We start from the raw sequence: 72,089 nt of genomic DNA, 5'->3' as shown, positions 1-72,089 counted from the left end.
AAGCTACTTGCTGCCAAGCCTGAAGACCCGAGGCTGATCCCTATGGTGCATGTGGTGGAAAGAGAGAGCCAAGACTTGCAAATTATCTTCTGACCATCACATGTATACTGTGACATATGTGTACGTGAAGGCACACATAAACACATATAGTATTTTTTAATTTTTAGGTATATTGATCATCATATTGATAATCATGGGAAAATTTTTCTTTGCATAACAGATTTTTTTCCTTGTGAGTTGGAAAAGAGCTGATTTATTTCCAAAAGTTGCAGGTGTGTTTTAGCCTCTACCTTACACTGAAGGATGGAATATATGGCCTAATGGGAAAGTTAGGAACAAAGGATCCAGGCTCGGCTTTACCATAAGCCTTACAAGCTCCTGAACATTTGGTTGAAGGTGCTTCTCTAGTCACTGACTTTCCTCTTCCCTAAAGAGAGGTAATGAGGCTTGAACCTCTCTCCAGCCTCTCAGAGGTGTTCCAGTGATGAATGGAAATGGCATTTGCAAACTGCTGTGAGTCCTCTGCTACAGAGGTATTTAAGTCACAGAGCATCCTCATCAGCCTACAGTCAGCAACTGCTACAAGACCAGAGCCATGAGACTGAGGCTCTTCATATTAGCACAGTCTAGACTATGCAGTGGATAGCTGTGTAGGGGAATGGAATAGATTACTTCCTTTTCCTACACCAGCCAGTCTTATCTCAGTTCTATTTTTTTTCACAGCAATTTTTATAGACTGTAAATGAACTAATTACTCGCCTATAGTCCAATTATCCTTTTATTATGCAAATACAAACTGGGCAGGGACCATGTCAGTGTCATACTCCTGGTATCCCATGGCAAACAGTAGGCACTCAATAAGGACTAAACTAGACACAATTTATTCTGAAAAAACTTAAAGCACATTTCTGTTTTCATTAGCGTATATTGCCAAACACAGTACTGTGTAATCTAAGGATATTTTCATGTAAGTGCATAATGTATTTTGTTCATACTCTCCCATCATCCCTGTTTCTTCCCCTTCCTCTCCCTCCCCCCTCCATTAGTCCCATTTGTTCCCTTGCCAGGACAGTGTCTACATTTGTGTCTCATGTATATATATATATATATATATATATATATATATATATATATATATATGACTCATATATATATATATGAGACTATTATATATATATGATTTTATCTATCTATATAAAATTTAGGCACCACAGATGAAAGAATACTGATGGTATTTATCTTTCTGAGACTCGTTTATTTCATTCAACATTATCATATCTGGTTGAATCCATTTTTGTGTAACTGACATAACTCCATTTGTCTTTATGGCTGAAAAAATTCATTGTTCCTGTGTAACCCATTTTCTTTACCTATCCTCCTACTAGTGAATATTCACGTTGGTTCCATGATTTAGATGCCATGAATAGTGAGACAATAAATGTGGGTGTGCAAGTATCTCTGTGATAATTGATGTAGAGACTATTGGGTAAATGTCAGGAATGGCATAGCTGGGTCATATAGTACATCTACTCACAGCTTTTTTTTTTTTTTTTTTTTTTGGTTTTTCGAGACAGGGTTTCTCTGTGTAGCTTTGCGCCTTTCCTGGAACTCACTTGGTAGTCCAGGCTGGCCTCGAACTCACAGAGATCCGCCTGACTCTGCCTCCCGAGTGCTGGGATTAAAGGCGTGCGCCACCACCGCCTGGCTTTTTTACATTTTTTTTTTTTTTTTTTTTTTTTACTCACAGCTTTTTGAGGAACCTCCAGCCTGATTTCCACAGTGACTGGAGCAGTTTACATGCCCACCAGCAGTGCACATCCATACCAGCTTTGCAATTTGTTTTCTAAATGACTGCCAATCTGATAGCCATGAGATGGACTCTCAAAGTAGTTTCAGTTTGCATTTTGTCGATGGTTGGTAAAGCTCAACATTTTCTCATATACTCATCAGCCATTTGTAGCTCATTATTTAAAAATTATTCATTCTACTAGCCCATTTATGCACAGATTTGATTTCTCATTAATTAGAGCTTTTAATTATTTGTATATTCTATCTATTATCCCTCTGTCAGATGTATGGCTATTAGAGATCTATCTTGCATTCTTTGGTCTGTTTCTTCACTAATTGTTTCCTTTTTTGCACAGAAGCTCCTTGATTTTATGAAGTTCCATTTGTCACTTGGTATTATTTTCCAAGCCCCTGGAATTCCATTTAGGAAGACTTGCCTATATCTATAACCTGAAGTGTTTTCCCTATTTTTTCCTCTAACAGTTTCCAAGTGTCAGCTTATGTACATGCAGAAGAATGGAACTAGACCCCTGTAAAACCTCTCACCCTGTGCAAAAATCACCCCCCAATGGGTCAAAGACCATAACAGAAAACATGATACAACTTTGATATCTATGGCAAATCTGACCTCATTTGCAAGTTACTCATGATTACCCACAAGCATTTGTGTTTTCATAGACAAATAGGTGATTTCCCTTGAATGTGGCTTTTTAAATCCCAGTCATGGACAGCAAATAAATAGTTTGCAAGTGTTATTTCATAAAAGAGTAGCTCATATGTGAATGTGAACTTCTTCAAGAAACACACAGTGTGGTCTGGTAGAAAAGAAGCAGATAAAGTTAATTCTCATATTCAGAATGAAATCTGTGTGTCTATTTTTCTTGTCAACAACTCACATTTAGTTAGGTTTCATTACTGTGTGAAATGCATCAGTTTTATTTTTAAAAGATACTGGTTCCTGACTTTCTGAAGAATGACATTGTTCAAAACCCCTTCGAAGCTCCTGTATGCATAAAGAATGGATTCTGGTCATTGGTTTTCATCACTGAGTTCTTTAACACTATAGTGGTTATCAGCATGGGTTGCAGGGTTAAACAATCCTGCATTTTGTGTAACCTTGAAAAAAATGGCTTAACTTGCTAAGCCTCCCATTTTCTCCCTATAAAATGGGTGGTGGTGGTGAAAGCTGTCTCATGGGATTACTTTAAAGATAGAATGAAATTCTGCATACAAAGCACCCACCATTGTGCATTGTCAAGGCTCTAAATATTTGTTTTTCCACCTGTCTCCTGATTCAGGAACTTATTTCCTGGTGGAAGTCCTGTGGAGCACCTGATACTTTTCATTTTCCTTCAAAATTCTGTCGCCTTATGCTGTCTGCCACTCCTTCTCCACTTTCCCAAGGTCAAAATCTTCTTAATTTTTGTGTCTCTACTATAGTCTTGCCTCCTCTATGGTTCATTCCACAAAACTTAAAATAAACAACCCTCACTGTGCTTTCTGCTCTTCATAGTTCTACATGATATTTTCTCTATATTCCCTTAAAGCCTTTTCTGCGGTTAGTGTGACAGCCACTTGAACTAAGAATGCTTTCCTGGACTCCCAAGTCCGTGGCTGAGATCTTCGGTATGTTTCTTCTTTTGCTAAGAACCTCTGTGATGGAGCCATGTCAACCACCTTTCCCCCCCTGCTACTCATACTGACCACTACAGATCTACCCTGTGATCATGTGCTACACACACAGTAGATGCTCAAGGAGTGAAGGGCTGCCACATGCAGCAATGCAACCCAAGAATCTGGCTTCATCCTGAAGTGAACTCGCCAGAACTGTAGAAGCGAGACTCCAAAAGCCTGTGAGCTTTGGGGTTTTGGAAAGATTAGTTAGATGTCAGATATATTTTATGATTCAAAAATTTAAGCAAGTTTGGGGAATTCTATGTGTAGGATATCGATCTAGTCATTTCCTTCAGGTCATTATCATGCTTACTTGTCACAGAGGTTAAAAATGACTGCATGGTAATGTGTATGCTAATCATCTTGATTTAATCATTCTTCAATGTAAACATATTTTATAATAATTGCCTGTGGTTATTTCTCGATTTTTTAAAAAAAAAGAAGATTGCATGGGAAGCAGAGATTTGGTTTGAAAAGCTAGTGAGGAATTACTTCTATCTTGCCATCACCTTCCCTCAGAAGATGACAGGAAAAAGATTAGGTCTGCCACGTTTTGAGGGAAAAAAATGTCCTTTATCAAGATATATAGAAGTGTATCAAGATGTATCACTGGGAAGGTCATACAGCTTGGGGTTATCCAACACAACTGATCTAGGCAGAGTGATGTGGTGAAAATGGAAAGAAACTTCTCACACATGGTATAAGAGCTCAGAGCAAGACTTTCAGAGTCAAAACTGTATCTCAGCATAGTTTATACACATCCCCAGGACTAACCACAACAAGGCTTAGGAAACTTTCTTGATGCGTGGCAGGGGATTTTTGGTAGGGGAGCTGTCATGTTCCTATTTCTGGGATTTAGAACTCAGCTGTAGTTTTAATTCTTCTGCTCAGTGGTCAGGTGGGACTTGATCAAATTTTTCTCTTCTTTTAAGCCTCAGTTTATCTACTGTGAAAGAAAGATGTAAAACTGAATGGTTTGTAAAGAATTTTTTTTCACTTATTAACAAGCCTTGATGAGATCACTCCCCACAGTGAAGAAGTAGAATTCACCCTACCCAGAGTGCATAGTAAGCTTTCAAAAATAGGGTAGCTATGGGCTTAATTGTGCCCTCCTCCAACTCATGACCCACAATACCTAAAAATGTGCTTCTGTTTGTAGTCATGATCAAGTTTAAATGATGTCACTACTTTGGGCCTCATCCAGAATACTAATGGCCTTCTAAGAAGACAAAGGACACAGGGGAAGACAGCGGAACTGCAGGAGTTCCTCCTGGCCCAATTTATCCACTGCTGTCACTGTCTCATATTCTGGAAATGTTAGGGAGCCAGATGCCTGCTCCTCAGCCCCTATTTCTGTTTGTGTTTTGCTTGTGTTTGCCATGCCACAGTTTGGAAGTTCCACACTGGTTGACTTTCTTTATTTTTCTTCCCTGATGTCATTATTCTTCCCCAAACTCTCCACTTCCATTTGTGATCTGTCCACCCATAGCTGCAGAATACAAAGTGCTGTGGGATGTTCTGTATGTCCTGTGTGAGCCCGTTCTTGGGTTCCTCGTGGCTTTACCCAGCAGGTCTGCATAGAGGATGATTAGGACCACAAGCCTGAGTGCAGGTGTCTGAGATGGTCTGCACTTGGCTGTGCTGGGGGATGGACTGTATGTCAAGTTGCTCTGATTGGTCAATAAATATACCTGATTGGCCCATGGCTAGGCAGGAAGTATAGACGGGACTAACAGAGAGGAGAAATAAAAGAACAGGAAGGCAGATGGAATCATTGCCAGCTGCCACCCTGACAAGCAGCATGAAAAGATACCGGTAAGCCACAAGCCACGTGGCAAGGTATAGATTTGTGGAAATGGATTAATTTAAGCTATAAGAACAGTTAGTAAGAAGCCTGCCACGGCCATACAGTTTGTAAACAATATAAGTCTCTGTGTTTACTTGGTTGGGTCTGAGTGGCTGTGGGACTGGTGGGTGACAAAGATTTGTCCTGACTATGGGCAAGGCAGGAAAACTTTAGCTACAACGAAGGAGATTGCATATTAATTTGTGCTTTAAAGTCCAAGAACTGTTGGGGTCACAAAGATGGCTGACTGCTTTCAATATGGCTTTAAGAGTTTGGGGTATTGTGAGCATAGCCCGCAGGGCCATAAGGAACACAGACATCTACTTGGGGAGTCTTCATGTCTACAGAATTTATTGAGACCTCCAGGATGCTCAGAAAGAGTATGTTGTTTAGACGTGCATTTGGATAGCATCTTGTGATACTGAACACAAATCTACATATTTCCTGATCTCCACAAGTAGTGCAGCCTCTGCAGACCATGAAGGTACTTTGGATGAGTTATTATCACAATATGGGAATAGCTAAGGCAAAATTTCCAAGTCCTCCACATGGAAGGGCTAATAGCTCTCTCTATAGCATGTTTCCCAATCAACCAAATGCCAGCATGTTCTCTGCAATTGTTCTATTACCAGATACAAAATTAAAATAGAAAGATATGTCTGCTTCCAGCAAAGTTTTGTTATTCACTGCAAAGCCAAAATTCTCAATGGCTTCACCCATCTAACAAATGCTTTGACTTTCAGATTCTCTAATGTATGTGTGTGTGTGTGTGTGTGTGTGTGTGTGTGTATACACAAATGGTTTGTTTCAACTAATGTAATTAAATAGGAAGCTAATTATAACTTATCTTTCCAACAAGAGAAATGGATAGGAATTAAGATATTTATTTAAATCTTTCTCCAGAGAGAAACTAGTAATTCAGAGAATGAATTGACAGAATCTGCAATAAGGTTTGGACTCCTCTCCCTGTGATATAAACATCATCTAGTATTATGGCTGACAAAACACTAGTTAAGAGTTGCACTGGGAGATGAAACGTTTCTGTCAATCTCTGCTGTTATAATTTTGTAATCCAACTAATAACAGCGAGGAAAGGGCTGGGGCAATAGCTCAGTTGGTACAGTATTTGCTGTGTAGGAAGGAAGATGAAAGAGGTCATATCCCAGCCATATAAAATGGGCAGGTGTGCCTATAATCCTAAAACTGAGGAGGCAGACACAGGAGCATTCCTGTGAATTGGCAAGCTCCAGATTCCAAGACCCTACCTGAAAATAAGGACTATGTGATTAAGAAAAACACTAGATGCCAATCTTTTAAGTCCATGGGCATGTGGATACAAGTACACACACACACACACACACACACACAGAAAGAGAGAGAGAAAATCAGAGAGACAGAGTGATAGTGAAACATACACACACACACAGAGACAGACAGAAAGACAGAGAAACATGCTCATGTATACATGTACACACACACACACACACACAAACACACACACACACACACCACTGAAAAATTTCATAGTATTAGAGTTTGGTTTTAGGAATCTTTTGTAGTAGGCCATGCTACAATGTTACTCATTTTTTGAAATAAAAGGAAAGCAATGTGGGCTTGAGGGTGCAGGTATCCAAGTGTGGCTTGTTCTTGTTCCACTTATTTAAGTGTGTTTGTGTGTGTGTGTGTGTGTGTGTGTGTGTGTGTGTGTGTGTGTGTGTGTGTGTATGCACGCACTCAGGCATAGGAGCACTTTTGATAATGCACATGTGTGGATGACAAAGGACAATTTGTAAGAGTTGTTGTCTCCTTCCAGTGTGCAGGGTCCAGGGATAGAAGTCAGGTTGTCAGGCTGGCAGCTAGTGCCCTGACCTGCTGTGCCCTCTCACTGGCCCTCTTCTTTATTAGTATTCCTAGCCCGGACCTTATTTGTTACTATACCACCCACAAATCCGAATTTTGTTCCAGCAAGTGGACTAGAACTATTCTGAATGGACAAGAGACAAGTCAAGGATACAGTTGATTCCTGCTTTAACAACCTTACCCCACATTATTTGTTTCAATTTACCAAACAAGCACTATTCTTTTTTTTTTTTTTTTTTTTTTCAGAGCAGACACTAAAGGAAACCTGTACTAACTGCAGGCCACAGGATGGGACAGACATAGGCCATTAGAGAAGCTCACATCTGCTTAATTGTATCTTACATATTACTGCAGTGGAGATTACATACCAATGCTCCAGGGCTTAGAAAGGTCAGTCAAGCTGCTTTTACAAGCATCTCTCATCTCACTAGGAAGGCATGTCACCGGTGATTATGATGGATGGGAAGAAAGAAAGGAAGCAGAGGTTCACCTGGGACCACAGAGTCTTTATGACCCAGCTTCTCTTCATCTCGGTACAAAAGCTTGTTATAATTTCTTCTTTATCTCCCATGCTAGTCTTGAGCTCTCTCTTTTTCCTCTGAGAATGCTAATAGAATCTCCAAGTCCTCCTTATGTTCTTGATCAGAGTTAGGGTTTAAACTTTAAATGTCCTCAAGCAAAAGGCTTAGTCCCTAGTTTGTGTCACTATTGGGAGATGGTGGGACATTTGGGAGGCAGGGCTTAGTTAAACTAGTAAGTTATATTCATGCCACTCCCTCTAAAGAGGTAATGGGGCCATGATCTCTCTTCTTCGGTCTCCAGCTGCTGCTAGGTGGTGGGCAGTTTCCTTCATAACACATCACTCTCCTGCCAGGTTCTTCTTCAAGCTCAGGAAAGCTGTAGCCATGGGAAGAGACTGAAATATCATTAATTGTGAGTGTAAGTCAGTATTCTTTTGAGGCTGATAATCTCAGCTGTTTGTTGCAAAGGCAAAAGCTCATGGCCTTGTGCTCCCAATCTTACCCCTGAACATTTCTTATGGGAATTTTTACCACAAGTTTCAGTTCTGAGTTTCTGTAGTTTAACTCTGAAGTTTTATCAGGGCATTTCTTGTTTTGTAGTGTTTCATCTTCCTTTAGGCAGACATCTATCTTTCTCTATGACTGCCATTAAAAGGTATGGGAAGCATAGATCTATATTCATCAACCTAGTACTTGATGTAGGAAATAGCTCTAGAATATGTCCCAGGGAAGAAATTGTTCAGTTATATAATATATATGAGTTATAATGTATATATGAGCTGGCTATGGTCAGTAATACTCTATGCTTTGCAAGAGAACTTAGCAATATGGAAAGATGACTGCTTTTTGCATAATAGAACAAAATGTACAACATCATGCCATCATTTAAATTTCATATTAGCATGAATGCACATTTCACAACTGTATGTGTATATGTACATGCATGTATATTTTATGTATATATACACACATATATATGTATATACACATGTACAGAAAAAAATGAGAATTACACCAAATGCTCATTTTTTGAGTCATGGAATCACATGTTGTTATTATTAATATGTTCTCGAAAGTGATCATGCTATTGTTATAATGAGGAAATAGGGGCCAGCTAAATGGTTCAGTAGGTAAAGGTGCTTGTATCCAAGCCTGATGACTTGACTTTGATTCCCAGGACCAACATCCTGGAAGGAGAAAACCAACTCCTTCAAGCTGTCTTCTGACTTCCACCTGTGTGCCATGCATAGTCATGCTTAAATACATGAAAGACAATACCACATTTAAATATGGCAGAGACTTATCTTGCAGTGGGGACCAATCCCCTAAGACAGTTATACTAAAATTGGTGAAATCAAGTATTATTGATGAGTATGTGGGATTCCTCACAAGAGTTCCTAGTAGGGTACTGCTCTTTGTTTCATCAATAATGTGGAAGATAGCACAACCAATTTGCCTCTAAAAGGCAGTAAGGGTGATAAGAGTTTGAAAATCCAATGCACTAAGATCACAAAACTGTGTTCTTTCAGGATCTCACTGTGTTCCAGGAGTACAGGCACAAGTCACTTGGTTGATATAAAATTCTTCCTACAGTTCCCAAGGGAGTTTATCCTTTCAACCTGGTGCTGTCCAGAAAAAGATAAGACTACGTCGGGCAGAAGAACAGTTCTTTGCCTGGATGATATTATAAAACTTAATGTTTTACAATTACACGTGTGTGTGTGTGTGTGTGTGTGTATGAGAGAGAGAGCATGATATATGTGTGACGCCACAGGTACAGTACAGCAGTGTGTGCAGAGGACAGAGGACAACTTTGAGCAGTCAGTTTTCTCCTTTCTTTACACGGGCTGTGGGGACTGAACTCAGGGAGATGGGCTTGCATGGCAACATCTTTATCCAGGGAGTCATCTCACCTTTCCTTTTTTTCCCCTATGATGTGAAATACCACATTCAGGAAGCTTTTGTGGAAGATCCTTTTCAAGATCTTGAACTCACTTTCCACTTTACAAACTAAATCAGTTATGCAAATGAGATGCCTGCCCGCAGACTCTGGTGCCTTTTAGCTAGAAAGTAGGCAGCTGTGGACCCTTGATGCTCACAGCCAAGGTGGGAATTTTGGTTTTATCACTTATGAAGGTTGAGCTGAGTGGTTTCTCCATATGAAAAGTAGTTATGAGTATTTTTTTTTAATGACTATTGGAAGATTCTACAGACACCAAAGGTCAGGTGATCACTCTGGAATTTACTTTTCTTTCATTGACCACTCATTTTGCTCTTCTTTTTATTACTTCCTCCCAACCCTACAGGTTCACTTTCTCCCAGTTTTTATGGAGTTAGTGTCGCAAATCTTTGTGTGTCCCTTGATCTTTTCACATTGGCTTGCTTTGACTTACAGTCATCCCTGGTATCCTCAGGGAATTTTTTCTAGGACTCAGCAGATACCAAACTCTGTAGGTATTTGCCTGTCCTATAAAATGGCACCGTAGTTGCATAAACCAGTGTACATGCTCTCATGTACTTGAAAGATTCTTCAGGTGTTCAGTACATATGCAACGTTTAAAAATTCCACATTGATCCTACTCATCCAACATGCAGAACAAAACTGAGCATTTTCTGTCCAAGTTAGAAAGTGCTTTGAGTACTGAAAGAATTCTAAAACTCTTTTTTTTTTTTCTAAAACTCTTTTAACTGGTGCATTTTGGGCTATGGATGATCATCCAGAAGTCTATGCAAATCATCACTGTGAAAAATAAATAACTGAAACTCGAACAACTTCTAGCGATCTGGTGCTAATCATTTCAGATAAGGGACAATGAACCTGTAGTTCTGATCCCAGGTTTGCTGAAGATGTAGCATAAAAGGATTTGGAAGGTCAAGTCTCCATCTCAGGTTGGGTTCCTAAATTGGGCCCTAGACCTGCCTCCCTGGTGTCTTGCTGTCTTCAGGGCCACTGTTCCTGCTTCAAGTACCACAAATGCTTGAATTAACACATAGACCATTGTGTAGTTAAAACCTACACACTTTAGTCATGCAGTTTAAGTTTCCAGTTCTGTTCCTTACAAGCTCTTTAGTTTCAGGGTAGTTGTTCCAGTCTCTGAGGTGCATTCACAATGCTTATGTTAGGGCATGTGGAATTTAAGTAAATGATCTAGTGTTGTGCCTTGCAGATGGCCAAATAGAAAACAAATCATTCTGTTTTCTTTCCTAAGTTGTTGCTATAAATTATAAATCCTGTCCACCATGGCAGGGTCTTCAGTTTCCCTGAGCTCATTATGTCTTTTTGTCTATTAGTGAGATGTACTAATATGCACTCATGCATTCAAATGCCACCTTTTAAGATGTCAGCTTATAAGGAGTTTGATCATTCTGTCAGGGCCTAGGATGGAACTCTATCAGTGTAATCAGATCACTTCCTCTTGTGCACTCACTCTGTCTTTCCCCACATTTAATCTGCCAGTCAATAGATGCTCTTCTTCCCACCCTAGAAGGGTGCTGATCAGAGAGAGAAAACTGCAAATGAGCCCTGACATGGTCAGCTTCTGTCTATCTGATGCCTACCTAGAGAAGTCTTGCCACGGACTGTAAATTGGAAAGAATAATGTGCAATTTACCTGGTTGTTTTCAGGAGGCTGTTCTCAGAATCCATGGTTCAGTAAGGTCCCTGAGATACACTGACACTTGCGGTATACTTTATATGAATAATGCCAAGTCTGAGAAGTTCTATGAGACCAGAGACTCACTTAGATCGGCGAAGCTGTGCTGAAACCACAAGGATAAAAATCATCATTAGTTCCCCTTCCATCTCCTTATTTCTTAACACCTTGACTTCCAGTACAAAGAGGAGCTGGTGTGTGTGTGTGTGTGTGTGTGTGTGTGTGTGTGTGTGTGTGTGTGTGTGTGTTGGAGACACTTGTCAGGTGTAAGGAAATCACATGCACACATTAAAGTTTTCAAACTATCTACAGTTTCGAGGTTAAAGATCATTTGAGATCTCTGAATAGTGATACTAAAATTTGCATACAGAAGAAACTTCTGTGGAGGGGGGGATTGGAGAGACGGCTCAGCATTGACAAGTTACACTGATCTTGCAGACGACTTACAATTCCCATTATCACCATGGGGGTGGGGTAAATAACCACGTTTAATATCAGCTCTGAGGAATCACATGTCCCCTTCTGGCCATCACAGGCAGCAGTGCACATATGAGTGAGTGTACATGCACACATGTACATACATGCAAACACACACACACAGACAGAGAGAGACAGAGACAGAGAGACAGAGAGACTTTTCTCCCAGCTAATCCCTTTTGAATTTTGAAAAGGTCAATTTGCAAACAGGTTGAGATAGAAATGAGGCAAGAAAGCATTTTTCAGTTGTACCCTGACTGTATCAGAAGTTAAGTTAAGTTCCCTTCTCAGTGAACAAAAAGGCAGAAAGTGTGGTTCTCCCAGGAGTGTCAGAAACACAAAGGGCTTTATTCCCCAGTGGTGAGAACAGTAAGGAAGAAAGGAAAATGCTTGGGAAAATGATGCTAAGATAGAAAGCAAACACCAAAATGGTGATGTCTCACCAACTGTGAGAGAAATGGACTTGAGTCTTGTTTGCCAAGGATTGGTCAACGATTCCTTTGTGCTATGCAAAGACAAATTAGAAACAGTGATGTCAAACACAATGTCTCTTTCTATATTCACGGCTCCAGTTTGCTTTGTCATTAATTAAATGAGCAAATTAGAGAATGTTCATTTTAAGATACTGCTCCGAAAATAACCCCGTAGAATCAGGTCAGAGGACAACAGGAAGCAAAAGGGAAAACGTGAGACTAGAATAGGACCTACAGCAGCAGCCACTTCATGGGTAAAGACGGGAGGACCTCCCCTGTCCATGAGGATCTAGCTTAATGTCTAATTTCACTGGCTGCCTAACTTAACAAACGAGGTAGAGATGAGTATTTGACTAAGAAAAGAGAACTCTGCCATCTTGCTTTCTATCAAGAAAAATCCAACCCAGTAACATGGATGGGGTAAAATAAGTTTCAGTAAGTTTTTCAGTACAAGAAATGATGACCCTAAACTGATCTGGGAAATGATATTCTTCAAATGAACATTTGGGTTCCCTTGTGCCTGTTCTGTGTTCAGAATGAAGGACTGGCTGAGCCGTCTTTTCGAGCCCGTGTTCTGTGCCAGCTCAAAGCATGGCTTTATGGGTCAATGATGCCTTCTTGTAATAACAGGCAGCCCTAGGCCTTCTGCTTTGGTGCTGACCTGCCTTGTGGCTTCCAAATTTATAGGTAGGTGATCTGCTGCTTAGCAGATGTTTGAAGACAAGAATGCCCGTGGCTGCAGAGGGAGCACCTTTTATTCTGTCCCATGTATACTCGGCAGTAAAACAATGCAAGATACTTTGCTATTCCTCTGGCTTGCATTTCTTCTAAACCTTAATCCAGGTTGATGGGAATTTGAGGATACCCTGCATGTTTGAAGCAGGGGCACACAAGACAAGAGCCGTAAGACGACTGGGTCTAGAGAATTGATGGAGGGCAGAGGAGACTGCCTGAGGATCACACACCCTCGCCGTGCCCTGTGCTTTTCTCATCAGCAAATGAAGTCTCTGAGCGATGCTTCTCATTCTGGTACTGGCTACATTTCAGTTGCAGTTTGCTTGCAGAATCTGGAATTCTCTCTCCACTCCCCTTTGGACTGGAGATGGAAAGGCTGGTCTCCTGAAGACCCGGGTCGTTCACAAAGCAAAGCATTTGACAAAGAAAGTTCTCGCCCTACCTGCCTTATCTGGACTTTCTATCTGTTCCTTTATCCTGCTTTCTTCTCAGGTGGCACCTGTTTCCTCGTAGTCCCTTTCTACAATCCCATCATCCCACAGTGGCTGCTGCCATCTGGAATGGCTTCTCTCTCTCTCTCTCTCTCTCTCTCTCTCTCTCTCTCTCTCTCTCTCTCTCCCTCTCCCTCTCTCTCTTTCTCTCTCTTTCTCTCTCTCTCTCTTTCTTCTCTCCTCCCTCTCTCTCTTTCTTCTCTCCTCCCTCCCTCCCTCCCTCCCTCCCTCCCTCCCTCCCTCCCTCCCTCCCTCCCTCCTTTCTTTCTTTCTTTCTTTCTTTCTTTCTTTCTTTCTTTCTTTCTTTCTTTCTTTCTTTCTTTCCCTTTTCAATGAGGATTTTCAGATGGGCCTTTTGCTGTCTACCTGTACTTCTCAGTCTGCTCCCTCTAATGTTTACAGAACTCTGTCAAACTAACTCCTCTCGTCCTGAACTTCAAAGACATAGTTCCTGTGTAATCTTGAAATAGTTAATTGAGATACACTGTGTGTAATTATTTGGATGACAAATGCCAGCCTTGAGAAATCACTCTGCCTTCTGTCAGTTGTCTATTTCAGCAGACATCTCCATGGCAGTATACACCCTATAAGCACATAGATAGCTGTTAAAAGGGATACTATAGTAAGTTTTGAAACATTCTTTAGCTCTTTTTTTTGAACTTTGATGAGGAATGTGCATACTGTAAAATAAATGAAAGAAAGAGAATGATGCATCCAATGTGTAGTAACTATGCCAGAGTTATAGTAGAGTATGCATTTTTTTCTTTATATGAACACCTCTTCCATCAGGTTTTATTCAGTGGTATTGAAAATATGTAAATCCTTCTCATTAAAATGTATCCATTAATTTGTTCCTTCCAATGCATTTGTTTATTTTACATACATATGAATGTGGGTACACGTGTGTGTGTGTGTGTGTGTGTGTGTGTGTGTGTGTGTGTGTGCATGCCATGTCGCATGTATTGAGGTGAAAGGACAGCTTCGAGTCAGTTCTTCCCTTCCACTATGTGAGACCTGGGGATGGAATTCAGATCAGGCTTGGTAGCAGGCACCTATTTACCAAGCCATCTCAATGGTCCAGGTGTCTTAGTTAAAATGGATACTTCTTTCTTTACAAAAAGAACTCAAAAGATTTTAGGGCCTGACTATAAAAGACAGCATGCACATACATACTTTGGTTGTCCACTGCATTGGTGTGAAAGATAGTGCCTCTGCAACTAGCAAGAACTATAAATGATACATTATTGCAAGTGTTCTAAAAAATCAGAACAAACTAATTTATTGTACTTCTGTCTTCATTATACACCAAGTTGGTGAGTTAAACACAACAAAATTATCTTTTCTTTTTTTAAAAGTGTCTACTAAAGATAAAAAGAATATAGTAACAATTAACATGTAGTTCATTACATTAGAAAATCTGATATACATATTTCTATTGCCTGTTAGCTTGTTCTAAGCCTCTTCAACTATTACAAAAGAAAGAGGAAGGAAAGAAAAAGAGGTTGCTGAAAGGCAAACATTCAGTTCAGTTGATACAACATTACAGTACAGCCAACTAACATCATTCAACAAAGTAGCAAGTTTCGTCTTAGCTTGAGTTCAAAGTCTGTAGACCAGATTGCTACGAAGGATTTAATGCTGCTTCCAAACCATATGTTAGCTTTTGAGAGGACACGGTTCTTTGTAGTGATGGCTTCAGAAGAAGGGGTCAAGCACAGAGGAACCCCCACCTGTCAGTAATCATTTTATTGAGCATTGTAGTTAAGACAGCATTATTGAGTTTAGCACATCAACTAAAATAAAATAATAATAATATAATAATATAATAATCATAATAATGATAAGGATAAAAACCAAACACAAACTGGCAGCTGAGAGCCACTACCAGCCGTGTGAAACCCTTGCGATACGCTATACTAAAAAACTTTGAAATATCCACCCATCCTCTCCACTCTGCCACAAACTAGCAAAGTCAAAAGTACAAAAGTCTTCTTCACCTTGTTATTTTTGCAGAATAAAGCAAAAATGTCTTTGTGCTCCTTACTACCAGAAGCAAAATACCCACTGAGTTACCACATGTAATAGCTTCTGGATGTGTCGACCTGGGTTGGCTTGGTGTCTGCTGAGCCATCCTTATCCTTCTCGCTGTCTCCTTCCCAGAGGTTAATGAGTGGGGGGTACAGCTCGTTCAGTGGGATGGAAGAGGTTTTTTGCATATACTTTTTTAGCGAATGGTGGTAATTTTTCCTCTTAAACCTTTTGGCAATGTACACAGCAATGGATGCAAGGCTGATGACAGCAAACATCGACCCCATCACCGCAGCAAGGGCTGTGCTGGTTTCGTGGTCGGAGATGTCCAGGGTGAAGGCAGCGTTTTTGGTTGTGACATTGACACACGACTTTTGAGTCTGCTGGTGGATGTTGGACACCGTGAGACACACTTCGTAATCTGTAGAAGGCTGAAGATGTGTTAGGTTATACTCATGGACATCCACTGGAACCCTGGCTGTGTATGTGATGTGGGGGTTGTCAATCTTCATAGTGGCAGATGACCACTTTAAGTTTGATGTCATGACGTTGGAGTTAACTTTCCAGGACACTAAAATCGAATGAGACTCTGTCTGTTTGACATATATTTTCAGCACCTGGGCACCATCTAGAAGGGTTCCATTAACCTTGATGGCTGCCACTCGAGTATCAGCCCCTTGGACATTCTGGGCAACACATGTGTACCTTCCCGAATCTTCAATCTGTATATTCACTATTTCCAAGGTGCCCTCATTACTCAGCTTGTATTTATCTGAAAGAGTTTCCACGGTTATCTTATTTCCAATGGGAGTGACCCAGTAAATTTCTGGCTCCGGCTCAGCCATGGCCCGACAGTCTAGGAAAACTGTGGTGCCGATGTCCATGTTTAAATGATTTGGGAATGTGTCGTGTGATATCATTGGGAGGCACTGTTCACTGGAGTCCTGGATTAACACCTCCTTCACCTGCTGCCCTCTGTATTCAGGCGGCATGGCACAGAACATGGAGAGGGGCTCCATGAAGCGGATGTTGGTTTTGTTGGAGTTAATCCAGTGGATGACACAGTCACACCGCAGGGGATTGCTGTGGATGCTGATCTCACGTAGATTGGGAAGAGACTCTACGGTCTTTTGGTAAACGGCATTCAGGGCATTGTTGTTCAACATCAGGCTTTCTAGAGCCGGGACGCTTCGGAAAGCCAAACGGTGGATGTATGACAGTTTGGGGTTGTTGGTGGCTTCAAGCTTTGTCAGTTCAGGCAAGTTATCCAGGGCGTAGCGGTCCACCGAAACCAGCTCTCCCATGTTGTTGATTCCCAGTTCTTTCAACCGAAGCATATTTTTAAAGTCCCCTTCTTGGATTTTGTGAATGGGATTTTTATTGAGGTCTAAGAATTTCAAATTTGGAACTTTCTGCAGAGCAAGTTGAGGGACTTTGATCAGTTTGTTGTCATAAAAAGACAGGCTCTCGAGGCTGTCTAAGCCTACCAAGGCATTTCCAGGAACATCAGTGAGGTACATTCCTGCCAAAACTAGGCTTCTCAAGTTGGAGAGAGGTCTGAAGTTCATGTCCAGGATTCCAATCACAGGGTTTTCCCCAATCATGAGAATTTCCAGGTTGGGTGTAGAATCAAACCAACGGCTGTCAATCACTTTCAATTTATTGGAATTCAGGTGCAGCCTTAAGAGATTTTTTAAGCCAGAAAAAGCATTAGCTGAGATGGTACTGATCTGGTTATGGTTGATGTAGAGTTCTTGAAGGTTGCTGAGGTCTTGCAGACAGTAATCTGTCATCTCCGAGATCTGATTTTCCTCTAGATGCAGGGTCGTGAGCTGGGTCAAGTTGGCCAGTCCTACCTCTTTGATGTTTGTAAAGTTGTTCTGGGAGAAATCAAGCTCAGTCAGGTTGAAGAGCTGCTGAAGCTCATCTACGGTCTTGGCGATGTTATTGCTCTGTAGGAGAAGCACTTGTGTGTCACTAGAAAGGTTGTCAGGGATCCTTGTTAGACGGAGGTCATTACAATCAACAGTGGTGGCTTCTCTGTATGTGGACTGTGGGGTAAACCAAGGGCGAATTTCACACACGCAAAGCTGGGGACACTCACTATTCAGTATGGAAGACTCAGTTAATGAAGTCATCAGCAAGCCCAGCACCATTCGGCAAGCTGCTATCCCAATGCTCAATCTGGCCATGGTGGCTTGTGGAACACACTCAGTTCCTGATCAGGATCTGAACACTGTTTAGTGGCTAGTAGAACAGCAAGCAGATAGTGTAAACATTCAAGCGAGTCTCAGTTGAGCAGAATTCCAGAGTTGGAAAGGATGGTTTTCGGAACTTCCCAAGAGGCACGAAGCAATCTGAAATCCTTTAACCATGTCACTCAATTCCAGGCATGTGCACAGGTCCGTGTTGGAGCTACTTCGGCCAAGTCTGGAGATGTGTCTGAAAATTAAATCAGGAAAGACATTATGCTTATTCTGTAGACTCTCTTTTGTTTACTACATGGGCATAGTCACTCACATAGCTGAAAAAAATGTGTTCAAAATGCATTAGGAGTATCTAAGTAGACTTAGGATACTCTGATTATCGCCCACTTACTACACTGATACTACTTAGAATTCCTTTAGTTTTATAATTAGAACTGCACATAGTCCAGCATAGTCATTAAACACACAGGCATACTTTAGAAAATCCTAAAGATGACATTCATTTAAAAACAAAATTTACTTTAGAAACTGCACATTTATGCTTCTAAAAAGTTGAATGGTCAGTCTTAGTAAAAGTCAAACATGGATAGTAGTTCATGAAAGACTCAGCACATCCTAAATTATCTATGGTATTTACATTAATACCACATTTGTTTTCAAGGATTCTTTCTTTTCCAAATGCTACATTCTGTAGATATTTTCAGCCAGAGTGTTTCAAGATCAATTGCTTTTATGTAAGAAGTCAATTTCATAAAAGTATGGGAGGAAAATGGCAACTCTTCCTATATTCTAATAGCCATATGATCACTGCTGAATAAAGTAATGACTACTCTGCCTCACTAAAAATCTTCATTAAAAACACAAATATATTCAATACCTACATGTGGAAATATGTCTCAGGCAAGAAACAGTGGTGTGTGGTAGAACACTGGCCTATATGAACAAGACTCTAACTCCAGTCCTAGCACCAAAAAAGAAAATGTGTCATAATTAACATCTATGTTTTCATTACATTCCTTTGAATATTACTGGCTACTTAACAGCCACAGACCATGGATCTGGTGTATCATCTCTCAACTTCTTCAAGTTAGAAAATAGGGTTGCTCATAAAGTATTATTGAAGAATTGACTCTACATTAAAAAACAAAACACAGGAATCTGTATAAAACTCTGTACAGTGTTTGGCACATATTAAATGCTCATAAAAGTTGTATTTGCCATCTATGTTTATGTTATTGTGTTTCTACATAATGTAGTCTTAGCTCAAATAGTAGTTCTCAGAAGACACATAGCTGATGCTATTGACTTAAGTATTGGTTTTAACAAGATACCAGATAGAAAAAAGGGTAACATGCATGTCTTGCCAACTTATATAATACCAGTAGTTACCGGTTCTAGTATTCTGAATTCCAACCAGGTATAAAAAGTCATTATACATCTAACTGGCATTAATCTTGCTTTCCTAAGAACAGACTGGCCACTTGATAATTACACTTAAGTATAATTATATATTTCCTTATATTTTTCTGTCATAATGCACTTTATCTTTGAATACTGAAGAACTTCAGTGACTGGTGTTTTCTAGAAACATTCATTAAGAACAGTGTACATAGCTCCAATGTTCAGAACACAGCAAGCTCCCACTTCAGGTCAGCACTTTGTGTTATCTTTTTACTTTGTAAATCATATGCTTGCCGCTGATCAAAAGCCATGATAATACAGCCAGTACAAACAGTTGAGTCATATTTTAGTAGAAACTTTTTAAAAGCCCTAAAACTTTTTTGTTGTTTTATTAAGTATGCAACTCTTGTTACTAGTCTCACAAAATAAAATCATACCATTCAGATTGTGACAAGTCTGAGGTGAAATGAATTTGTGCGGCTTTGATGCTAAAAGCTTGCTGGTCTGTGGGAAAAAACATTTGGTATTGTTTTTGCCCTCACCACCGAATCTGGTTACTTTGCCATTTATTATGTGTTTGAAAAATGTTCAATAGTATCAAACTACCTGATTTTGATGTTTATCAGTAAATTCTAAAACAGGCAAACATGCAGAATAATATTTTGCAAATATCGTTAACTTCACCAGTTTATCCTATGTTTGTTTCTGTTTAGATCAAGTTCAAAATAATTTCAAGGGAATTACAAACTTAAAAAAATTCTGCCAGAGTTTATTCCTAAATCTTAATTCATAATAGAAAGCCAAGGGTATAAACCTACCTTTCAGAACTCTGGGATGGTATTAGAGCAAATTTTATGTTTCAATTGAATTTAAAGAAACATATTAGGAAGCAAAGTATGCATTAAACATGCTTGAGAAACTCCACAAACAGTGTATTACTATTGAAAGGATAACTTTAGTTGGTCTATAGTCTCCCTGGTATTATGAGAAATATATCATTTATCTTAAACTACAGGATGAGATAATTATATCCAAGAGCTCAAATTTGTCTTTGCATATACATTGCCTCAACCAAATGACCAACCATGAACCTCAGAAAACAGAAGGTCAGATTTCATATCAAATATGTCTCCCAACCCTGAATGTGGCTCTTTTGGAAGCAGACAATGAAACTTCTAGAATACAAAGGATGAATGTAAGACATAGGTTCCAGTGGAACACTGAACTCAGAAATCATTTTTGACAAGGTCTACACAGCTGGAAAGGCACAGATAACACTGGCAGAATTGGACAGCCACATGGGAAGAATTAGCCCGTGACCTTAGCTGATATTGTCGACGAAAATTAACTCAAATTACAAGGAAGGCCTAAGTGTAGCACACAAAATAATAGAATTCCAAGAAAAAAGGAAAGAGGGTAAGTTTCAGTTTTGGGTTTGACAGTTATTCCTTGGACTTGACACCAAAAGGTCTGGTACAAAAGCAAAAATAGACAAGTAGGATGATTTCACACGTACAGCCTTCTGTGCATGAAAGAAATCAACAAAATACAAAGGCAGCCTAAAGAATGGGAGAACACATTCTGAAGTCATCTTTCAGGAAAAGGATTAAAAATCAGGACTAGTAAGTCCAACAACTGAACAACAGCAGTAAAAACAAAACAAAACAAAACAAAACAAAACAAAACAAAACAAAAACATAACCTAACTAAAGCAATGTTCTTCAAAGAAAATATCCAAAGGACCAACAAGCAATGGGGAAAACAAAACAAAACAAAACACCTTAACATCACTGATCATAAGATACATATGGATTATATTTGAGAGTATATGTTATACATTTTGATATGATATGAGATAACTCATTATCATCATTAGGATGATCTCTGTCACAAAGTAGAAAATAAGAAGCAGTGGTAAATGTAGAGAAATTGAAAGCCTTATGCATCGGTGAGGATGTATAATAGAATGGTCATTGTAGAAAACAATGTAGGAGGTTCTCAACAAAGTATAAACACAGTGTGAAATTCTCAAGAGTACAATTGGCTTTCAGTATCTATGGGTTCCACATCACTGACTCAACCAACCTTGGGTGGAAAGTATTCAGGGAAAAAAAATGTGTCTGTATTGAAGTATAGAAGCTTGATGTTATTACATAAAATTACATATTATTTACATAGAATTTAAACCAAACTGGGTATTATAAGTAATCTAGAGATGATTTAAAGTACTCCTCACAGGAAGGTATGTACAAAAATTACAGGCAAATATGCCATCCTTTTTATTAAACATTTTATGCATATATTTTGGTATGTGGGGCACTGGTATCCTCTGAATCATTCTCCTAAGGATGGTGGATGAATATACATGTAGTAGGTTACTGATCATCTTTTGCTTGTTGTTATTAACTTGACACTAAATTGAGTAATTTGGGAAGAAGAACCCATAACTGAGAAGACGCCTCCATCAGATTCGGCTGTGGGCAACTCTGTGGAGGTATTTTCTTCATTAATAGTTGATATGGAAGGGCCCACTGTGAGTGGTATCACCCTGGATTGGTGGTCCTGAGAACATAAGAAAGATTGCTGAACACGAGTCTGCAATGCTCGCCCAAGGTCTGTGCTTCAGTACCTGCCTCCAAGGTCCTGACCTGCCTGAGTTGCTGCCTTGGCTTCTCTCAAGAATGGAATGTGAGCAGCAGTCTTGTCATCCTTTGTTTTACATCTAGTATCCACCTATGAGTGAGTACATACCATGTTTGTCTTTCTGAGTCTGGGTTACCTCACTCAGGATGATTTTTTTCTAGATCCATCCATTTGCCTGCAGACCTCATGCTGTCATTGTTTTTCTCTGCTGAGTAGTACTCCATTGTGTATATGTACTACATTTTATTTATCCATTCTTCAGTTGAAGGGCATCTAGGTTGTTTCCTCCTAGTAAAGAGGACCCTAAGAAAGACACAGGGATTGCCCAATGACCGAGAAATGGATGAGATCTACATGAGCAAAATGGATGTAAGGGGTGGGGGGGGGTGCAGGGGGCGGTGGTAAAATGAAGGGCAAGGGTCGGGGGGAAAGAGAGCTTAGGGGAGCAGGAGATCCCAGCTGGATCAAGAAAAAAAGAATGGAATGTGATCAGGATATGTAAGCCAAATATGCCCTTTCCTTCCGAACTGCTTTTGGTCATGGTCTTTATCATAGAAACAGAAAGCCACCTAGAACACTCACCATAAAGGCAGCCATACGGTATAATACAGATAGATGGTGACTGGAGACATTATGAGGCAAACCAGTCACAAACAGCCACATATTGTATGATTCCATTCTTAAGAATTATCTAGTCTTGTTAAAATCATAGAACTAGAAAGTAGAAAGATAACTGCTGAGAACCAGGTAAAGGAATGAGTGTGTAAGTGGTACAGTTTCTGTTGTGAACGATGAACTGGCTTGAGTCTGAGTATACTTAGTACAACTGGACTTGGAAATGGGGGAAAGTAAACTTAATGCTATAAAAATGAAAGTATGTACATTATAATTTGGGCTAATTTATGGTGATATTTTATTTGTGCTGAAATGTGATTTTATTTATGTTAATAAATAAAGTTGCCTGGGGGTCAGAGCTAATAGCAAGCCATTTATCAGCAGTCTGGCAGTGGCAGCACATACCCTTAATCCGATCACATGGCAGGCAATGTCTCTGTGTGTTCAAGGACACAGCCAGCATGGAGACACACGCCTTTAATCCCAGTACCAACCAGAGAGACCTGGAGGTCTGTATAGACAGGCAGTGACAAGGAAGTCACGTGGTTGGGTTTAGAACCTAGAACCAATGAGAAGACAGAACAGAAAGGCAATAAAAAGACGGGTCACACAGGAGAAGATCTCTCTCAGGGGAAGGATGGCAGCGACTGGTAAGCTAAAGGGTATTCGCTAGTGCTCTGACCTCTTGGGCTTTTAATTCTTTACTTGGTTCTGTGTTTCTTATTTAATAATACTGTTTAGAATTACATCGATACTAACTTTTATCACACAGATAAATTAACTATCTTCAATTTTGTAAAAATAAAAATGGCTGGTATAGATTAGTTTAACAAAAAATAAAACGGCTTTATTCTGGGACTGGCTGGTTATATCTGTCAAATGTGAGAAGAAAATGTTCTGTTAATTATGAGAATAATGTTCCATAAACAAAATCTGGCAGTTTTAAGAAACAATCACTTAAAGAACAAACTGTAGGCTTAAAGGCTCAGAATTGGCAAGTGACACATTTCAAGAAAGGCCTTAAAACAATTAGACAATTACATTTGATGCTCTTTTCTCACAGTGAGATATGCTTGGGACACTCTGCTCTGAATAGAAAATTCCAAGGGAAATAGAATACATGGCTATCACCCTGATAGAAATGACCCCAACTCTCACCTTCCCCATTTATTTGTTTTAGTTTTGATGTTAAACAAAATGGTCATATTTGATGAGACTTAATCTGAGTGTATGCATTGAATTCATATGGAGTTGGGCGAAAAGAAATACATATTTGCCACAGTCATGATTACATATATCCCTGTTGCTGTAAGCAAAGACAAGATGCCAACAAAGGCTCTGGGACTGTAGAAAGAGGTCTCTGAGGAAGAGGGGTAAGTGATCTCTATCCAAACTCTGACTTTTCCATCTTGTAGATGCATTGCCTGATGCAAACTACTTGAAGTTTTTTTTTTTAAATCCCTGTTCATACTGAAAATTAAGGGCAGTTACATATTCTACTTACATGAAAATTATTTTAAGTAAATGAAGTAACCTATGTGAAAGTATTTAAGCTAAGGTCTAGGAAACAGTACCATCCATGGTGGGCTCTTAAAACTTGCTTGAATGTCTGGAATTGTGTTGAGTTATTTCATTCCATTCTCAGCCCAGGAGTGGAAGGTAAAGAATAAGCAAAGCTTGTAAGTCCCCAGGGCATGGAAAGCATCTAGGAGTACTCCTACAATTATTTACCATTTCTATTATATTTTTAACTACTGTTAACTGGAATTAATAGCTAGAAATCTGCAGACCAAATATTGCATCAGAACTAAATGAAAGCCTCATGTAGGCAAACAAAGAAAGTACAAATTGCAAGCTGAGAAGGTAAGTTAGTGGAAGAGTGATTGCCTTGTGTACATGGGACATACAAGCTTGATCCCAGCACTGAAAAAAACAACCATAAAAAAATCTTTTGAATCTCCAACTTGGAATTATTATCACCCCTGGGCAGTCTTGTTACAAAAATAGAGAACTAAATTTGATCCCTCCATGAACATAAAATGACTTAAGACATCTGCTTTTATATAAATACTTTCTTTGATGGACAGATGGTTACAATATAGAAAAGTTCTGGCAGGCTGGAGAGATGACTCATCAGTTAAGAGAACTTATTGCTCTTCCAGAAGATCCTGGTTTGGTTCCCAGCACCAACATGGCAGCTTAGAATGGCCTATAACTCTAGTTCCAGGGAATCCAATGCTCTCTTTTGGCCTCTGGTGCTGGTTTTATGTCAACTTGACACAGCCAAAGTCATCTGAAGAGGGACCTCAATTGAGAAAACACCTCCATATAATTGGGCTGTAGGCAGGCAAGCCTGTAGGACATTTCTCTCTCTCTCTCTCTCTCTCTCTCTCTCTCTCTCTCTCTCTCTCTCTCTCTCTCTCTCTCTCTCTCTCTCATGTATACAGTACTCTCTCTATATGGACAGAAGAGGATACTAGATCTCATTACAGATGTTTGTAAGCCACCATGTAGTTGCTGGGAATTGAACTCAGAACCTCTGGAAGAACAGCCAATGCTCTTAACCACTGAGCCATCTCTCCAGTCCCCGGGCATTTTCTTGGTGATTGGTGTAGGAGGGTCCAGCCCATTGTGGGTTGTGCCATCCCTGGGCTGGTGGTACTGGGTACTATAAGAAAGCAAATTCAGCAAGCCACGAGGAGTAAGGCAGTAAGCAGCATCCCTCCATGTCCTCTGCATCAGCTCCTATGTCCAGGTTCCTGCCCTGTTTGAGTTCCTGCCATGAATTCCCTCTGTGATAGAAATATAAGCAAAACAAATCCTTTCCTTCCCAACTTGCTTTTGGTCATGGTGTTTCATCAAAGCAATAGGAACCTGAAGATACCTCTACAGTCACTGAGCATGGATATAGTGAACATATATACATGCAGGCAAAATGCTCATACACATAAAAATTTAAAAATCTTAGAAAATGCTCTGAAAATATACTCATTTTGGCTCTCTCAAGTCTGCAAATCTGGGCTACTGCAATGTAAACTTCTGTATTTTCTTTTGGGAAACTTCAGTAATGGAGAAGTGGGATTTTGTTCAAATGTAGTGTTTCCTCTGGCCATATAGGGTTAAAAAAGGATTATTATGTATCAATACAAATTCTCCTACTAGCCATTCCCATGGTGGGAAGGGGGGAGGGTAGTAGGAACTTGATAACATGAAGTCAGCTTTGTGGACTGACCTTCCAGAAGGATGCCTCCTGGACCGGAAGTCCACACTGACTTCTGCACACCAGAGTGCTTATGTTAACACCAACATGGACTATAAGCTTTTCCAACCAAACAGGAACATCACTTTAGAATTAGTAGCACGGCTTTGAGAAACACTTGGTTTCTTCAAATTCAGCCCTTTGACCTTGAACAAATTACCGAAACATCCTAAGTCCCAGTTTCCTTTTTATTTTTTTTTTGAAAATGGAAATCATAAAACCTATTCTGCAAGATTGGTGAGAACAGAATTAGAAGATGTAAAGCTTTTTTGATGGTGTGCCTGGCACAGAGCACCAGTAGATATTAGCTATTATTATTTACAGGTTTGATGTCTCATATTGAATCTGAGTCTTTTTTTTTTTTTTTTTTTTTTTTTTGACAATGGTGATAAAAGGAAGCGGTGAGGAGGTGAAGTCAGCAGAGGGTGCCCACTGAAGTTCTGAATCTAATGTAGATAGATACTGAAGGTGGAGCCAAAGCCAGAGATGGCAGTGAATCCTTTATGGAAGATCCATTTTATTTCCCTTCAAAAGGAAAGAGGATCTGGCAAGAAGTGCATCTGAACTGCTAATGTGCACAGGCTAGAAATTAATTTCTCAGATTTTTTAAATTTGGTTTTTGACCCTTTCTGACTCTTAGATTTCTTTGTCTAGCCATTTCCCAAAGTAATATTCCTGGTTGACACATTATCCAAGGTAGTCCATCCTGTCCTGTGTGATAGTGATCACAGATGTACAGTCTGAACAGGAGAGAGTGATCTAATGGTCTCCATAATGTATTAGGAAACAATACAGCATATCCCATCTCAAGGAGCTTGCATGGGCTCTTTTCAATACAGAACTCGCTCCAGAGAGCCCACATTATTCATCAACAGCATGCCTAAGTGGTCCAAACAGCATAGTGAACACCTGCCAGAGAAAGGATTCATTTTGTCTTCACTTCAAACGTTCAAGGTGACCTTGAACAAGTCATGTAACTAAGTAGCTGGAGAACAGAAGTTCTCATAGCTTCCCAGGCCAGATGGATGCTCAGGATTCATTGGATTTACCCAATTCTCTGATGCTCTGGGAAACTACATTCCCAGCTGTTTTCAAGAGAAGCAATCGTTCCTTCCTCCCTCTGTCCTCCTTTCCCTTTTTGTTACTAAATTATGATGAAGAGATGAAATTTAATAGCCCAAGGTTCTCAAACTAGGAGTTTCTCGGCTTTCTGGGGCCAGGATTGTTAAAGTAGTTGGGTCTAACACAGTAGAAAGCAGTTGAAGAAAGTGTAATCCATCCAAACGCATTTTAGCTGCACAGCCTGAACAAAACCGATCTGATCTCTGAGGCCTTTTATAGCCTGTGGCTACATCGTAACATCTGAATTATTGACTAACATAATCACTGATATTGCTCAGTTATAGGGAAAAGTTGATTGCTCAACGGTTAGATAGAAATGCCTAGGCATTCATGGTAAACACTGCATGTGGTAAAACCTTCAATTATGAACATTAAGGTTTGAATCTTTGCTCTGGAGAAAACTTCATTAGAGGATTTTTAAAAAAGCATTTTGTAATATTTTTACCTTTTTTTGGGGGGGGGGTCAGTTCCTATTTAAAAAAAGCAAATAGTACTTTAGATATTCCCTTGGTGATCAAAATGACCCAGTTAATTGGTAGAGAGACAAAGTAAATCCCAAATGCTTCAATTCAGCATTTCCTAAGCTCATTTTAAATTTCTGTGGTAATTTTTCTGGTTCTCAAAGAAATATATGATTTTCCTTTCCTTCATTTTATTTTTTATGCTATAATTATTATTTAATAGACTCGGAAATTCTCTGGTGTGTTTGAGGGGTATAAATACACTCGTGTGCAAAGAGGATAGACACAAGTGATCTTTTGATTCTCCCCCATTCTCCTCCTTTCAGGCCAGGGCAAATTCATCACCCTGCAGGTGCAGCCTGGGCCAACGTCTCTGGGAAAAGCTCAAAGGCGCAGCTGGTCTCCACGCTAAGCATAAAAGCTGGGGGTCACAATTCATTCAGCTCCTAAGAGGAGCTGGGCATGGCCAGCACATTAGTTCTTTCAGGAGTGTTGGCCAGGCATGGTAAACAAGGCAGAGCTAGTCTGGGTGGACTAAAGAATTGCCAAAGAAAATTATAAGAAAGAAAAAAAAAACAAAAGAAAAATGAGAAGTCAAAAGTCCATTGCCAGCTGGCAAAAATCCAATCCAAGTGGGTGGCTTGGCATGGTTGAGAAGAGCTGTGGGGTTAGAGTGGTAGCCTCAGACTGTGACGGGCCTCCAACTGATCAAAAGCAAGCAGGCTGCTTCCCTGCAAATTCTGGGGAAGCCAAGTTGGAGGAAGGCTTCAGAGATGCTCAGGAACATCTTAACAGACCTTTCATTTTTCAGGTTATATATTTGGATAGGAACTCGGACTTCATTCCAAATCTCCAACCACACTGCCTTTTATAGAATTCCGCCCCCCTCTCTCTCTGTTTCTTTGAGAAATTAAATTACATTTATCGATCTGGGAGACATATGCCAAGCTGCATGCATAGTTCAAAAGACAATCTATAGATGTTGGTCTGTTCTCAGGGTCTGAACTCAGGTCACCTGCCTCTGGTCATCTTCCACCTCTGAGCAGATGTTGAGGCTGAGCTGAAAGCAGATGATGTAGAAGGATCCCTCTGCTCCAAGACTCCAGGTAAATAATGCTTCTTTCAGATTCTGACCTGTATGGGCAGCCCCTTATGACCTGAGGCATGGCTCTTGGTCCTGGCTTCTTAAGAAAAATTGAGTTTAGTTGTTTATTTTTATTTTCCAAGAAAATACAAAGAAGGTTCATATTCCAGCATTACCAATGGCATAAAAAATAAATGACTTTACTTTCCTGGTTCTTGGCTTCCTTCTCTGTTCGCAGGACACAGCTATAGCTCGTGTGTAGTTATACCTCGTATGCATTTTGTGAGATTTAAAAAGACATGAAAGAACTCGTCTTAAGCAGTGTCTGGAATAAAGCAGGCTCCCACAACATAATTTCCTTCGGATTTCCCATCACAGAAAATGAGTCAGGTGCCATAACCCCAAGTGTCTACTCTTTCTACAAGGATATTAATGTGTCTCCCAGAAATCATCTGGAACAGCTTCCCTCTTTTTCTACCTGGTAATTGTTTGGCACATTATTTTTCCCTTACAATATTCTAGGAAGGTAGGAACACTGCAAGAACTGACTGATTCATGGAGTTCCAAGCGATCTGTTCGGAAGATACAGTTAGAAAGTGATGGAGGACTGGGAGATGGTGGTGGCGCACACCTTTATCCCAGTACGCAGGAAGTAGAGGCTAGTGGATCTCTGTGAGTTCAAGGGCAGCTGGAACTCGAGTTAGTTCCAGGACAGCCAAGGTTACACAGAGAAACTCTGTCATGAAGAAACAAAACAAAAAATCTTAAATCACCTCCCATAGCCATTTGATCCTCCTAACGGACCCCCAATACCCAGGTGAATGGGTAAATCCTGAAGTATCCCAGCAACAGACTGGTTTCTTGTGTGTGTGTGTGTGGGGGGGGTCTCAAAGTTGTTGAAGACAATGCAGGTCCTTCCCAGATGACTTCATCTCAATAAGCCATAGGGAAGCCTGGGATACTCTCTATTCCTAGAGAGTTGTAGAATATTAAAATTAGAGTAAAGTTGTGGTGATATTGTGTTTCCCAAAATATTGTACACCCTAAAAAACTTATCTGGAGTCAGAGAACAGAACAGCCACTAGATATAGAGGCCAGAAAATGGTGGCACACACACCTTTAATCCTAGCATTCCTAGATCCTTCTGGATCTCTGCGAGTTCTAAGCCACACTGGAAACATCCAGGCATGGTAACAAGAGCCTTTAATTCCAGGAAGTGATGGCAGAAAGCAGAAAGGTGTAGAAGGCGTGAGGACCAGGAACTAAAAGCTGGTTAAGCTTTTAGCAGCAGTCAGCTGAGATTCATTTGGATGAGGACTCAGAAGCTTCCAATCTGAGGAAACAGGATCAGCTGAGGAACTGGCGAGGTGAGGAATCTGTGGCTTGTTCTGCTTCTCTGATCTTCCAGCATTCACCCCAATAACTGGATCCATGTTTTTTATTAATAAGGCCTTTTAAAATTTGTGCTACACAAAGTCAGTTTAGTTTCCATTGAACTTAAGCTGGGGATGTGGTAGCCCCCAGAATTTAAATCCACTTTACTATAAAATACAGTTATAAGCTACTGTCTTCTGGGGAGGTCAAAGGAAGCTTGGCATCTTCCCACAAATCAAGAGTGACTCTTGAAAGCCCAGTCCTCCCTTTACCAATCCACTTTCAGAATGCATTTGCAAAAGTGCCATTATTTTGAAGATAATAAACAAGTCATGAAATGTTAATTAAATCTTCACATTTTAGTTATTTAGGATTTCAACTTTGTACTTCAATGGGAAATATCTTTTTTTTTGCATGTACTATGTTAAAATGCATTATATGATTCTTAGTTGCAAGGTGAGACTGGATAACAGACAAAACACTTCACATTTCTGGTTGTCATGAAAAGTGATGTTCTCAGCAAGTTTCATTCTCTACCCATCTACCAAGCAAAAACAAAACAAAAAACCAACAACAGAAGCCAGAGATGGAAATCTGCCCTACCTCCTACACACTTCTTAGTTATTCTGGACAGAAGCTAAGTGAATTTGTGAAAAGATAGTATGGCTCTCTTTGAAGTAGTAAATCATATTTCCCCTTACAGACACTCTTAAAAGCCTTTTCTTTTTTTTTTTTTTTTGGTTTTTCGAGGCAGGGTTTCTCTGCGTAGCTTTGCGCCTTTCCTGGGACTCACTTGGTAGCCCAGGCTGGCCTCGAACTCACAGAGATCCTCCTGGCTCTGCCTCCCGAGTGCTGGGATTAAAGGCGTGCGCCACCACCGCCCAGCTTAAAAGCCTTTTCTTAAAAAAACAAATAAAAACAAACATCTTTCAATTTGGTATAGGTCTGCCTCTCCTCTCCATCCATACATACTTGTGATTGAGAGAAATGTACTCTCTGGCCCACCCTTTTTTTCCAGCCTCTGCTGAAAGCTGGTATCAGTTTCCATCCAGTAAGTTCAGAATGATGGTGCTGACTAAATCTGACTAACTTAATAAGTTAAAAAATGTTCATTGTTTATGATGTCACAGGGCCAGCTTGTGACTGCCCTGCTCCATCAATGCCACCCAAAACGACTCTCTGCCATGACAGAAACATTCTGTTTGTACATATCCCAGCATGGCAGCACTTGAGTGCCTATTACATACTGGAAATGTGTCCAGTGGGAACAAGAAATGGAATGTTGATGTTTTGTTTTATTTTTGTTTGATTTCAATTAGATTTTAATAACCAGATGTGACCAGCAGCTACCACTGAAGACAGCGTGGCTATCACTCTCCAAATCCAGCTGTTCATTAAATTCTTCACTGAATTCTTTTGCCTCATGAGGGTTTGATGAACTACATCCAGATGGGATCTGGAGATACATATGTATTTGCAAAAGTGCCACAGAGGGCTGGCATGTGGACCAGGTTTAGATACTTCAACCTTCTTCTGTCTTGGTTTGGCTCTTTTCAGACACCACTCATAGGCTCAGAGGGTCTCACAGGCTGTTGGCTGGATCCTGCTGTCTGCAAAGACATAGCTAGAACCATGTTCATACAGTGATTGAGAGGTCCAAGGTTATGTTTATTCATCACAGTACACACTGTCCTTACAGAGTGACCAGCCTACAAATGCTCAATATATATGAGCTCAAATAAACAAGGGGGTCACAAAATACATTTAGATAGTCTTCCATTGGTTAGACTTTCCTCTCTTACAGCACAAAGAAAAAAGGCTCAATGAGGTAGGTATATTGTCAATGGAAGCATAAAGAAGATAAACAGGAAAGCCAAGGCATTCCTAAGTGGAAATAGCATTACATTACCCTCAAGGCACTCATATTTACACTCAAAGAGTAGTAATTTGCCACCCCTCATCTGGGGAAAATCTGTGTTCAGGAAATGGTGACTAATACACAGACCACAACTGATCAGTGTACAGAGAGAGAGATACTGTGCAGTTATTAGCCCTAAATGGAACATCTGTATCATACACTCTTCTCCCAAGGCTTAGGGATGATTTGTGGGAAAGAGGGTGGGAAGACTGTAAGAGCCAGAGGTGGTGGATGATTTCAAGGAAAGAGTGTCCTCTGGCCATAACACTGCAACTCTACATAGGAACTCATGGTGGCTGTAACCACACATACAAGACCTGCACGAGATCAAGCCAGACAAAAACCCAGCTTGAGGTGGGAGAGGCTCCTTACGTCCCCCCTCTACTCTGAGGAGCTATTATATTGACAGTTGGTGGCTGCCAGGTGAGGGAGTCGGTTTTCTTCAGGAATGTGGGTCCTGAGAGCCTCTCCAGGCTCCAGTAGATGGCCTGTATCCATGTACACACTGGCAGGACCAAGTGGACTCAAGGGGCTTTAAAACAAAACACAAGAAACTGAGCAGGAGTAGTGGGGGACTGAAGGGAGGGGAAGTTAAGGGAGGGAACAGGGGCAGACTTGATCAAAATACATTATATAGATGCATGAAATTCTTTAAAAAAAATAAGTTCACAATTTGAATTAGAAGGAAATTGAAAATCCTAAGGAAAGAATTCCCTTGCCAGTCTCTTGGGATGAGGAAAGCATTAAGTCTTCACTATAACTCAGGTGTTCACAAGTCAAGAACTGGTGACCACCATTGTTCTTCCTACTGGTATATTTGAAAATAATATAAATATCCCTAAAAAAAAACCCTGTGGAGCCCCATACTGTATGTCATGAGTCAGCATATATCCTAAAGGGAAGGCTTCTTGAAACTATTCTGAATTTTTTTCTGATGGTGTCTCCAGCAGAAGGTCCAATAGAAAGAAGGCTGTGCATAGAATAGTCACTCAGAATGGTACTAAGTACACACACACACACACACACACACACACACACACACACACACACACACACAATTTCATATTATGATAAGGAAGATAGAAATTGTTTTGGGGAACTCTGGAAATTATCTCTTTATTTACCAATAGCAAAATAAAATAAAATAAATTCTGGAAAATATGATACCCAAGAGGGCAACTCTTCAGAATGAAACTGAGTATAGACTTGGACCAACAGATTGAGATCCAGACTTGACTCTGTACATGTGTTGTATCCCTAGTCTCCCTTTGGGTATGGGTAGCAGTGTCCTTTCCCAGTGGGTTGTGAAAGGATGCAGTGAGTTCACCTGTGTAGAATGTCCAGGTCCAACATGTACCATGTCTAGACTTGTTCTAGATTAAACTGTGTGCTTCCTAAGAAAGAGGTGAAGTAGGAATCTCAAGATTTTAGATGGTGACTGATTTTTGCTAATCAGATTACAGATGTAATTAGTTAAGGAAAGCTGGGCCTGAAATGGGATGGACTACATACAAACCCAATACATCTTTAAAAATAATGTTTTTACATTTAGTGTATGTGTATGTGTGTGAGAGAATACACATATGAATACACACACACACACACACACACACACACACATACATTAGTATAGGTCTACGACACCTTGTGGAGTCAATTCTCTCCTTCTACTGTGTGAGTCCTGGGGACTGAGTGCAGATTGGTTAGGTTTGGTAGCAAGCACATTTACCTGCTGAGCCCATGGTGGTTTTAAAGGATAGAGAAAATGATGAGAAACATCAGGGACAATACCATGTTAACAATGAGGATTTGCAAGCTGGGAAGGTGCAAGCTAGCATGAGCCTGCTGATGCACAAATAGCTTCTTCTTGGACTCTGGTCTCTAGAACTGTGTAACAATAAATACTATTGTTTTAATCCATCCAGTTTATGGTACTATGATATAGTAGCCTTAAGGAACCAACAATGTGGGTGGTTTTAATAACATAATAATTACCTTGAGGCCATGTAAATTACTTTTCTATGATACTCATTTTATTAATACTTCAGGCACTGACTGTCCTTATATGCCACCTCCTCCTCCCCACCACACTCCCAATACACACTATGGATTAGGAAAGGAATCCGTGTTCTGCGCTGTCTCAAGTTCTCATAGGCTGAGATAAGGAAACCCAGTTCTTCATTTTGAGTACTTCAGAAAACTCAATGGTCTTTGCCCCTTCATTTCCAAGGATCTCACAGCCTACACCAGTAATTATTCATGAACCATCTCAGTTCTATACCCAGACCACTTTTTTCCAACATTTTGGAAGCCACGTACAAGACATAGCTTGGGAAACTCTTAAATCAGGACTAAGAAAAGAATATTTTATTTCTTCCTGGCTAAATCAACTTGTACAATTAAGCCCCCCCCCCTTTTGAAAAAGTAGGATATTTGCATATCTTGAATTAAAGACATAATTTAACATTATTGAATTGAGAAACTGACAGGAACTAAACAGAACAGAACTGCAACCAATAATGGGGCTATTTTTATTGCTGCTTTTAGCAAGAACAGTGATATAAAAACTCTCATGAAACCAATTAATTTTAGTCTTTTACAGATTATTTTTAATTCTCTTCTTGTAAAATGTCTACATGAAATAATTGCTTTCTAATTAGTAGCCTGAGTAAATGTTATATAAATGCTGCTACACCTTTAGTTTGGTAACATTAATTCAGGTTCGTTACTTTAAGTACCTCACAGAATATTGCTTGGTAGTTTTATTTCGGACACAGACACAGCTTTTGCTGTGCTAAATAAATGTGGCAATGAAGCTGATTGCTACAATAGCTTCAAACACTATATATAGAAGCACCTATGAAAATACAAGATTTACCACTGACGATTCAGAAAACGCCATGTGTAGACTGCTGATGCCAAGCTACAGATTCCGAATGTTCACCAAGCTGAGCACCTCCATTCGATTCTATCAGATTTGATCTCACTCCAAGGCAGTATTAAAGATTTGCCTTTAGTAGTAAAAACCCTCTCTCTTCACCAAAACATACCAAGCTGTCTATTTACTTTGGACATTTATTGCATTTTTTCCTTTGCTTCACTAGGGTTCTGTACTGTCTCCTATTATTTTAACTTTTAAAAAAATGACTTATCAATAAGAAGAGAGCTGATAGCTCTGGTGTAGTGTCATTCTCTAAAGAGTCTGGCTACTTGAAATTAGAAAATTTCCAAATTTTAAGAAAATGTCAAGGATGTATCTCTTTTACATGAAAGTGTTCCTTTAAAAATCTGAAGAGAGTGCCTGGGGCTGTAGCTTAGTTGGTATAGTTGGTAGATCTCTTGCTTTGCACTTATGAAACCCCAGACTCTATTCCCGGCACTGAGTAACCAGGTGTGCTGATGCATACCTGTAATGCCAGCACTAGGGAGGTGAAGGCAGGAAAATTAGAAGTTCGCCATCGGCTACAAAATGAGGTCAAAGCCAGCCTGTGCTACATTAGACCTTATTTCTCAATAAACAGATGAATAAATCAAAGACAAACGTATGAAAGAATATGCATCTCTGGCATAAACTCTCCCATTGCTCAAGGTTAAATACAGCAGTGTTCAGGTGAATGTCAGCAGTTGTCCTTTGGCTCGAGAGGAAGCGAGCACACAGAGTTGTACATGATAAAGCAGCAAATCAAAGCCAGCTGTCCCCAAACTCTTAAAATAAACTTGGTTTCCAATGCTTCTTCGAAGCTATTTTTATATAACTAGTCTAATAGGATGTCAAGATCTGTGTGACTATATCACTTTGAGAGAATAAAGAAAACAATATGCCTATACTCTGAGGAAAAATGTTTCCCAATGGCCAAAGCCAGAAGGCAGGCCCAAAAAGATGGAAGTGGGGTGGTATGCACCTGCCACACTGGGACTGAATCACTTTCAGGAGTTTTCACCTTGCTATGTGTCAGATATAGACTCCTCCAGAATCCTGAGACAATTCCCATAATCTCAAGTTTATTATCTATCTGTTTCTCTATGAATCAATCAATCAATCAATCAATCAATCAATCAGTCATATGTCTACCTACCTATCATCTATTTGCCCATCTACTCTATTGGTTCTGTTTCTTTGCAGAGCCCTGATTCTTTCTTTCTTTCTAGGTATGTATGTATGTATGTATGTATGTATCATCTATCTATCTATCTATCTATCTATCTATCTATCTATCTATCTATCTATCTATCTATCTATCATCAATCATCTATCTGTGTATTTAAATACCGACCTAGCAAATATTTTCCTGTCTTCCTCTCAGTTATTGTTTTTTTTTTTTTGGTTTTTCAAGACAGGGTTTCTCTGTGTAGCTTTTCGCCTTTCCTGGAACTCACTTTGTACACCAGGCCTGGAACTCACAGAGATCCACCTGCCTCTGCCTCCCGAGTGCTGGGATTAAAGGCATGTGCCACCACTGCCTAGCTCAGTTCTGTTTTTTTATTTATTTATTTATTTGAGAACTCTTACTAGTTCAAGTGAAAGAATTCCCATAACAAATACGGTAAAGGTTGATTTTAAAGTCACATTTGTTAGCTTTTGAATTATTGGTCTTTTATGTGATAGCACTGGCCTCAACTGTCTAACTGGATTCCAGTAAACACTGGGATACCCTGCAGTTTTCTCTTAGTTACAAACAAGAAAACTAATTTGTAGCATAAAATCTAGAAAAATGATAGGCTTGGGAAGTTTACAAATTTAAATTTCTGGTTAGCTCAAGGTTTCCTAAAAAGCTTGTAGTTTCAAACCTTAAGTTTTTATTTTTTCCCTTCTATAAGTTTATTTTTAACATAATTTTCTTCAAAACTCTGATGATGAATTGATATTGAATATTTTTTTTAATCTAGAACCCTTGTAATTAACTTATTTTCTTACAAATTTCCCTTTTTCTCCTAAAAGTAGACTTAGGTGTATGTGTGTGTGGAGGGGTTATTTAGTTAATTAGAATTTCTGTTAATCAGGTTTTTAAATTGTTTTTGGCAATTACAATTAGGTGAAAACCTGCTTTCATGAATTTGAAATAATTTCTTATTATAGCATCTCCTTGATACAGATGTGTCCCCTATCTTTATATGCATTTGAAACTAATGGTCCAGTCCTCAAAAGTGCTCAGAGCATGGATGACCCAGGCACCATAAACCCACCAGAGCACTTTAGTGGCTGATCCTTCATTATGCAGCTAAGGTCTTGTCTAATCAGATGGTGCAAGGGAACAGCTGAAAACATTAACATGCCCACAGGCATTATAAATCATGCTTTCCATGCATTCTTCTCAATTCGTGAGTTTTATTAAGCTGCAAGTAAAAAGAATAATCATCCTTGAATATAATTTATAACCATTAAACTATAAAGTAACCCAATGTTACTAGAAGATCATCGTTATTACATGCTTAGCCCCTAGTTTTCTAATAGAAATTACAGTTAAAATTTTGAACCATAAAAATAAAAGTCATTTTTGTAATGATGCAAAACTAAACTTATCTCTTAAATAAAAGGGTACTTTCTTAATAAGACACCATTCTGACTAATACAGATTATCCCCTTTCTCTGTTATTCTCAGCATGCACTTGACCCTCTTCTTCTGAACCAACCATGTCATCTCATAAGAGTCGGAGGATCTTGCTATTGCTGGAAAAGAAATACAGTAAAATCATCCTGTTCCTCAGTGGGTTTGGGTAAAACCAGAAATCAGTAATAAAACCAGGTACAACTCCAAGAAGAGACCTTGGAGAGGAATCTTGAAGAGCCTGCAAGAAACTGTGCATGAAACCACACACATTCATGCTATGTCTGCTTTCCCTCCCTTGCTCCTCCCTCCCTCCCTGCCTCCCTCCCTCCCTCCCTCTCCCTTGTTCCTCCCTTGCTCACTTTCTTTTAAACAGTAACACGTTGAAAACATTACCACAGTTGGGGCAGTTGGACATGTCTTAACTATAAAAATTCATTCTCTTTATGTTTATACTCTGCACCAGTAAATGAGTTAAGTAATAAAAACGTGAGCCATTTTCTTTAAAACAAACAAAACAATCTGCATTATCATCTTTCTGATACAATATAGGATAACTGTGCACCTTACAAGTTTTCTGTGGAATTTGAGATTTAAGGACAAATTAAACTACGGGATATTCTAATAATTCAAATGGCTATAACAATGAAGGAATACATACATGTATATGTATATATGTATACATATATGTATATGTTCTCTGGTACTGGGGATTGAGCATGAGACCTTGTACACGATGTATAAGTGCTCTGCCACTGACCTGTATTCTAAATTTTGTTTTTTTTTTTAAATGTTTTTAGAAATAATTTGCCTAAGCTTGTCTTCAACTCATTCTGTAACCCAGGCTGGCCTTGAACCTGTAATCTGCTTGCCTTAGCTTCCTAAATGCCTGGATTAGAAGCCTGCATTACCAAGCTTGACTGAGGAAATATTTAATATTACAATTGTATTTAAATTTAGATAACAACAACTAACATGGTATTAAAACAAAATCAGAAAAACATTTCTTCAAGAAAGTGACCAGCATTAGGTTCCAGCATGATGGCCCAAAAATGCAAACATACAGCTTTGTGTCTTTTAAGTCTCAAAAACCTAAAGAGAGCACCCATGTTAGCGTAGTATTTGGGGCTGATAAATATTACCAGCAACATGAGCTAGTAATGTTCTTCATAGAAGGGGAAATGTGTGCAAAGTAGTGGTATTGGAGCTAATCGTGAATGCTTCTTTCCAAATGTAGTCCACAGACATATCAGTGGCCTAATAGCCTACAAATTGGGGCTTTTAAAAAGAGAGTCAGCTGCTCACCACCAAATAACACTACTGGTTAAAGTCCAAAGCAGACACCGCGAGCAAGTGTGTGGACCAGGAAATACTTACTTTGAATGGGATTTAGATTGTGCCATGAGAGGAATAAAAGTCCAGACAGGGAAGTATGTACAGCACTTTTATGATTTTGCTAAGGCATTTTCACTTATTTCTGATTGGGGAGACCGTGGAATCATTTCTCAAATAAGGATCAATCTACCAGCTATGTGCAACGTAGAAGGGAAGGAGGAAGAATAAGTGAAAATCCTTGGGAAGTGGCTAATAAGCCTCTATAACAAGCTAAATGAAAATGTAAGGAGACCTGGCATGAGGGTGGTGGTGAGAGCCAAAAAAGGACCACATTTAAGGGGAATTTGTGGATGACAACTCCAGAGGCATCTTTTAGGCACTACAGCTGACTAGATGTGGAAAAGGAAGGAGTTATGAAACGTGGACTTCACCTGTGATGACAGTGATTTCCAGGCTAGCAGAGAGCTAGGCAAGAGCACTCTGGAAGTGAAATGGGTTTCCCCTTGGGCAACAGAATGTGGGGAATGGAGATCTGGGTTTCTTCTGTTCCATGCCCCTCCCTGCTGGGCGAGCTCACAGAGGCTTCACTCTTAAGTGGCAAGTAAACTTTGTCACATAGATGTAGTTAATTCCTGATACTAGACACTGCTATTTCCTCTCACCAGCAGACATTTGAGTGTAGACAACCAGCATTTTGGAGTGACATTATGTTGAGAATGAAATATGGAAGATTATGTCATCAAGATCTAGTGGAACCCTTTCTTATGATCTCAAGGGGCAAAGAGAGAAAAGCAGATGAGTGACAAAAGGCTTCCACAGTATGAAATATAACTGAACATTGCTTAAAAATAACTGAGGAGGAGGAGGATGGGATGATAACCCAGGCAGCAAAGTGCTTGACTTGTAAGCACAAGATCTAGAGTTTGATTCACCAAGATTAAGGAGTTTTGTTTTTGAAAAGCCAGGAATGGTTGGTGGTTATTTGTAATCCCAGCACTGGGGAGGCAGGGACAGGTGGTTCCCTGGGATTCCCTGGTCAACCAACCTTCCTAATCTGGTGAGTTGCAGGTTCTGTCTAAAACACTGAAGTAGGCAAGCTTAAGAGAGGACAGCTGAGGTTGTCCTGTGGCCTCAGCATGTATCCATACATGCACACCCAAGTGCATAAACAGCTTCCTCCTAATTCTTGTTTCTACATATTAACGAACATGTACACACACACACACACACACACACACACACACACACACACACACACCTCCTATGATAACTCTGCCTGGTGACATTTTCTGATTGTAGTTATAAGTAGATACAACAGTGAACCACAGTTGCACTATGAACCTCAGAGACAGAGATCAGATAGGAGATCAGACCTTGCCACTGAGGAGAAATCACTAAGGACCACTTTTCAGCCATTAGTGCTCTGGGGAAGGTACTCAGCATGCAATCTCACAGAGGACTGTGCAGACTCACATCACCATCAGGCTCCATTTTCCTGGTAATGAAAGATGAAGCCAAGTGTGATTTACATAAGTGGAGGTCATGGACAACAATGATATCTCATCCATGAGCCACGTGAATAGAGTATTTTGAGATACCTCCAAATTAATGTTAAGAAATTGTGCTCCATAGGCAACATAGTTGATGGCTTGTCAGTTAACTCTTGTGACACTCAGCTATAATAAAAGGAAAATGCATTAGAAGTGGCAAGGAGGCAATGAAAATAAGTCAAAAGAAGAAAGCTAACTTATAAGACACCGATATTTTGACTCTCATTTTTCTTTCTATTCTTTCTTTCATTTGATTTTCCAATAATCAAGATTCAGGTAACTTAATTGAGACACATAATTCAGGAGAGATTTTTTTCCTCTGGGTGTGATCTTTATTCTTGGACCTGGGCATATGCCATATCAAACACGTCAGACACATGCCACACAGCCAGCCAGGACTCCACGCTATCCTCTTAGTGAACAATTGAAGCCTTCTGCTCTGTCTGCACACAATTCATTTCTTTCTTTCTTTTTTATTTTGTATGTGGCACATGCATATGTGTGTACCTGTTCACAGATGTGCATACTCAGGCATGGACACTGGAGACCAGAGGTTGATGTTAAGTATCTCCTCTCTCTCTCTTTTTTGCTTTTGAGACAGGGTCTCCAACTGAACCTGGAGTTCATCAATTCAGCTAGCGGGGAAAGCCACAGGATACACCTATCTCTGTCTCCTAGTGCAAGGGTTACAGGTGTGCACAGCTGTCCCATGCCTGACTTTCACATGGGTTCCAGGGATCTGAACTCAGGTCCTCAGGCTTGTACCGCCACCTCCCGAGCCCTACCTCCTTGTTAAATACCTCAACCCCTTCTTATTCATCTCCTCACACTGGCTCTGCCTTCTCTGTTCTTAGGTCACACTGGCATTTCCCCTGTCCCTCCAGCCCACCGACCTCCTTGCCACCTCTGGGCTTTCACTTGCACTTCTCACCCTGCTCCACACCCTTTGCCTGCCCAACTCTTGCTTGTCTTACAGATTTTTGTTGAGATGTCGCCTCTTTGAAGAGGTCTTCTCTTAGGCCATATTCTTCGGGCTCTATGATCACTAGACTTAGGAATACAGCCATGATTTCATATTTATTTGGGTGATGACTAGATTATTGCTTTTTCCTCCCAGCAGCCAACAAGCTCCATGCAGGAAGGCCCATGGTAGCAACCCTTTGCTCACCACTCTATTCCCAGCTTATGGGAGAAAAAGAATCTGCTCACAAACGGTACTGTCACTGTTCGCCAAATGACTGAACGGCAGACTGTCATGCTCTGAGAACTGTGCCAAGTTCTTTCCCATATATACGCCTATCTGCAGGCGAGAGAGGGTGGGGAGAAAAAAAGCAGTCTTTTATAACCAACCAAGACTGCACAGCCAGTATGTCTTCCAGTGGAGAGTCAAACCTAAATGCATCTGGCCTCACCTTCTGCTTTCTCTGATTTGTTCGAGAGTATCTACACTTAATTATTTTGCCTTGCTTCCGCTCACTATATCTCTCCACTGAGTCTGAAAGTTCATTTGGGATGGGCATGATGCCGGGTAATTTTATATACCCCTCACATCTCCCTTCTAAGAGAACTTTATATTCTAGGTGCATGTACTGAACACTTGGATTAATAACATTATTCAGTAATAATGTCATGAAAGCTTCCTCACATTGAGTTCTATGTCCTATAACAACCCCTCCCAGAGAGACACTAACATCTGAGTATAATGCATGCATATGAAGGACTCATCTTTTACCCAAGTACAGAGGAAACAGCTAAACATTGTTTCAAAGATGCAGTATTGGCAAAATGAAGCAGACACGATATGGAAATCTCTTCTCCTACTCACTGAATATTTGCTGAGTGCATTTTCCCTATGCCAAATGCTTTTATGGGTGCCAGGGACCAGAGACGAAGTTGTAGGCTTTTCCCTTATGGAGCTGTGTGGTTGCGATGGCATTACAGTGATATAAATAAATAATCTTAAATTAAGACAGCATGTTCTATACTTGAGGTGAGGACGAGAAGGAGACTTGCGAAAAGGAAGGGCAGCGTGAGGAAAGCATGGCGAAGGGTTCTTGTTCTCCCATGTTTACTAACTGACACAGACTGGGCAAGCTCCTTGTCTCAGGGCTTTTTCTACACACACCCACAATACTTAACCCTCAGGGTTGCTCCACACTCCTCTCAACACACTTAGAAAATCATATTCATTAGTTTCCAAAGGTAGCTGGGTGACCATCTGGGAGTAAGAACAGAGCTAAGAGTATGAGTTTTACCAGTGACTAGTAAACTCATCTACTGTCAAACAGCACTTTCATTTTAATTAAGAAATTTCTTATTCATTTTACATACCAATCACAGATCCCCCTCTCTTTCCTCCCCCTGCCCGCTCCCCCAAGCCTTCCCTCCGACCTCCCCCCCATTCCCTCCTCTGAAAAGGTAAGACCTCCCATGGGGAGTCAGCAGAGCCTGGCACATTCAGTTGAGGCAGGTCTAAGCCCCTCCCCCTGCACCAAGGCTGTGCAAGGTGTCCAGTGCAAACAGAGCACTTTTATGAGATAAACAAGACAATGTGCATAAGGTTCTTTGTAAATGATCCTAGTTTCCATCTCACAGGAAGTTCAAAGATGATATTCTAGATTTATCCTCTCATGTGCAAATGAAAATCTGCTAGCTGTAGCAAGGCAGAGGCAGTGGAGCTAAGCAGCCTCCTGTGGGAATGGTTGTTAGGAAGCAAGCTCACCTTTCCTGGCTCACTTTTCTTATGTCCTCATTTACTTACAACAGTTTCCATGGAGGTTCTTCCTGCACGTTGTAACACAGTGAGGGGACCACAGTATGGTTAATAACTACAACATACTACGGGGACTTTCTACTTACTAGCGTGGTGAGTCAAATGGGCTTTAAAAAATACACTGCCCCAGGTATTTTGTTACAGTGACAGGAAATGGATAAGGACAAGATATGATCTGGAAATAATAACAGCAAAGGCTTGGATGCATTCATCTATTTGCCAGTCCTTATAGTTCTCTTGAGTTCTACCACCAAAAGTGACAACTGTGTGAGCTGGTGACATCATGGAACATCTAGTCTGAATCTTATTGTCCCTTAAATTCTTGTAAGAATGCAGACATATAGCAGCTGGAAAGGTCAGTTGCTGGTATAATCCCTCTTCTATGCATTGCTACCACATACTAAGGATCATTTGTGGTGCCCTATTCAAAGGGCTTTGTATTCATGTTTGTATAAGGTAGGTTTTACCATCACAATCCCCATTTTGCAGATGGAGATACTAAGGCTCATGGAGATACTTCCAAACCTCCGAGATAGTTTTAAACTAATTTTTCCCCAATTCTAAGAACTGCCTCATTATCACACCCATCCCTGACCTTGGACCGTATATCCTGAAACAGTCCGGCACCGACTGACATGCAGTTCTGATGAATCACTTCCATGACAGAAGGATACATTAAGGGAGGACGTTCTTTAGAAACAGCTCAAGTAGTTGTTTTAAACACTGCTTGCAGCTTGAAGCTCTGGGAAAAAATCATTTAACACTTTCCCCCAAGATTCAGCAACTTACCTCTGCAAATGTTAAAGACAGTAATTCATTTCAAAGTTAAACACTTTACATTTGCCTTTCCTATGTATAACAGAATGGTGCTTATCACTTGTGTGGGTGGTGGTATACATGTGTACTTGGTCATGTGTATGTGTGCATGTGTGGGAGGATTCATACACATGTGTTTATGTGCATTTGGAGGCCAAAAGTCAGAATTGGATACCTTACTCTCTTCTTTCTTTCTTTCTTTCTTTCTTTCTTTCTTTCTTTCTTTCTTTCTTTCTTTCTTTCTTTCTTTCTTTCTTTCTTTCTTTCTCTCTCTCTCTCTCTCTCTCTCTCTCTCTCTCTCTTTCTTTCTTTCTTTCTTCTCTCTCTTTCTTTTCCTTCCCTTCCTTCCTTCCTTCCTTCCTTCCTTCCTTCCTTCCTTCCTTCCTTCCTTCCTTCCTTCCTTCCTTCCTTTCTTTCTTTCTTTCTTTCTTTCTTTCTTTCTTTCTTTCTTTCTTTCTTTCTTTCTCTGAACCTGATGCTCACTGATTGAGCTACAGTGGTTGGCCAACAAGCTCCTGTCTTAGCCTTGCTGGCTCCAGGATTCCAGGTACATGCCAACATCATGCCTGCCTTATTATATGGGTGCTTAGGATCCAAATTCAGGTTCTCATGTCCACACAGAAAGCACTTTATCTACTGAACCATCTCACTAACTCTTAAGTTGACAATCTTTAGAAACCAAAATTGAGTCAATGATAAAATAACAATATACAGCGTGATTATAATGATCAGAAGAACATAATCTTCAAAAATACATTTTCATCCATACAAAGTTATTTTAAATAAACTTTAAAAATATGTGGTTAGTAATCTCAGTATAATTTTAAAGGACAGTTCAATAGTTATTAGGTAAGTAAAATATGAAATTAGATTTGAAATTTAAAAGCAATAAAATGTTTTATTTTATTTAAGTATTACTTCAGGTGGAATTACAGAATTTTGTAGAATATGGGTAGGCTACTGGAATTCATCTAATCCAGTCCTTTTGTTCTAGAGTCTCATTAAAGAGGGAGAGACACAGCTAAGTGCTTTAGCAGTGCAGATTTAGAGTGAGATGGACCTCAGTTCACATCTTGACTCTGCCTCTCACCAGCTCTGTGAGTCACAGAGGAGGGTCTTCAGATGCCTTGGCTAGAAAGCAGAAATGTTATATTTGGAATAAAAGAATTCTCTTCAAAAACCCAAGTCACTCACTCACTCACTCATTCATTCATTCATCCACTTGTCCAACAAATATGTATTAAGACCACACTAGCTGTATGGCTTCAGGCAGGTTACTTAGCACTTTCTGCCTTGGTTTCCAAAAGATCTGTAAAGTGGGAATCTCTGTGACAGTTGTAAAACAATCTATGTGACAAATACATAAATTAATGTTTATAAAGTCTTCATGGTTTCTCCTGGTATACTGCAAAAGCTAAGGACTAATATTGGAGATTATTATTATTCTCTACTACTCCGGTGTGTTAGGGAAAATGATTGACTCTGGGGATATAATTTAGAAGCCCTATGTAATATTTTCCTTCCAATTATTAAGCATCTCATTTGCATAGACCCAATCTCTCATTCCATTGCTCAGCCGCGATAGTGAAGCCATTTGGAAACTTCTTCACTAGGGGTCCATTTTGACAGTGCTATCCTTCATACATGAAAAGAAAAATACTCCACATCCAAGATCTGTGCATAAATTTTGTGCTTTCCTGCAAATATCTCTGCAGTCTTAGCTAGCCTCCTGGGTGAGAAATGATGAGTTTGTGAGTACATGTGGAGGTTAGCTCTGTCCCCACAGAGCAAAGCAAAGTTAACTGCTTCTCTGGGGGATTGAGTCTCACATGTCATTCTCAGTGCCCAGAAGCCTAATCAGCAATAACAAGCCACAGAAATCCAGCAATGGCTATTTCATTGTCCTTGGTTGTTCTGTGATAGTCGGGTGAGTTAATGAGAATGCAGATTCCATAACTCATGTCTGATGAATTAATGTAGATTCCCTTACTGGCTTGGAATGCTCAGGATGTGGCAGAAATCCTATGTAACTCTTACTTAGGATCATATGAATCACTGAGAATGCATGAAGCTTTGAGTGGCCACACAGCTTCTCTCTCTTCTCCCAAGAAAATATTACACTATCCAAGAGAAGCGAAGGGTCAATACACCTTTATACTCTTGACAGAAAGTTCTCTTCAAAACTCACTTTGACATGCCAGTCTTACTAACAAGAAATAAACAGGCATAATTTTTTTTAGTGTGGAATCTATCACCTCATGTGTGTTCATATATACATGTATGTACATACACTGTGTGCATGCACACATAGCTTGGTTGTCATTTTCTGGTAAGAAAGCTGAACTACCACCGCCCAAAAAAAGAAACAATCAAATCCAGAAAGCTACATTACTGGGGCCAGTAAGATGGGCCAGCAGATAAAGGTGCCTGCTGCCAAGGCTCTGACCATTTCTTCAGGTATCATCCACAAGTTGAAACAGTTCTTAAAGTTTCTGGATGGAGTTTGGTCTCTGAGATCTATATCATAGATGCCAAGCTGAGTCTTGAAAGTTGTCACTGGTCCTAATGATATAGAATCAGGTAATTCTTGGTTGAAGGAAACCATATTAAGCATTTTAGGTCCTTATTACTACTCTTGCCTTCTATACACTGGATGTTTTCAATTGTCTTTAGATTTTTATCAATTTTCTGAATACCGTGTGTGTGTGTGTGTGTGTGTGTGTGTGTGTGTGTGTGTGTGTGTGTGTGTGTGTGTGTGTTGGGGGGGTGTTGCTCCAACTGGAAATCTTCTGCTTAAAGTAGCTTTTTCATTCTGGGCACTGAAGAATGTAGATGAATATAAGGACTTGATGGACACAGAATGCTTGCGCTGGATTTGGAGTATGAACTGCAGAAAAATCAAGCTAACTTGACTTGAGTTCAGGGCCTTATGTGATGTCTTGCATGTAGCTAATGTTCAGAATGTACTTATCAGGTGAACTGATATTTAGGGACCATAACCAACTTCCTGTTTCTCTCTACAGATTCTCTCCCCTAGAAGAGCCTATCAGGCCAGGGAGTGTGAAGCTGTCAATACTGGGGGGTTGTTTTATGTGTTTGTTTTATTTTATGTATATGAGTGTTTTACCTGCATGTATATATGTGCACTACCTGTGTGCTTGATGCCCATGGAGATCAAAAGACAGTACCAGATCCCTGGAACTGGAGTTACAGGTGGTTGTAAGCCATTGTGCGGGCTCTGAGGACTTAACCCTGGTTTTCTGAATGCGCAATCAGTGATCTTAACCTCTGGAATATCTTTCCAGACTCAGGAATTCTTTTTAAAAGGAAAACAATAACATAAACCAACTTAGCTGTAGGATTAGAGACTAGAAAAATCCCCTTTTAGGAAAGGTGAAGTTGTTCTCTTAACCGTTAGCTATCCAGAAAACCACTGCATCGGAGCAGAAATCTAGTTCTTTGCAGGAATAATCCTAGAAGCATCTAGCAGCTTTCCTGGATCCTTATAGCAGCACTCTGACAGGGATATAAAGCATCAGGATGTTTGCAGGACACCCAGAAGGTCACACATTCAGGCATTATTATCAGAGCTGGGTGCTGATCTGAGCTTTCCTCACTGTGTACTGTACTTGATTATGTTGATTATCATAGATACAAATGAAGACTCACTACTATTGTGAAATAACAATGCAGGTTAATGGTATTCTTTATTTCTAGAGGGGGAAATTACAGACATGAAACCAATTAAGCCACCTTTCTTTCTTTGCAAAAATGGAGACCCTCAGATTGTGCTTATTGCCAGTAAAGACACATGGATTTGTGGTTCTTTCCCAGATTTTACTGAGATAGGCAATGATACTGGGGCTGTCCAGGTTTCCCCTTTTGAGCTGACAATGACTATGTTAATATGCTAGCTCACAAAAGGCAGCACTAAATAGGAAAACCAAATATTTTGAAATGAATATTCCACAGTATCCCCTTGCAGAGGTTCAGCAATGCCGCTCTTGGAAACCTCTATTGGGGAAAGGTTCTTGATTGCCCTTTCCTGGACATGGCTATGGAGAGGCTACCCTCCTGTGATTGATAAAATGTCTCCAGAGAACAATGGCAGACTAATTTATGTGTTCCTTAAACTTTAAATAGTTGTACTTTAGTCCCAGGTCTACAAAATATCTACCACAAAAACCTTTCACATGGAAACACATCATGTCACATGTACATTGTTAATGTAACTATGGTAACCCCCCAAAAATGCCACCAATGTGTCTGTTTCATATACAAATGAGGTGACAGCTGTGGAGTCCTTGTCTGCCCGTAGTATAATAGATGTGAGCTAAGACAGCCTGGGTCAGAAGATTACAACTCATTTACAGTAACCAGAGCTTTCAAATAACATCACAACATCTGAGCTATAAAGAGTGTAAATGGAAGGTAAGAAGCCACTATAAAAGCAGGCTCTACTCCACAGCTTTCAAAACTAAGTGTCTTAACCTAATGCACTGGTCTTTTTAGTAGGTGCTCTGAAATTAGGATGAACAGCACCTTTGATGTGTATTGCAAGCCTACACCTATTTTCTCTCGCTTCTTAGGGGCAATTTTTCAGGTCAGTAGATATGATGATTCCATCCAAGTTTAATGTTTATGGTAGTTGTGATCCTGGTGGCAAACCTTTTACAATCCTTTTTGACAATCTAATCAATTATGATAGTTAGTCCTTCCAGCCCTATTGGCCCAGCCATGCTATGTTACAACTGAGGAATCTCAATGTTAGCAGGTTAAAGAAGACATACCAGATCACTTGGGTATAACTGGTAATAGTCTACTTATCAGCAAAATAACTGGTAAAATAATGCAAGGTCAATAAACCATTTATTATATCTGTTCTTTGAGACAGAGAAAATAAACTCTGAAATATACCCAGAATGTTGATATGTTAAAAGTGAACTCCATTTAAAACTCTAAGATCCAATGGCTCTCTTGTGGTCTCTAAAATGCTGCATTTTATTGGGTTTAGCCTTGGTTTGTATTCTGTTCTTTGATCCCAAACAAGAACGACTACATGTTTTACTGACTTCATCTATATAATTTTAATTTCATTCTGAATAAAATATTAATCAAAGCTCTATTCATGAGTTAAAGATATTTCCATTGTTTTCAGAAACCAAAATATGGTTTTAAAATGGAAGCTGCTTTATCTTCAGATTGGCTTAACTCAAAATAGATGTTCAGCATAATAACTTAAAAAATTCAATACAATATTTGAGCAGCCTTATATTAGTGCTGAAATGAATCACAGAATAACTATTTGCAGCTGAAAAAGGAAATTATAAGAAAGCACTGTGAAAGTCTGGTAAAAGTAACACCTATACCTGTAATGTATCATATTTTATATACAGTCTATGGCTTATTTAAGGTGGCATAAAAGCCTATAATAAGATAATTGATGATTATTTATAGTTAGCCAGGTGGGGGGGAATCAAACTATTAACTGTAATAGTAGATTTATTTCTTAGAAGTTGATTTTTAAGTACTTATGCTCTCTGGATATGTTGCTGAGAGAGATTATTTGTAATAGAAGGAGAAGTTCAGGTCAAGAGCCCAGCAATATAAGACTCTACACAGAGGCCAAGGTTCAGCTTTCTTTCTCATGTTTATCTTACTTGTTAATCTCACAGTTCCAGAATCTAACAGGAGCTACCTATGCCTACTTTGTCAGAACTAACATCTGTAGTTGTATCTGGTCTGAGTTTCTTTTATTTAACAGAACAATCTTTTCTAATAATTAAGTATCTTATTACTTTTATTTGCCAGAATGCAAACTCAGTCCTTCTTGTATTAAACTTGTCCAATAAAGACCTCCCCTAGGGAGGCTAACAGTTGACAGTTCATAGATGTGATGCTGTGGTATCTTACCTGATTTCAAAACTACCCTCTAATAATTTTATATCAAAGGGGTATGTGGGTTTAGTTTGAAAATGCCATTGCTATTATATAATCACCCTTCAGTTCCATCAGGGAGACAGAAAGCCAGGTTTGAGTAACAGAAGAGCTCAGTACACCAATGTTGCTTTCTGACTTCTGCATAGCTTCAAGACAGAAAATGCAAACTTGGCTATTAACACTTCGCAATCAGATTGAACTTTATTCATTTTTTTCCTAACTGGAGTAGACTGCCTTATATATAGAGGGCACTGGACCAGAATATGATAATCATAATGACAACAACTTCAGAAAACAAGTGAAACAGCATGCTAACATCTGTTGTCCACCCCTCTCCCCAGTCAAGCCCCTCAAAGCAATATTGTCTTTCTGTTGTATTTTAATGTCTCTTTTGGCGAGTATATAGAAAACAGGGTCATCAAACCCTGTTGGGTGAATAGGTTTCTTTTCCCTTCCAACAGTGTTGGGGGCTGACAAAAGAAGAGTTTCTGGGGCTGGCTTGTCAGGGGTTATCGCTGCAAGCCTCACATGTGGCCCATGTGGCCCAGCTTTTGTTCTATCAGTCTTACAAAGTCAGGAGGTGAATAGCATGACTGACCAGCTAATATAATACAAGACAGAAAAGTCCTTGCTTTGGGAGTCCATTGAATTACTTCCTCTGTTCACTGTTCAGTACTGGGACGCACACACAACACACACACCACACACACACACACACACACACACACACACACACACACACACACCACGTCCACTCCCTTTGCTGGAATGGGATGCTCTCATCAACGGCAGCTTTTTAACATTGTCACCTAAGTAACTCAAATGAGGTTAAATGGACAGTGATCACTCTATTGAGACCTTCCAGTTGGTCAGTGACAAGCACCTTTTCCTATATGACTTCTCTCTCAGGGCAGGGAGCAAATGTTGGCCAAAATTAAAAACTCAAAGGAAAGAAAAGAACTCTAAAAGTTGAGAAGTCAGTGAAGAAATCATTTCAAGCCACCAGAAGTGGATTAAAGTTACTGCCTGCATAGGAATATTCCCTCTATGCAGCATGCACAGATACATCCAGGTAAGGGCAAGTGGATTTGAGCTTTCCATATAATACCATACTAAGAATTTGGCTCTTGAATAAATGTGTCAGCAAGCCATGGAATCCCCAAACAGAGAAACCCACACTGGGCCTTTATTCCACGTTCTTAAGGTCTATTGTTAACTGAAGACTCCTTGTCTTTTCAAATTCCTTCATGTGAATGGATGAGGCCAGACATCTGCCAGGATCCGCTCACATTTGCATGCAAATTAGAGACTTCATGACACACATGGCCCTGGAGCCAGCAACACCACTTCGACTCCAGCTTTATACAGGTCAGAGTATAAGTTTCCACTTCTCAAGTTCCAGGTTTTAAAAACGAAGTCATGGCAATATAGCAATAATATTAATCGTCTAGATGGCCGTGGTAAATCGAACTGTAAAACAAGATAACATACTCTCAGAAAATCCTACAGAAAAAAGTCCAAGTCAGCAGTACGTGTTCCCTCAGCGAATCTGAATTCCGTATTTGTTTTATTATCTGGGTCTGGGAATGAACTAAGGACAGGACGGAATGTAGGAGCTTTGCCTACATGGTTCAGTCATTCAAAGGCTTTGACACTGCCCACTCTCTGCACAGTTAGCTTTGAAGCTATTGCTGTGGATACCGCAGGCGAGGTCTCTCTGGAGCAAGTTCTACTACGGAATCTTCCAGCCTGCGCATCCATGCCTGCTATTGGACCACAGTCCCAGGACGAACTTCCCAACCTGCCCAGTGCACGAGGTGCCTCCGGGCTGCCTGGCTTTTCTGGGGAAACCCAACCAGCCAAGGACTTCCCCCTCAGGTAGCGGTGACTTCGGGAACCGAGGAAGCACCGAACCAGGCGGCAGCAGCCCACACCCCCTCTCCATGCAGCACAAAGGACACTCGCTGGCAAACTTTCCTAGCTACTGATCCTGGAGCAAAATGCCTGGAAGAGACCAAGGCTTCCTTGAAATCTCCACATCCATGACAAGCCTCCTTAAGGGGCTACCGCTTCTAGTTTCAAAACGCACACTTTTTTCCTTGTACCACATAATAGTTGAGTATATTCTCCCCAATGCGCTGACTTCAGTCCTCTCAATGTTTTGTTAATTATGCTCCTTACTCTTTATTCTTAACATTGAGGCCATTGCCAAGACCTCTTCCTCTCCCCACAACCTGCCACCTTCCTTTCTCTCCTCTTGACCCCATTCCAACTCCCTGGGTCTTCTGTCTGCGCTCTTCCCAGGCCCCAGCTTCTTTCCCTGTTCACATCCCCAAGCCTTCCCTTCTCTTTCCCACCCAGGACACCATCCCCTGATGGATCCCTGAAATGCTGGGGGCTCAGCTCCAGTCATTGCCTTTTGCCCATTTTCGTCTGGCCTGCCGTCTCAACTCTCCCTGTTTCATTTTTTTTAAAGCAAGAGGATGGTAACTAGATTCTCCTTTCCCGACTTCGCCTGCCCCCCCAACCCCAGCTCCAGAAACCGCGCCCCCCTGTCCCCTTTAGATCCGCGATCTTATCCCGAGGTGTCTTAAACACTGTAGGGTCCTCCAAGGTGCCAAGTTTGCTTCCACTCCTCCCTCGCTGCCTCCCAAACCTCCTGCTGCGGCCCAGTTGGTCCGGGCACTTACCCTAAGGCCCGGCTGGTGGGGGTGTCGGGGTGCGCACGGAGCTGGCGGAGCGGGCGGCGGTGGCAGCAGCAGCAGCAGCAGCAGCAGCAGCAGCAGCAGCAGCAGCAGCAGCCTGAGGATGAGGGCTGGAGGAGCAGCGCCTCCTCCCAGCCCGCAGCGCGCACTGGCTCCTCGGGGGACCCCCGGCAGAGCACCAAGACGCAAGGCGAGACAGCCGCAGGAGCAACAGCTGCTGCGCGGGGCTGAGCTAAATCCGGTTCTTGGGGGTCGGAGTAGAGACAGGCAGAATTGGGAAGGAGGGTAGAAGAAACGGGGTTCAGAGGGCGGGGCGGCGAACGATCAGGTCTCAGGGAAGGCGTTCTAGGCGCCTCGGGATGCAGTGGCACGGATGCCGCTGCCTGGGAGGACGCCGTGGGCCCCGGTCCCTGCCCGGCAAGCGCTGCAAACCGGGGCGCACGGGCCTCGCCTCGTTCCGCGGCTCCCTGCCCGCGCCCTCCGTGCGCCCCGCTTTGTGCTCCCTGCAGCCGGCGTGCACCTGGTGTAAGCAAAAGCGGTCAGCTGATGGGCTGCGCGCTGATTGGCTGCTCAGCCGTCTCCTCCCCTCCCGCCCGACCCCCTTTCCGGTCTCCACCCCCCCCCCCGCACCCCCCTCGCACTCTCCCCCCTCTCCCGCCTAGGCGCAGCCCCGCGCCGGGACACCATCTGTAGCCCGCCCAACAAAGGGGCACCTCAGCCCCACAACCTCGGGCCCGCCAGACTACTGCGCCTCTACCGTCGCTGCAGGGAGCAGCTAGCTGTTCCTTTTCTTTCTTCTTCTTTTTTTTTTTTTTTAAATGGGGACCAAAGGCTGCGACTGGGTGAGGGAGGCAAGGGAGGGGGAAAAAGCCCTTGTAAGAAAGCCATAGACAAAATGGGACTGCATCTCTGAGCAAGGTAGAACTTGGGTTCAGGCGATAAGTAGACAAAATTCAGTATGAGTATTTCAGCGTGAGATCTGACCCTTCCTTTGGAGATAGGTGGTGATACGTGGTGCTTACAAACCCTCCGTTGGGACTGGTTCAAGCCCTTGCCATAGGGGTAGTACTGGGACCCTTAACTGAAAGGCAAAGCCACTGTCAGATTCTGGAGGCTTTCTGGAAAAGATTATGAAACTTTGAAACTACAGATTTCTTTTTGGTTAGCTATGAAAGTTGTGTTCCTATTAGCAGAGGATTGAAAATGCAGACTGTTTGCAGGGTGGGGGTGTGTATCTGAGAGCAAGGATGGGAGGCAGAGGTAGAACGGGGGGGAGGGGGGGATTTGGAGACTGCACCTGAATCCGAGTCTCAACTTCAAAGTGGCAGCCCAAAGCGGGGTTCAGGAGAAACCCTTGATACACGTTATTGGAAGAATCAGCTTTACGCCAGAGAGCATCATTAGTTGTCAATGTTGAACAACTTTGAGAAAGAGAGCGTGATTGTATTTCCTCAGGATATTCAAGCCAAGAAATTCTGGGGAAGTTGGAAGAATACATTATCACAAAATTTACTTTCAAAGTCGTTAATGCTAGGGGAGAGATTCAATAGCAATAATCTTACATTTTTGATCCCTATAGCGTCCCCTCTCCCCGGTGTCTTGCATAGCAATCTGAGAAGTGTTTACTTATACTTCATGTTCTCCTGAAACTCTTAACTATTTTGTAGCCACTGGTGGGTCAGAATATACCTTAGTAAGCTCTAGGGAAAGGCAATGTTAGGTTGCAGAATAGATAACAAATGAACAGTAGAGACAGGGGGTGGGGGGGAGCATGTGGGGTCTAGACTATATTATCTGTTTTTGTCTCACTTTTTGTGTAGACTGCATGTAAGACAGGACTCAAAAGAAGGTGGTTATGTAGAGATGGAGACCTAGATGTGGTCTTTCAAGACGACTTGGAAAGTCTGTATTTTCTTGGGAGTGGGAGAGAGATGGTGCTACACCCTGTGATGTGGCATTCTCCAGAGGTGGGTCTTGGGGAATACAGCTGATCTAATGGCTGATGGTGAGGGGTGACTCCAAAGTTCTCTAGCAGCGTCCAGGTTTTAGAAAAGACTTCATGAAGACGGTGGTATGAATCAGGCACCAAGGTATGATTTTTGAAACCAAGCCAACACTGTTTTAAAGCCCAGAAGTGCAATTAAGATCCATGTCCCTGTGGGAAAGTCACTTTACCTCTTTAAGCGTTAGTTTCCTTGGCTCTAAAGTGGGATTAATCACAGTAGCCATCCCAAGGGACTGTGCAGGTTAAGTGAAAGTAAGCAGATAAAATGCTCGGAGCACTACATGGTGGACAGTAAACATGGACAGACGTTATGTAGCCAGGTTTTGCAGATTAAAACAACACATCAGATAGACAGGGGGTATTGTGATTTTACAACTTTCTCCTCAAAGGTACTGGCAAAGCCAGCAAGAGAAAGGGTCCTTGACTCCCTGTGATTCAATTCATTTCTTTTTAAATCAGCATATTGTTTATTTAAACCAATTTCCCTCTTTCTCAAAGCAAGTGTAAGAAAGGAAACCTAGCCTACTTCTACTTGATCCTGACATGGATTTGGCTTCAGTCAGGGGAACATTAGGAAGGACACCTGTCAGCCGTGGCGGGAGGAGCTTGTGACTGGGAGATGATCACTGCTGTGTGGTGGGAAAAATTATTGAGGGCCAGCAGAAGACAGATGAGGCATGGTGATCATGAAAGTTGAAAATGTGACCCAGTTATTGGATATCTGATGGGTTCTTTAAATTGTTCATTGTTCCACATTTTACAAATTGTCATTTAGTAACTTTGCAAAGGATGGCAAATATTGTACGCACTGCCACTCAGAAGACTTTGGTCATAGTGGAGAGTGAAGTAGACCAGGAAATCAAGAACATAATTAAATTTGTTTCTCACTTAATCCTCCACTACATCTATAAATGAATCTTCAGTGAATCTGTCTTGTTCTTGAGGACAGAATTTATTTGTTGGTCAAAAAGGATTTGATCTTGACATTCCTGCTAGGAGGGCATTGATGAAGACTGGTGTCTTTGGAGTGGAATGGAATTACAGAGATAGGGATGGGCGTTCCCATGAAAACTGGGTCTTCATGTTAATGCGAGGAGTTGTTCCTGCATTGGAGCTGGCTATGCTGAGATGCTTATCAACCTCCCCAGGGGTCCCTTTAGTCCCCCTTGAGTTCTCTTTCCTTGACTTTGAAAGAACGATATGTTTGGTGTTAGCCTAATTATGTTGATGTATGTGGTAAGTGCAGAGAAAAGAGAGATGGCGCTGTATTTTGAGAACAAAATAGGAATATGCCATTTAAAAACCACAATTTTTAGACCTTGAAGAAAAATCTCTCCCTCTCTCCTTCCCTCCCTTCCTCACTGAAATATTAACAGGATGCTATTCCTTCCAATCTCTAGACAAATAATCTAGTTTTAAAATAATGCATGTGAAACTTCAAAGTGTGTCATTCTTGTGATCATCATTAGCCTTCATGCCAGATGATGTGATGCTTGTCTAAAAATTTTGGACAACTGAATGAGTTTTTACCACATATGCATAATCTTTGTTCTTTTGTTTTTTAAAAACTGTCTATGAATTCATTCTAATACAAAAAGTTACTAATTGAAGTTTGTATAATTAAAATTAGTTTTAGCATTGAAGTCTAATTATTTTACATGAAAGTAAAGAGTCTGAACATCTCAATTTTCTCAGAACTCTCTCCGTATTAGATCTAAGAATCTTATCTCTCAAGAAACCCCTTAGTTTTGGTTAAATGAAGATAGTAAGCACTTAAAAGTAAAACTAACATTAATAGGTTTATGGTGATGCTTACCGGTTTAGTTGAGTCAAAAGCTTCTAGATAAACCAACTGGTATCTTATTCTCTACTTGAATAAAAGATCCTATTTCACATGCAGAACGTAATTACCTTAGAGACCTTAGCTATGGTCTTTTCTAACTTCCTTATTATTTAGATAAAGAAACCAAGCCCTGGGAAAGCAATTCCGCTGGTCTTTTGAGAATGCGTACACTTTTGAGAAAGCCAGACCATATACTTTTGGAGGCAGCGACCATATGGCCAGATCCTAGGCTTAAACTTAGCATGTAATTGGTAGCCAGCAGACACTTTTTGAATGGTTGATTTGCATTAATCCCATTTTGGGCGTAGTTATGTAATTGAATCTCATTGTGTCATAAGCATTTTCTTCATGTCATTAAAATGTCTTTCATGATTGGATGCATGGTGATTGTATAATTCCATAAATCTTAGTGAGAAATAACAGCTTTGCCAATTATTTCCTGACATCACAGACATTCTTTATTAGAAATCCCATTGTTGTTATTAAGCTATAGAAATTAATTGTGTTTTGGGTTACCAACTTAACACTAACTTTTAAGTTTTGATCATCTTTTTACTTCCATATTACAGATCTTAGTAACTTATAAAATCTTTGCTTTTGTAAGTTTTAGTTAGAATTTTAGAAACATTTCTTTGTTTTCACTTGCTTGTCTTCCATTATGGTTTATGTTTCAGTTGTATAAGGGTAGCTAACATAAACTAAGAAATAATTTTGGCAGGCAGTACACCTAGAAGTATATACTGTATTGAGAGAGGTAGTGAAGGGAAATGGTTAAAACCCAGGGTCGGTTTGGCACAGTGGTGTGCATTTGCACAAGTCATTAAGTTCTCCGTGACTCTAACAGTATTTCTATCATGGGGCTTTGTGAGAACTAAAGAGGTGTGCGTGTGTGTGTGTGTGTGTGTGTGTGTGTGTGTGTGTGTGTGTGTGTGTGCCTATCACATAGAAAGCATTCATTAAATATTGAGATATTGTAATTCTAACTGCTGTCACAAATAGATGAAAGAATCTTAGTGGCTTAAATAAGGCAAGCTCATTTCACCCCTCTGTAACTGGTCCCTGTCCAGATGACCGCCACATGGTCAATCCCGGCTCAAGTGATTTCTACTGTGTAACTGTCTTTTAAGTCTTCTGACTCATATCCCTTCACACAGAAGAAGGAGAAAGAGTGAATAAAAACCATAGGAGGAAGATCTGTGGTACACACTAAGAAATGGCTTCATGCTCCTCTCCCTTCCAGATTTTATTGGCAAAAACTCAATTAAATAGCTACACCTGATGATGAAGGAACAGGATTGGTGACTAGGTATGTGTCTAGAAGGTAGAAGAAGAGATCTTACAGCATATAGTAATCTATCTTAGAAATAGAGTAGAATATTTATAAATGTAGACATCCCTCCTAAGACAGATTGTTAGCTTACTTAATCCCCAGCAGCAGGTAAAAGCCTGTCATGGTGGCAATGATGTTGTGGCTAAAACATCAACCCAGAAAGGTCTTTACAACTCGGGATTCCTTTGTAACACTGTTCTTGAGCCTTCAGAGATGGCTCGGTGGTTAAGGATGCTTCCTGTTCTAGTTGATGACCTGAGTTCAGATTCTAGTACCCACTTACAACTGCCTGTAACTCCAGCTCTAAGGGATCTGATGCCCTCTTCTGGCCTCTGAGAACACCTGCACTTACTTGTACGTACCTACATAGAGCCATGCACGTATAATTAAAAATAATAAAATAAAACCTTAAATTGGAAAAAAGAGAGTTCTCGGCTGGTTGCTAACCTAATCTCTAGCTGCACATTGTGTTGGTGTCGTCATTCCCAGAGACTCCAGGCAAGGGCAGGGTGGCTTGTCCTCTGGTACCGGGGTCACCTTTATACCATTTTTAGTTTCAGTTCACTTTGGTTCCTCTAGGAAAAGGCTTAGAATTCACGGTGCTGAAATTCACTGTCCCCATTTTCATAAATGTAATACGCACACTTAGTTTTAGGCCTGGAGCCTCTGAGGTTATAACAGAAAGGATAGGTTATAACTGGCAGATAGGTTCAGCACACACACAACCTGTTTTATGTACATTTTATAAACACTTGAGATCACAGAATTTCCTCTTTATTTCTTATAGTTTGTCTGCCAGGTTTGTCCCATTTTTTCCTGGACTTCCTTTTCTTTTTATGAAAAAGGAGTCACATGCTTTTTTTTTTTTTCATTTGTGAGCATGTAAACAGTTGTCTCTGATAAATGACTAACCACATTCCATCATAGATAACCAAGTGCTTACCTTCCAGATGGATCATCTGTTGAAATCCTCCCTCTCCTGATTTCACTTCACATTGTACCCTTGACTATCCCTGTTCAAACCTTGCCTTCATGTATAAGCTGTCTTTTAGAACAGAGAATCAGTGTTTGAGTTTTATGAGTATGAAGAGAGCAAGCTTCAAATAGACATGCAATGTATAAATGGTAACTTACCTAGTTTTTGGAAGTGAGGTCATTGTAACTCAATTTAGCGAGTGCCAGAGGATTTGGGATCTGAAAAGAACTTAAGATCTGCTTAAACCCATTTATTTTACAGATGGGCGAACTGAAGTTTCCAGAAAGTTAACACTTCTGTGATCTCAGAGGTTCTAGGAAACTTGACTACACTTAACTTTTATATAAGTCTGTTAGTGGCAGAGCCAGGCCCAAGAGTGGAGTTTTTTCTTGTTATTTGGAGAACTTTAACTGGAGCCTAAACTCTTTCAGATATTCATGCATATATCTTCTCCCACTTGGTTTAAAAAAAATTCCCATAGTTTTTGCATTCTAAGTCTGTTTTATTTTCCACTTTTTTGTAATTATCATATTATACATGCACTTTGCTAGACTGCTGTGTGAACTCAAGAGATCAGGCAGAAAATTCAGACAAATGGGTCCATCTTAAATTATAAAGTGCCACACACAGCTGAGAAAACAAGAGAATGGGAACAAATACATCTGACCCACACTATACGAATGATAAGAGGTTCATATCTAAGTTATACAAGGAATTCAGATTTCAATGGTAAGAAAGTGAATGTACAAAGGATTTGAATATGCATTTTAAAGGAAATATACAAATGACCAACAAGTATATGAAAAACATATTCATAATCACTATTGAAGAACAGGTCTTCGTGCCTGTTAGAATGGCCATTATAGGAAAGAATTGGTGAGAGGTTTGGAGAAATGGTCCAGCAGTTAAGAGTACTGGAGTACTGGCTGCTCTTCCAGAGGATCTGGGTTTGTTTCCCAGTACCCATATGGTAGCTCTCTGTAGCTGCAGTTCCAGGGTAAATAATGCCCTCTTCTGGCCTCCATGGGCAGCAGGTACAATGTAGTAGGCAGACATATATGCAGGCAAAACACCCAGACACATGGTGGGCAGTGGAGGGAGAGATATTCCAAGATGGCTCAGCAGGTGAGGGTGCTTCCTGCGGAGCCTGACAAACTAAATGTAATCCTGGGACCCATGTGATGGAAGGAGAAAAACAACTCTCGCAAGTTATTCTTGGACCTCCATGGTATGTGTGTCCGTCATAAACAAATAAATGCAATCATTTTTTTTTAGTTATGAGAAAGAGAAAAACTAAATAAATGAGAATATGGAGGAAATGGAACCCTTACACATCATTGATTGGAAGATAAATTATTTCAGCCATTATGGGAAGCAGATGTGGAGGTTTCTCACAAAGTTGACCATAGAAAAGCATATGATTCCACAATGTGCACTCACTAGTGAGTGTACAAACAGAAGGTAAGCCTGGTGCAGGGAGGTAGGTGGTGACTGAGAACATCAACAAGTTCTACTTTGCTAAAGGCATTCATACTTAAAGATTTTTGAATGTCTAGTCTCCGGTGTATGAAGTATTTAGAGATGGTAACCCAAATATGTTATTGCTGAAGCTGGGATCTTAAATGTCCCTCCAAAGGCACATAAGTCAAAAGTGAGGCACCATGTTGATGCTATTGGGAGGTGGAGAAAACTCTACAAGAAGGGCAGAGTAAGAGATCTTCTGCTCATCAAAGCAAGAGGTTCAGAGAAGGAGCAGGACCCAGTCTATTCCTTTTTTGTTCTTTCTTGTCTTGTCCATGAGGTTAATGGCTTTGCTCTTCCATATGACCCTGTCATGATGCACTGCCTCCCCACAGGCCTGCAGTAACGGTATACATTCATGAACAGAAACCTTCAGAACTATGAACCTAAACAACCTTTCTCTTTAAAAATTAATTTTCCCAGATATTTGTTACGGTTACAGGAAGATAACTGGCACAGTTACACATTCTGTATGCACAAATGTTTAGCGTCCTGGATCAAAATGTCATTGGTCAGCCACCTCTTGCTTACACGAGCCCCTTGAAAAGTCAAAGCAAATATCTGCCCAGCCTACACCCACAGTTTCCAGAGCAAATCTAGCAGTCTAAGGAAGCATTTTACAAATGATAGAATCTGTGTGTATGTATGTATATATATATGTATATATATAATTTGTATTTATAATTAATTATTTACATTTATATTTATAGTATAATTGTATATTATATATAATTATATTTATAATCATGAGTATATATTTATAATGCCATGAGTATTTTCAAGTTGTCTCAGATGTGGGCTTATAGAATGAGGTTCTCAAGGATTCTGACAGCCTACAGCTTGTGGGTGATGACTAACAGAGAATGAACTTGCCACCTCTACCTACTCCATCTCATCTGAGTTCCTGGGCAGAAAACAACATACCAAAGGTCCCGGGGAAGATGACTAAATGCTCTGTAGGCCCATTCCTTCAGAAGTCTGAAAGGAGTATGGGATTGGAGTGCTGGATGCAATCGTCTGTAGATTTTTTTTCCCATCACAGATCGTTTCATTTGAGTAATGACATCAATGACAGTAATTTAACATCTATCATGCATTCCTTGTGTGCTAAGCATGTACAATTTTTTCATGGGTTCCACATAATTCTCATGAAAATATCATGAGCTGGGCATTATTATCACTCTCATTTATGGGATGAGTTAACGGAGACCTTAGTGACGATGGGTTATTTGACATTGGTCACCAGTCTGATACCTTCAGGATCATAGTCCCTTAACTATCATGTAATCCTCAGTCTCTGGAGCTATTCACTATATTGCTATAATCTGAAAGTCTTGTACCATTTTGCTTATATCAACATAGATGCTGCATCTGGTAGGGAAATAACTTACAAACTCAAAAAACAAAACAGACTGAATTAGTACCCCAGAAACTGTCCCCAGACACCCGAATTCTTTCTGCAAGGAATGTTGCTCATATTTTATCAGAATAATGGTGATATTCACAAAAATAGCAGGATTTGAAAGTCGGCAGCAAGGGATTTGGTGAAATTTCGAATGCAGAGGAATGAAGTTTCAGTTGGTAACACTGGTGCCTATAAAGGGCCAGCCATGGGTGACCTGCTTGATTCTTCAGGAATAAGCTTTTGAATGGGACGTGCTTGGCCAAGGCCACTTCTTGGAATGTCATCTGTAAAACCTATAAGAACTGGACTCAGGACTCACTTTTACTGTTAATAGCTTCATTTATCTGACCCAAATTGTTGACATGTAAAGTAAGGCATAGATTGGAGTCTGTGAGGTTCATAATTTCACGCCCCCCCCCAGGACTCTTTGGTTAAGTTAACTCATAAATAGCATACTAAGATATTTAAGCAGCATACCAGCTGGATTAGCACCTAGAGAAAACAACTGCACCAGGTACAATTGTTCATCATGTGGTGTCTATCACACTGTTTTCTGGTAGGCAGAAATTGTGCACAGGTAAAAGATGCTGCCATTGTCCTTGCTGGAAGACCTTGCACCCACAGCAATATTTTTTGTCTGTAGCTTATCTGTCCTTTTGTATTGCTTGCTCACACCTAGCCTTGGTGATCAGCAGGAATCCAGCTGCAAGCGTTAGGACTAGGAACAAAGATATCTAAGCAGCACTCAAGGTGGGTGTTGGTGGTGCAGACTCACAATCCCTACCCTCTGTGTTCACTGAAGGTGTCCAGAGCAGCAGCCCTTACCTTATTCTTCCCTGGCTCTTTGAGTGTTGATGGTGTCTCAATCATTCCCTGAATAGTCTTTACAGACCAAATTAGAAATTCATCAAACTACATTAATTTTGAAGTTCTCTTTGATGCTAACATTCCTTGATTCTAAGCATTTCCAAGGTTAAAGTTGAGGTGTTTAAACAAGTATTTCCCTATAGGTTTTGGCTAACTCCAATCTACTCTTTGTAATTACCAGTATTTGAGAATATCATATCCAAGGGATGCAGCTTGATTAGCATTTACATTTTAGTCGAAATCCTTGTTTCCATATATCAAAGCAGAAAAGCCAACTCAAATCACAGGAAAGGGAGGGGAGAAGCACTTGACCAAGATGTTGTATGGACTATCCTTACAGAAGCTTGTGCTTTGGCCTTTCAAGGGAAGCATTTTGAGTCAGGCATACTTGCAGATGCAGTTAAAAGAAAAGTGCTCACAGGGTTTGGCAGAGATTCAAATTTATAAGCTCCAAACACAAAGCTCCAAGATCAAAAGAAAGAGCAGGCAAATATAAGCTACCTTGAGCAACACAGATATGTTTATATAATCTCTCACTCTTTAATGTCTCTGAGTTATCAAAAATAATAATTGAAGTTATCAAGGCACCAAAAACATCAGAAAGCAGCAAAGTTCCATTTCCTAAATTTATCTTTTAATGAATTAATTTATTAGTGTACGGATATTTTGCATGAATGTATGTATGTGTACCACCTGTGTGCCTGGTGCCCATGAAGGTCAGAAGAAAGTGCAGATTCCCTGGAATTAGAGTTACAGATGGTTGTACTGGGGTTCAAACTTGGACTATCTGGAAGAGCAGCCAGTGCTCTTAGCTATCAAGCCATTTCCAGTCCCACATCTTACACATTAAAAAAAATATTATTATTGGGGCTGGAGAAGTGGCTTGATGGTTAAGAGCACTGGCTGCTCTTGCAGAAAACCTGGGTTCAAATCCCAGCACTCACATGATATCTTACAATTATCTGTACCTCTAATTGTTGTTTGTAGGCCTGTGGCAAGCCAGTACTTCATAGTGGGAGTGTAAGGCACAACAAAAGCACTAATTTCATGGCCAGGAAGTAAAAGAAAGATGGATTTGGGCTTCCACTGTTTCTTTCAAGGGCATGCTTTCAGTGGCCTAATGATCTCCTAGGTCACATTTATTACAAGCTCCTCCACCTCCCAGGAGCACTTATCTGAGAACCAAGCCTTTATTATGTGGGCTTTTGGGGAGAATTCTGGGGTCCAAATTCTAGAGGAAGTCTCCTTTGACTTTTGGTGCTTTTGGGGCCCAAATGATATTGTCCACTGAGCAGGGATTTTGGAAAGCTGCTGCTGAGGAAAGGAAAAATATGCCTTCATCCTGTCCTTCTAGAGAAGACATATGATGCTCTCCCTCAGGCCCTGTGTTCTTAGCCATCACTAAGACATACTGCTCCTTTCCCTGTGAGTCTTTCTTAGCTTTAAAACATCACCTGTTTATTATGGGTGGCTTTTGACTACTAGATTTGATTCATTAAATGTTGATGAGCATCAATGACATGTAAAGCTTACAGCATGTGAAATGTAAAGCCAAACTGACATGGGCACCAATGTGATAAAGCTTTGTTGAATATGTGTTGTATTTTAAGGACTGTTTTTGGCTCTGAGCATTAGCTAGGCCAATAGGGAATGATGTTTAAAAAGTAGACAATGGGACTGACTGCTCTCACAAATATGATGGAAAACTACACATGCTGTATGAAATTGATTGTCTCAGTTTTCTTGGGACTGAGGGGTCATCTGAGACATAAAACCTTTGTTTCTTTAAAACCAAGTCTGAGTGATTTTCCAGAATATGATAGTTTGATAATTAAAGCCAGGAAGTTTGTGGCTTAACTAGAAGGGCTTGGTAGTTCTAACAGTTTTTCCATCCCTGATTAGGCACTGTTCTAGTTTGCTTTTCTGTTGCTGTGATAAAACATTTTGACCAAAAGCAACTTGGGAGCAGAAAGGGTTTATTTGGCTTAGACTCACAGGTTATAATCCATCGTTGAGGGAGAAATATTGGCAGGAACTGAAGCAGAAACTGGAGCAGAAACCATGGAGGAAGCCTGCTTACTGACACAGGCTCAGCCAGCTTCGTTATTTAGCCCTGGTCTGCCTAGGAATGGCAACACCCTTAGTAGACTGGGCTCTTCAACCTGAGTCAGCAATTAAGAGTTCTTCACAGACATGGCCATGGGGCAATATGATTGAAGCAATTCTTCAGCTGATATTCCCATTTCTCAGATGACAAATATATATAAAATTTGTGAAGGTTTTTAAAAAATATATATATAATGGTTGTATATGATATATTAATATTATATATTTATATATAATGATATAATTGGTAATAGTAACAGTTTTCCCATCCCTGAATAGGCACTGCTCTAGTTTGCTTTTTTGTTGCTGGGAAATGGGAATTATATTATATATTTATAATATATTATAAATATATAATATATTAAATATATTATATATATCATTACATATAATATAATTATATGTAAATATAATATATACTAAATAATATATAAATATTAATATATTATATATTTAAAAGATTTTTTAAAACCCTAATAACAATAAATAATACTCATAGATACTTTGGGCCAGCAAGATGACTTGGTGGGCAAAGGCATTTGCCAAACAAATCTGGTGACCTGAGTTCAATTCCTGGAAGTCACATAAAGGTAGAAGGAGAGAACTGACTCTAGCTGAGTTATGGCATGTGCACTCTGACACACACATCAAACATGCATGCATACAATAATAACAGCAATGAATTTTTAATTGGAAATTATCCCCAATGAAAAGCTTTAAACTGGGATGCGGTGGTAACTAGGATGCTATGGTGATGTGCAGAGCCATGGAGCTGGGTTAGGCTAGAGCTCAGACTCTGGCTCTACTTCTCCCCACTGAGATTTCCTTGAGAAATTATGAACCTCTCTGAACTTCACATCTTTCAATGATAGACTGCCTTAAAAGTGAGAAGCTCTCTATCTGCATATTTATCTGTGGTAACTTCCATTTATTTTTGCCATATAGCCCTGGACATTTGTGTTTCAGTTGAGAATGTTCCAAAGTTAATAACCAATTGTTAACTCCTCAGGTGCAGCATGGTTGTTATGTCTTGTGTGTCTCCTAAAAGCTTTTAGACTTTAGCATAGTCAAATTCTAAGAGTACAGATTTCTGAGTTTGGTATGCGCCCTGGGGAACAATTTTTTTAAATCATTTTAAACTACCCATCTCCTATCATGAATGTTAATTTTGTATTTATCTATGTAAATATAAATGTTTCATCACAGCAACAGAAAAGCAAACTAGAGCAGTGCCTATTCGGGGATGGAAAAACTGTTACTATTACCAAGCCCTTCTAGTTAAGCCATAAACTTCTTGGTTTTAATTATCAAACTATCATATTCTGGGAAATCACTCAGACTTGGTTTTAAAGAAACAAAAGTTTTACGGCTCAGATGACCCCTCAGTCCCAAGAAAACTGAGACAATCAATTACATATACCATGTGTAGTTTTCCATCATATTTGTGAGCAGCTCAGATCACATCCTTTTGAAGCCCTTCCCCGCCTAAATCATCACAGTTAAATCCCTTTATCTGTGTGATTCCTTGTCTTGTGCAGAGTCAATGGCAGGAGAAGGTGGCAGAGACGAGACAGATGCATTCCCTGCCATGCTAATGAGACAGAAATCCTTCAATTCCTCTAAGCTTGAGAAAGCACAGTTGAAATGTCAAAGCTAACAACATGAGTCCTTGTGTTCTTAGGCAGCAACACATCAGCCACATGCAATCCACTTGGCCAAATAGAGGAAATTCTTTGTAATTTGAAATTTCTGTTAACATATGGTTTTTCAGTCTGCTAGTTTGGAAACTCGCAAGAGTTTTCTGTAAAAGTACCACTTGGAAAAGAAAAACCTAACCCTGTAGTTACCTTTACTTTTTCCACATGAACTCTTCTCTTCTTCTTCCTTACTTCCATCTGTCTCCTACTTCTGGCAGTTTCTGTGACTGACTTCCTGCCAAATGTTTATCTGGTATCTTGCTGCTCTTGTTCTTGGTTTAGTTGAGACAGGTTCTTATGTATCCAAGGCTGACCTTGAACTTGCCATGTGGTAGAGACTGTATTTGAACTTCTGATTCTCCTGCCTTCACTTTTTGACTACTGACAATATAGATGTGAACCACATCATTTAGTTTCTGCCCTGCTGGTGCTTAAACTCAGAGCCTCAAGCATTTTAGCAATTCAGTTGTGCTACATTCTCAGCCCCTCATCTAGCATCTTCAACACATGTTATTATATGATGGCTACAATGGTCTCCACTCCAGTCTCTTCTCTCGTCTGTTGAAGCAGCTGGGTCAGGTGCTCTGATAACTAAAGATATAGCATATTCTGAGAGCTAGTTTATTACCAGGATGTTGAGGTTGGCTCTACACCAGGGTGGAAAGTTCTGCTAAAACTGCATAATGAACACTCCCTTCTCATGCTTAAAGGTGCTGCTGAGTTCGTGATTAGGGATTCTAAAAGGTGATTCCCCTATCTTCGAAGGTTCCAGAGGAATGAGGGCAGGTAACTGAATGTTTATAATTTCCCAAGAGCTAATGTGACCCCAGCTTTCATTAGAAGTACTTTGGTTGAAGATGGGAGAGGTTTTAGCTAAACATGAGCTGTCTTCAAACTAAATTATTCATTTCTTCAACTAAAATGCATGACACCTAGTCTGTGAAAGCCTCGGTGCTGTGAGAGATACAAAAATAATAAGTAGCACAGTGAGGCAGGCATAAATCCCATCAAATGAGAGCTCTGTTGGAGGACTACTGCTGCTCTGGTTTGGCTGCTGGAAATACCAAAGACTTTAGCAAAGCAGTCCCCAGCCCATGTCTGCAGGGGCTTGGCAGGGGCTTGGCAGAAGAGAGGAAAGTGGCCTAGGAGGATTGGGACCAAATTGGAGAGGATGTGCCTGCCCTGCTTAAAGTGGGCAGCTGTTCTTCCTGTCTCTTAGACTGTCATAGTTTAGAATGTAGGTCTGGTTTTGCCAAAAGTAGCTAGACATCCAGATTGTATGAGAAGTATATTAACATAGAGATGTTCCTCGGCTTATGATGGGACTATGTCCTGATAAATCCATCTTGTTCAAAATATCTAGTTAAAAATTCATTATCTAAATCTAATCTATTACCTGTCATAGCTTAGCAACACAGGATACTGTTTAACACCCCTAGACCCCAACCCTGACTAAACGGCTGGTTGAGAATCATGCCAAACAAAGAAATACCATACCTACACCATGTACATGGACTATTTTCATCCTGAAAAGAAGTCATGGGCCATGTTCTGGTCAGTTGTTACTTACACACATTAAATGTACAATACCAAATCTGGTCATGGTTATCACCCTATTCCTTAGGTAGAGGTTGAAATGTCAAAGGGAGTATATTTTCACCTCCTCCCTGGTATTTTTGTAAAGCAAATGAAGTAATAATTGACATTCTAAATGAGGGCTATCACTTGCTAGTTCTGAAGTAAGCACATGACTGGTAAGTTTGTTCCAATTTGCCTTGCCTAGAATGGAAAGGCTAGAATGCAGGTAGCCTCTAGCACCTGCATAGAAACTGATTATGTAATTAATCATATGTATATATAACATATTGCTTATATATAAAATTAATGCTTTTTAAATATTTTTATTTTTATTTTATGTGCATGATGTGCATGTGTGTTTTACCTCCATGTATATCTGTGTACCACATATATGCAGTGATCACAGAGGCCAACTGGAGTTGCAGTAAGTTAGCTCCCATATAGGTACTGAGAGCCAAGGTCTGTGCTCTGGATGAGCAGCAGTGCTCTTAACGGCAGCCATCTCTCTAGATTTTAATCCTCACTTGTAGACTACTTGTAGTAACTACTCGGGTGGTTACATATTTGTAGAGGGAAAGAACTTGAACTTGGTGGCGGCGGGGTAGGGGCATGTTGCTGGAGATGGAGAAACACCATTCAAGCATTGTCAGCTGCTAAATTTTGATCTTTTGATTTTCATGATATTTGTGATTTTTTAGATCTTCACATAATAAATAGAGGATTAAGTTATGAGTCACTGTTATTTGTGGATGGTTGATGTATGTTTGACAATTCCACCATTTCGTCAACACTGATCCTATCCTTTAGTGGAAGCTGATGCTTTTGTGCCCTTTTAATCTGTTTGTGAAAAATGTGTTTCCAGAATGTGTGTGTGTGTGTGTGTGTGTGTGTGTGTGTGTGTGTGTGTGTACCTGTGTACTTTCTGTGAGCTAAAGACTTGACTAAAATCCAGTCATTATTTAACCAGCAGTCTCATAGTTATTGTGTCCTGTTGCACATTTCAGGAACTGATATTGGGAGTAACTGAGAAACTTGCTCAAAATTTTGCAATTGATAATGTAAGGATTCAGGATTTGAACCCAACTGTCTTATTTTCATATCAAATTCACTGCAGCTATGAAATATATTTGTAACTCTGGTTACATCTCAGAGAAATCACTTTATAAAATTCATACTAACTTCTACCAAGAACATAGTCAATATAAATCCAGATACTTTTAGCAAATCCATTTAGGTTTGGAGTTATCACTTAAGAAGCAAAGAGATGGTACAAAAAAACTAAGTTCTCATTAAATTTAAAATACAGTAAAAGTACACTTGACACCCATGCTTTCAGTAAATTAACTGGCATAGCTAAGCACAAGGATCTGTGGTCTCAAATTCTGAAGTTCTAGCTCAACATTGGAATCAGGAACTGTTACAGGCACAGGGATGAAGGGTATTTTCAGGAAGGTCCTTTAAATATGATCTTATCAAAATGGACAAATGCAACTGTGTGTGGCTCCGCTCCTTACAACTGGTCCTCTGCATGTATCAGTACTTGCCTGGTGTTACTTTAGAAAGAAAGAGAAACTATAAATCAAATGCAATTTAAACAATCAAATCTCTATTGGAATCTCTTGCATAATGTCAGGCCAGAGCAACTTGAAACCCCATTTAACCTTAATGAATACAATTATCTTTCCTTAATTCCCTCTAATAGTGTCCCCCACCCTAGACCCATACTTGACCCCAAAATATTCTCTGTTCCCACATTTCTCTTTTATAGCTTAAACAAATTCTCATTTTGAATGCCTGATTGTTTTTCTTATACCACTTATTTTATGAGTAAATTGTGGCCTTCTCTCTCTCTCTCTCTCTCTCTCTCTCTCTCTCTCTCTCTCTCTCTCTCTGTTGTTCCATTGTTTCTTAAAAGACTTTCTGTCCATTGTTCAGATTGTTTACCACAAAATTCAAGGAATCAAGCCATTAAAGACATAATTTGTGGAGCAGGGGAGATACCTCAGTGGGCAGAACTTGTAATGCAAATGAGAGGACCTGAGTTTTATCTCCAGCACTCCCCAGGCATAGTAGCATATGCTTGTAATCTCAACACTGGGGAGGCAGAGCCAGGAGAGTTGTGGAGGCTCACTGGCCAGCCAGCCCTACCAAACTCCTGAATCCCAGGTCCCAGTGAGAAATGCTGTCTAAAAAAAAAAAAGGTGGACAGGTCATGAGAAATAATGTCTGAGGTTGCCCTGTGGTTTGTACTTGCACATGCAACACATGTGCATGCATATACCCCCCCCCACATATATATATATATACATATATATATATGAACACACATGTGCATGCATATACCCATGCGCGCGCGCACACACACACACACACACACACACACACACATATATATATATATATATGTATATATATATATATATATATGAACACACATGTCTTAAGAATATATTTTCCGTTAGATCAGTGGTTCTCAACCTTCCTAAAGCTGAGACCCTTTAATACAGTCCCTCATATTGTGGTGACCCCTAACCATAAAATTATTTTGTTGCTACTTCATAACTGTAAAAATTACACTGCTATGAATCATAATATCAATATCTGTGTTTCCTGGTGGTCTTAGGTTACCCCTGTGAAAGTGTCATTTGATCCCCAAAGGGGTTGCGACCCACAGGTTGTGGACCACTACATTAGATGTTGGAGCCTAGAGAATATTTATACTTTATTTATTTTTGATCTACCTCACATAAATGCTACATATCATTACTAAGAACTGAATATAACATAAGCTGTCTAGACACATCATTCATAAGCCCTCAGCTTGCACAAGATTCTTGAATCACAGGTTTAGAGAAATCCCAAGAGTTAAAACAAGGAGATATTCAGCCTGTGGTGGAGGTGAGGAAAGATTTGCAGACCTAGGAGTTGAAATTCATCATCAGGTAGAATATGACAGTATTGGTTTTAAATCACTTAAAAATAACACTTAAAAGCTTCTTTTTAAGCATCATCAAAAAAACCCTTTGCCCCAGTGTCTGCCAGACTGTTCTTACTTTGCCTTTGATGACTCTAGTGTTTTTGCTCCTCATTTCCTCCCTTGTTTTAGTCTCATGGCTACTCTGCTGGCTAGTTTTTATGTCAACTTGACACAAGCTAAAGTCATCTGAGAGGAGGGAACTTCAATTGAGAAAATGCTTCCATAAGATCGGGCTGCAAACAAGCCTGTAAGGCGTTTTCTTAATTATTGATTGATGGGAGAGGGCCCAGCCCATGATGGATGGTGCTATCCCTGGGCTCTATAAGAAAGCAGGCTGAGCAAGCCATGAGGAACAAGCTAGTAAGCAGCACTCTTTCAATGGCCTCTGCATCAGCTCCTGCCTCCAGGTCCTGGGCCTGCTTGAGTGCCTGGCTTGATCCTTTGATGATGTGGAAGCATTATCAAAGCAAAATAAAGCCTTTCCTTCCTAACTTGTTTTTGGTCATTGTGTTTACTCACAGCAGTAGTAACCCTAACTGACACAGAAATCAGATAAGGTTGAGTTGAAATGTCAGGGTTGGAAAGAACTGTAAAGGTCACAGACTTCAGCAATTCCCAAATCTCAAACTTTGGCTGCTTTTTCCACATGTGCATCCTTCCGTTCTCATCCTCAGAGATTCTTCTATACTGACTTGTGATGGAGCTCCAGAATCTGCACAGAAACAATGAACCAAATTTTTCCAGGTACTCAAGTGGTGTGTGTGTGTGTGTGTGTGTGTGTGTGTGTGTGTGTGTGTTTAGGTATATATATAAATACGTGTGTGTATGTATGTATATGATACAATTAATTGATCCTAGAAACATGTTGAACAAAGCTTCATGAGATTATCTCGAATATAAAAAAGGTGACCAATGTCTCAGTGGGAAAAGCCATTTGTTGAGCAAGTGTAAGGACCAGAGTTGTAGCCCTAGTATCTACATAAAATGACTGGTATGGCCTCACATGTGCCTGTAAGTCCAGTTTTGTGGGGAGGGCAGCAGGAGGACTGTTGGGGCTTGCTGGCTGCCAGCCTAGCTCCAGGTTCAGCGAGAGACTTAAGGGAATAAGTTAGAGAGTTATAGAGCAGGACACCTGATACCTTCCTCTGAACTTAGCACTCAAGCATGGGTATATGCATTACACACACATTACATGTACATGTACATCATACAGTTATACACCACACATCTTTGGCACACATACTCTCACACACAGTAAATAAATAAATAAATCAAGCACAGGAGAGAATGGTGTGAAGAGCGTTAGACATGAGTTGTATGATTGTGCCACTGTAGCATGAAATTCTGTGTAAAATGCTTTTATAAACACAAGAGCACTATCAATGATAAAGATATCATATAGTAAACACACATGAAAATCACATGCTTCTTATGTAATACATACACAGAGGATAAGGAGATGGTTCAGTGGTTAGAGAACACTCACTGC

General features: G+C 40.2%; 1 protein-coding gene across 1 annotated transcript; it reads right to left on the bottom strand.

The window, feature by feature from the left end:
* Positions 1-15,442: 15,442 nt before the first annotated feature.
* On the bottom strand, positions 15,443-52,797 carry Lrrn1 (leucine rich repeat neuronal 1). Its single transcript, XM_006988306.4, has 2 exons — positions 52,281-52,797; positions 15,443-17,988 (listed from the first exon to the last, which is right to left on the bottom strand). Exon 2 carries the CDS (start codon positions 17,736-17,738, stop codon positions 15,588-15,590), a length of 2,151 nt encoding a protein of 716 aa, XP_006988368.1. The 5' UTR covers positions 17,739-17,988; positions 52,281-52,797; the 3' UTR covers positions 15,443-15,587.
* Positions 52,798-72,089: the final 19,292 nt, after the last annotated feature.

The sequence above is a fragment of the Peromyscus maniculatus genome, chromosome 3 (genome assembly GCF_049852395.1).
Source record: "Peromyscus maniculatus bairdii isolate BWxNUB_F1_BW_parent chromosome 3, HU_Pman_BW_mat_3.1, whole genome shotgun sequence".
NCBI lineage: Eukaryota > Metazoa > Chordata > Mammalia > Rodentia > Cricetidae > Peromyscus > Peromyscus maniculatus.
The sequence above is the reverse complement of the archived record's forward strand: the minus strand, read 5'-3'. Positions and strand labels throughout refer to the sequence as shown.

Excerpts from the sequence above, each read along its gene's own strand:
- Lrrn1 (XM_006988306.4), bottom strand. The coding sequence starts at position 17,738 with ATGGCCAGATTGAGCATTGGGATAGCAGCTTGCCGAATGGTGCTGGGC.